The 72,089-nt window shown below is 39.7% G+C and overlaps 2 protein-coding genes and 1 long non-coding RNA gene across 10 annotated transcripts in view; 2 read left to right on the forward strand and 1 right to left on the reverse strand.

Moving 5' to 3' along the window:
* TSG101 (tumor susceptibility gene 101) overlaps positions 1 to 26,431 on the forward strand; it is a 30,089-nt gene extending 3,658 nt beyond the window's left edge. For 2 of the 8 annotated variants that reach the window (XM_076176639.1, XM_076176638.1), the window contains exons 2-10: positions 3,001 to 3,085; positions 3,565 to 3,630; positions 4,537 to 4,602; positions 18,063 to 18,226; positions 18,452 to 18,581; positions 20,187 to 20,452; positions 20,884 to 21,111; positions 21,557 to 21,693; positions 21,886 to 26,431. In XM_076176639.1, coding sequence (XP_076032754.1) covers positions 3,001 to 3,085; positions 3,565 to 3,630; positions 4,537 to 4,602; positions 18,063 to 18,226; positions 18,452 to 18,581; positions 20,187 to 20,452; positions 20,884 to 21,111; positions 21,557 to 21,693; positions 21,886 to 22,072 — 1,329 coding nt within the window. In that variant the 3' untranslated portion in view covers positions 22,073 to 26,431. The remainder of the gene's footprint in view (positions 1 to 3,000; positions 3,086 to 3,564; positions 3,631 to 4,536; positions 4,603 to 18,062; positions 18,227 to 18,451; positions 18,582 to 20,186; positions 20,453 to 20,883; positions 21,112 to 21,556; positions 21,694 to 21,885) is intronic. The other 6 variants (XM_076176642.1, XM_076176640.1, XM_076176643.1 and 3 more) reach the window with 3 other exon arrangements.
* A 10,609-nt stretch (positions 26,432 to 37,040) lies between these two features.
* Positions 37,041 to 46,322, reverse strand: LOC143020326 (oligosaccharyltransferase complex subunit ostc-B). The gene is made up of 4 exons (XM_076176646.1): positions 46,105 to 46,322; positions 38,637 to 38,710; positions 37,797 to 38,014; positions 37,041 to 37,193 (listed from the first exon to the last, which is right to left on the reverse strand). The coding sequence occupies exons 1-4, from the start codon at positions 46,244 to 46,246 to the stop codon at positions 37,175 to 37,177; spliced, it is 453 nt and encodes a 150-aa protein (XP_076032761.1). The 5' UTR covers positions 46,247 to 46,322; the 3' UTR covers positions 37,041 to 37,174.
* A 538-nt stretch (positions 46,323 to 46,860) lies between these two features.
* Positions 46,861 to 58,796, forward strand: LOC143020327 (uncharacterized). The gene is made up of 2 exons (XR_012965891.1): positions 46,861 to 47,002; positions 57,114 to 58,796. It is a non-coding gene; the product is annotated as an uncharacterized LOC143020327 (long non-coding RNA).
* The last annotated feature ends 13,293 nt before the right edge of the window (positions 58,797 to 72,089 follow it).

Below are 72,089 nucleotides of genomic sequence, written 5' to 3' on the forward strand. Positions count from 1 at the left end.
GGGTAGAGAGAAGATAGGGTAATGTTGGATAAGGTGTTCTATCATCTGTATGGTGGGTCATTTTGATTATCTGGTCAGCCCTATTTTATATTGGTACTCTTTCAGTGCTGGGTAGTAACCTGAATAGTCATGCTAGTATATTGTAATTCTTGGATGTCTTGGAATGGACTTCTTGAGTGGACTGATGCTTGAGGGAGTCAAGTGGAATAAGGAGTTTGGGAATATGTCTCAGTGCTTGTTTTGTGATCCTAAATACTAGCTTTCCATTTACTCAGGCCTTTCCTTTTAAACTCACCTCCAACTTACTCCCACCCTTTCCTCTTGAACATCTAAATACCTTATTTTTGTCTACATTTACTTTCAACCTCCCTTTCTCACATACTCCCAAACTCTGCCACTAACTGCTTCAATCTCTCCACCTCAACTACAAGTGCAGTCATGTGCAAATAATGAAATCATTCACCTATTTCAGCCTACTCTGACTTACCAGCTCCAAACCTATGTCCCTCACCCTCGTGTTTGCCTCCCACACCACCCTATCCATGTACGCATTGAAAAACCATGGTGATATTGCACAACCCTGGCACAGCCCCTCCTTCATCTCAAGCCATTCCTTCTTTCCATTCCCTATCTGCACATAAGCTCTTCTTCTCATGTAAAAACCATGTAACACCCTTAGCAGACTTCTCCCTGTGGCCTTCCTTGGGGAGACGGGACTGCTCGGACAGACAGTCTAGGGAACGACAACAACAACAACAACAACAATTCATCAAAAAATAAAAATGAAAATATTCTAATTTGAAATATATAACAAGGTCGTGTCTTCATCCTTGATTTAGCATACTTTTACCTTTGATAATGAAATGATTACTTTCATAGACTTTATTTAGGATACTACAAAAACAAGTTAGAATTTTTTTTCATAGTATTTATCAAGAATAGTTAAAATTCTTTAATGACAAAACTATTAGAAATTACAAATTTGTTTAAACTAAACTTAAAACTATAAATTGGTTTACTTAAAATTAGAAAGCTATGTTATAGACTACTGCCCGCAAATAATCAACGACATTGCTACATGAAGGATATCTTTCTACAATGTTTTTTATCCATTCAGAAGAGTCACGATATTTCTTTCTTTGTGGTTGAGATGAATTACCAGCCAAGTATTGATCGACTTTGACTTCATCATAGTTTAGTTCTTTCTTCAGGCAGTTGAAAAACTCCCAAATATTAGGGTGGTGTCCAGCAACCTGTGTCTCAAATGTCCTATGCCATACTTCAAGTGAATTATTTGTTTTTGATTAAGAATGTAAAACGGTTTTCATAAACATTACCAATTATAATGAAAACATAGAAAATGAGAACCACTGGTGTATGGCCGATATATTGTTATCAGGTTATCCAGGACTGACTGAACTGTCCGCGACTGTCTGAACTATCCATGGGAGGTTCTGCTCACGTCTACATCCTCTGGGTCTCCATTCCTTGACTGCGTATGGAGATGTGGTTCTGGTCCATTTTACGTCTCCTGTCCTCTTGTTGATGTTGATGACATAGGAAATGAAAAATAATTTGTTATTTTTAATAGTTCTATCTTTAAAGAGTTTTAACTATACTTGATAAATACTACAAAAAGAAATTCTACCTTGTTATTGTAGTATCCCATACATCTACAAAACATCCTGCAATATCTTTGCCAGCCCTGCTATACACCTTCAAATTCATAAAACCCTCTCACATATCTGCCTTACTACAAAAATTTTATCTGCTCAACACCCTCTTCCTTTCTTAAAGCTACACTGTTCTTACCCAATTACTCCCACTGATCCCCTCCTAATCTCAGTTAACACCTTCCCATGCACCTTATCAATTGATCCCTGTAAAGTTACTATGTTCATATTTGTTTCCTTTTCCATTGTCTAGTGGAAATGCACACACACACTTCCATTCTCGTAGCACACTTCACTCCCTTAGAGACTTGTATATCAATTTTGAGCCACTCCAGTATAACTGTTCCTCCTTTGACCCAACACACAATGTGATAACCATCTAGTCCAGGTGCCGTACCAATTTTCATCACTTTGAATTCCTTTACCCCCCTCACTCTTCTTGCCTTTTTCCAAAACATTGTTTTATTGTTTTCAAAAATCTCTGTCAAACACCTATCCCACTTTACATCTGTTCTCTTTATCTTCCTTACCTTACATTTTGCTTCTACTCTATTCCTTCTGTACTTCTCATATGTTTCCCAAGTTCTACTTTCCAATTAGTTTACACATGCTCACTTCCTTTCTTCTATCACCATTTATGATAGATAATGATGATGATTGATGATTTGGTTTAACATTGTAAATTTCCCCTATCATGAGGCTAGGATGGTGCCCCTTACAGAGGACTTTAGAGTGTGGAATTTAATGAATTATGCCCTTGGTCCAACTTGCTGGCAGCAGGGCTCGAACTACTGTCACCTCGACCTCTGCTGTAATGCTCTAACCTGCTCAGCCAATGAGCACCCAAGATAGATAATGATAATTGTTACTTCAAGATTTTATCAGTCTATATTTACCAAGGGCATTTTCCCCCATACAAGGGAGGTAGCCAAGTTAAAAGCCAAGTACCCACTCCCTCCCAGTCCACTCTCATCCACCATCACCCTTTCTTCCCTCTCATCTTAGCTCCTCATGGATGATGGGTCATCCTTGTATCCCACTCACTGCCCTGGGTCAGAAGTAATGCAGCAAGGTGCAGCACATCCACAGCAAGGCCTTGAGTTTGACTGACTGGAAACCCATAGCCCTACACTAGGGAGCAGAAGTCCATAGCCCCTTCCATAGATCTTTTTTTGGGAAAAAAAATGAGATTGCTGTCTATGTTTATAAAAGCATGTCTGTTTCTATTATTAAAAACAAAAATGTAATTCATAATGAAATTGTATATCCAAAGAGTTTTTTATAACAGTAACAGGACTAAGGATTCACCAGACTTTTATTTCTGCAGTACCAAAATGTGGACAAGACCAAGAGGGATGCGCTCACCACTCTTAAGCATTACCGTGGGCTCTCACCAAAGTTGGACAAATTTGGTAAGCTTGTGTTTCTTAGGTGAAGTTATCAACTTTATTTGTACAGCATTAAAGTATGTAACTATCATTGATTGTAGTCATCATCAGAACTTGTTATTATTGTAATACCCAAGTGTAATACTGTCTTTATTCATTTGACAAAGAAAAGGTATTCAGACAATTTTTTTCACACTAGATTTTATTTGTGAAATACTTAACTAGATATCTATTTGCAGATTCTAGAGGTGAAGATACATAATGATTTTAACCCTTTATTGAAATAACAAAAGTAGTCAGTTTACTTCATAATAGAATTAAGATTTATAATTGCTATTCTAGCCAATGTGATTTATTATTATTTATTTTTTATTTTATTTTTTATTATTACTGTTAATGTTTTTTTAAGTCATTTTAAGAATATATGGAGAGATGTTCTCTTTGAATGCCCTTAGCTTTAAAGATAATTTTTACTTGAGTCAATCATCTCACTTTTGTTTTAGTCTTTAATGACGGCAGCGAGAGAGAACTGTTGAACCTTGAGGGCACAATACCTGTGCGGTACAAAGGTGAGAGATTCCTCAACACCTCAGGTGTTAAATCTTACTCTGTTCCCATGACCACCAACCTCTGCCTCATGAGTAATGTCTAGTTCTAATGAACATTTTTCATAGTGAACTAAGAATTCACAGCATTCCATAGCCCCACTCTACCCTTACTACCAGTGCAAACCATGAGGGTAGCCTGTGAGGCAGGAGTGCTTTTGAAAATGAAGTGCATAGTTTGGTTGATGGGGACAAGGTGAGCCCAACACCTCAGGTTATGGTCATGATGATCCCAATGCTCCTACGTACATGTGGCCACATATGTGGTCTTGGCCGTGGCAAAGGCACACATTTGCATTGGGCAACTAAAGAGCTCATCTTCCAGAAGATTTTTGAGTTTGATTACTCAGATCTTATGTTCAAATAATCTTTTAGAAAGTCATTCGGTTCAGCTCATTTGAATGGTAATATGGCATTTCACTTACAGTTTTGTTCCGTCACTACCCGTTTGCTTTCTCCCACTGAATTTATCATTTTTATTTTGTTGTCTTAGTTGCAGTCAGGTAATGTCATACAAGAAAAATAGAAACGATGGCATTCTTAGTTCATGATACTCTCCTTCACTGATTATGTTATGGTATAATCAAGATGACTCAAACAAGGTCAGAGTTCAGTGCTTGTAAATATGCTTTATAATAGACCATGCCACAGCATTCTTTAATGATTCAATGGATGTAGAATATTATACCAAGCTATCATTTCATAGTGTGCCCTTCTGGATGAGGGTTCCCCACAAGTGGACACACTTTTCCACAGTATGAGCAAGCACAAAGTGTTGCAAGACATAGCCGCAGTGCAGATGTGCCCCAAGCCACTGGTACTGGGTGTGGCCAAACTCATTTGGTATTGTATTTCTCTTTCCTGTGCAAGTGTTCCGCAGTGGCACATCTCGCTACTTACTGTGCCTTGAGGGCACCATTCCAGTAACATACAAAGGTATGGTGTAGGGTGTAGTAGGCAGCTTGGCTCTTACTCTCGTGCCAACCACCACCCTCCTTTATGTAGACTTTCTAACCTCCGCCCTTTTCTTGCTGCCCTATTTTATGCTTTTTCTCAACCCGGTTGAATTACTCCAATATTTTGTTTCCTATGGTTGCATAACAAAAGCGTCCTCCCTCTCTCCACCCCTCCCATCCATCCTTGCCAGATTCATCCCCCTATCCCCTGATTAACCCAAGGCTGCTTCCCCTCCTGCCAGCACTACCAAACCAGGATTAGCTGCTTTGAGCAAGCCTTGATTGTTCTTAGAAGTGAGAAAGAATAGAGTTCATAATATTTTTAGTTCATGTAGTTTCAACATAGGCTGTGACATATCCAGACAAGCATACAGGGTTGGTGCGTTAACGGAATGTTGATTGCTGTATTCTATCATCCACATGACATCTTCATAACAAAGGGGTGGCCTGGATATGCCACCAGTTTGGGTGACTTGTTGTTTTTCCTTTTTGTTTTTGTAATATTTGTGATGCCATTCTTTATGTCATGACCAGAAACAACTAGACCATCACCACAACCACCACCATCTCTGTTGGCCTCATCTACTTGCATGGAGGGGGCTTGGCATTGGTTTTCCCCATTGTTATGGAGAGCATTGGACACAGGACATTCCAAAAAGCTTCTCCATACCTCCTCTTCACTATGCTGGAGTCTCATGCCAATTTTTTATTCATTTATTTATTTTTTATTTATATATTTATTTTTACTTTTATTTTTTATTGTCCATTGTTCAGAAAAGAGTAATGTTTTCCTATGTAGTTCGTGTTGACCATAGTTATTATCATTATTTATTTTATTTTTTTGTAGATGTGCATACCAAAGATTGACAGAATACCGGTACTTCAAACATATGTGTTTTTGTCAATTGTTTTTGTCAATTGTGTACATAGTCTTTTTGTTATCCTTCTGTGCTTTGTTTTCACACCGAAGAATGTGTTCTTTCTTCTTTCCTTTGTTTTCCCATGTGTCAGGCACCATAATGGTTTTGGAAACTTATATAATTTATACAAACTTGAAAGTCTAGAATTCATTCATCTCTCATTCCATCACAATAAATATGTGGATCGCCTACAAAAGATGCCACATGAATGTTAGAAAAAAAAAGTTCGTACTAGAAAATTCAGAGCTCAAAATGTGTGTGTGTGTGTCTGTGTCTAATTGTAATATACATAGAAAAGGAGTTACACTAATGAAGTACTGTCTTTTTCTCCAACTATTATGACTAGTTTTGAATTCATTTGTGGTTTCAGCTTGGGTGACATCATCCAAGCTATTCCAGGAGTCGGTGTAATTTGTATGGATATGTCCTCTTCAATTTGTTGTTTCCATAACCTTGCGACTCTTTCGTTCCAAAGCAAAGAATCGTTTTTGTTAGTTTTATGTACCTCCTTTATTTACCTGAAAATTGCTATCAAATCACCTCTTTCTCTTCTTTCTTTTAATGATTACAGATCTGATGTTTTGAATCACTCTTCTTATATCTCCTCTGGAAAACTTGGAACCAATTTAGATGCTGCTGCTTGTGCTTTTGCAATTTTGCTTATAGCCCAGGGCAATGGGCAAGATGCAGGGATGACCTGGGAGGGAGGGGTGGTGAATGGGAGGGGAGTGGGTGGGAGTGAAATTATGCCATTTGACTTTGGCTACCTTCCTTGTAAGGGGGAAAAGCCTTTGGTGTATGTATGTATATTTATAGCCTTCACTTTATGCACAAACCACATCACTGCTGGATATTGTAATGTGAGGTAGATTTTCTTTTTCTTTTTCTTTTTTTTTCTTTTTTTTTTTCTCTCCCTCTTTTCCATCATCTTCTTCCCTCAAGTGTGTAGTGAAGTTTCTTTTATGTTCTTTTCATGATTTTGCTGGTATATGTCAGGTGACATGGTATTTTTGACCAATACTCCCAAATCTTGTTCTACAAGTTCTTATTTGCTTTTTGTTTCTCATTTGACAGGATATGTCTAGAGACTGCCAAAAGCTTTCATTTTGTATGTTGTTACCATTACTGTCCTGTCTAGTAGCACTTTTTTCATGAAGCCTTCAAGTACTTTTTGAGTGATGTTTTTAGGTAGCATGCCCATGGAATTACCCTCTTTGGATCCATGTTGGTTCAGGGAAGTGGGTCAATAATTTTGGCTTTATTCTTCCAGATCAGTTACTATTAATTTGGATATAATGGAGAGGAAGAAGATAGGTGTATATATATACATATATATATATATATATATGTTTTTATTTTATTTAATTATTATTATTATTATTTTTTTTTTTTACGATGTTGAGATTCATTTGTGCATGCAGAAGTGAAGTTATTTATCAGGGCTTGTATTACTATTGGGCCCAGCAGTTTTAGACAGTTGACATATTTGGGTCTTTGCATTAACGTTTTTCACCTTTTTTCTGTATAATTGTTGAACAGTGATATATATATATATATATGTATATATATATGAGAGACAAATGGGTGCATGGCTTGGCAGGTTACCTCCCTTATAAGAGGGAAGAAGCCCTTGGTATTACGTATTTACCTAGTTGTATTATACGGGAAGGGAGCTATGCTCGTGGTGACCCATCTTTGTATCTCTCAGCATCAAGTTTTTTTCTTAAAATCTTGAATAGTGTTTGTACACACTGTTTATTTGTCCAATTTTTTCCCATTCCCTTCATAATTCTATAGATAGTAAGTCTCCTCTTTCCCTTCTTTGTTCCAGAGTTGGTAATTCTAATTTGGACAGTCTTTGTTCATATGTCATTTTAGAAAGAGTTGGTGCCAGTTTTGTTGTTGTTCTTTGTATTCTTTCTACATACATATACCAAGGCTTCTTCCCCCTTACAAGGGAGGTAGCCAAAAAGAAAAAGGCATAAAACCATTCCCACCCATTCCCTCCCTAAATACACTCCACTCCACTCCACCCTACCTCCCATCTTAGCACCTCCCTTCGGGCTGCGTCAAATTTTTCTCACACATACTACCTCACCCCCCATCCCCCCACCCATTCCACCTCATGCATCACAACATCATCCATATACAACCATTCTCTATTCACCCGTCTTCTGTCCTCTCCCGTCCTTCCTCAACAGACATTCCCCTCTTCCCCAAAGCCCCCTTCACCCCATCCATCCATCTCATCCTAGGATGTCCCCTAATGATCACTCCCTCCACATCTGCCTTCCATACCTCTTTTACTAGTCTTTCTTCACTCATTCTTTCCATGTGTCAAAACCATCTTAATATTCTTTCATCAACCCTATCTCCCAACTCCCTTTCCACCCCTGTTCTCCTCCTCACCTCCTCATTTATCACTCTATCTAGCCTAGTAATCCCCATCATACTTCTCAGACACCTCATCTCAAACACATTCAAACTCCTCTCTTTCTCTCTTATGTTCCATGTTTCTGCTCCATACAGTGCTGTTGGCACAATCACTCCTTCATACAGTCTCCTCTTAGCATCCATTCCCAAATGTCTATTCCTCATTACACTTTTTAATCCACATTTACACCCAAGTATCTAAAACTATCCACTTCCTCCAGTCGCTTTCTAACTTCTTTATATTCTTTTTAGTACTGGGTGTCCATAGTGTTGCTGCATACTCGAGTTTTGGTCTTATTAGTGTAGTTAAAAAAATATATAATTTCCTCATCCAAATAGGCAAATGCCACTTTTATTGACCTCAATAAATTATAGGTTTCTCTGACTATTTTATTAATATGCTAATCCAGTGTCATGTCTTTGCTGACCATCACTCCGAGGTCTTTTTCCAAGTTTACTTTTTTTTACCTCTTCTTCACCACTTTTATAATCTCTCGATATTCTGTTTTTACTTTTTCCAAATTCCATTATACTACATTGTGTGTGTGTGTGTGTATATATGTATATATATATATATATATGTATATAATTTTTATGACCATCGCGCAGAGGATTCGAACCTACTGCTCTGATGCCAAGAGGCTCCATTGTCAGTCGCCTTTACCCACTAAGCCACCAATGGTCTAAAACTCTATGAACTCGAAACGCTTCTGGTTCCTGAGATTAGGAAAGGTCACTTGCTGCCACCCAAATTTCCAGTTTCACCATAGAGCTAACCACACTCGTGGCAGGGGGTAAGGACCAGGACAAGAGTAGAGATGACTCTACCATAGACGGTCATCATTGCCAGATCCGGATTTTGGCTCCCTCGAGCCTTCTTCAGTAGCAATGGTGATCATCTCGTTAGTGTGTTCTAACTATAGTGGTAGGAGAAAGAATGGTTCCATGCAGAGTTGCCCTGGTTAATATACCGGTTGAGTGGGGACCCTGGCATTCGTCCTCACTCCTGATTGGCTGAGACCAGTATTCACGTCTTCTGAATGGTCCACGGCCATGCGCCTTGTGCCATCTACAGGTCTAAGTTGGCATAAGGCGCACGGCTGCGGACCAATCAGGAGATGCGAATACCGGTCTCAGCCCATCAGGAGTGAGGACGAATGCCAGGGTCCCCACTGGACCAGTATATTGACCAGGGTAACTCTGCTCAGAACCATTCTTTCTCCTACCACTATAGAGTTAGAACACACCAACGAGAAGACAATCACCATTGTCACTGAAGAAGGCTCAAGGGAGCCGAAATCCAGATCTGGCAATAATGACCGACTACGGTAGAGTCATCTCTACTCTTCCAAAAAAGATTAAGACCTTTCTAAACTATAAAGAATATACCTTCAAGAAATCTATTAATACTGAACAATCCATCACATTCAACGAAACATGCATAAGAGAGAACCTCCTGCCCATGTATACTCTAAATATATAAGATGTTTTGGAAAGAAATTAAGAGAGGAAGAGGAGGCGAATCAAGTAGAGAAGAAAAGGTAAAAGGTGCAGATGGAGAGATAATGGAAGAGAAGGCAGTAAGGGGAAGATGGGCAGAATATTTTAGGGAGTTGCTAAATGTGAAGGAGGATAGGGAAGGAAAGATTGTTGCAGTGGGAAGTGCGAAGAAAATGAGAGTGATGAATGAGGAGAATGGAAGAGAAATAAGGAAGGATGAGGTGAAGGCAGTTGTTAAGATGATGAAAGCAGGTAAGGCACCTGGTCTGGATGGATGCCATGTGGAATGTCTGAAAAAGGGAGGTACAGTGATGGTGGACTGGTTGGTGAGGTTATTTAATGTTTGTTGGAGAGAGGGTAGAGTGCCGGAGGACTGGAGGAGTGCGTGTATAGTTCCACTTTACAAGGGAAAAGGGGACAAGTGTGAATGTAGTAGTTTCAGAGGGATTAGCTTGTTGAGTGTAGTTGGGAAGGCGTATGGGAGGATCTTGGTTGAGAGGATTAGGAGAGGAACAGAGGGAGTAATTGGTGAGGAACAGTGTGGATTTAGGACGGGTAGAGGTTGTGTAGATCAGATCTTTGTGGTAAGACAGATATGTGAGAAAGCTATAGGAAAGGGGAAGGATGTTTTTTGGGCTTTTATGGATCTGGAAAAGGCTTATGATAGGGTAGACAGGAAGGCCAAACGAGATTAAGACCTTTCTAAGTCTAAGAAAATACCTTCAAGAAATTTATTAATACTGAACAATCCATCACATTCAATGAAACATATATATATATACATACACACACACACACACACACCAAAAAGCCTCTACCCCCTTATAAGGGATGTAGCCAGCCAAGTTATGCACCCACCCATCCCACACCCATTTGTTTTCCCTGTTATCTTAGCTCTTTGTGGATGTAGGGCCAGCCCTACACCTACCCAGTGCCTGGGTCAGAAGCAGTGCAGCAAGTTTTAAAAAATAGATGGGTTACAGGAAACTGAAATGTCCACTTGTAATTAGATTTGGATTAAAAGAAGTGCCAGACTATCAGTTGCTAGAAAACTGGTGGTACACCAGTATCCATGTATGTATATACTCTCAAGTTACCAAATGTCAGTAGTAGTTGTGATGACCAAAGAGTATATACACATGCCTGAGTTACTAGACTGCACTGGCATTGTGGGAGGTTATGCAGATATATGGGATAGGAGGAAAGCTTCTGGGAGCTGTCAAGAGTTTTATGAGAATAGTAGAGCTTGTGTCAGGATTGGAAATGGAGAGAGTGAGTGGTTCGAGGTAAAGGTGGGACTTCGTCAAGGATGCGTTATGTCGCCCTGACTGTTCAACTTATACATGGATGGGGTGGTGCGAGAGGTAAATGCAAGGGTAGTGGGCAAGGGATTGGAGATGGTTAAAGAAAATGGAGAAAAGTGGGAGGTGAGCCAGCTGTTGTTTGCGGACGACACTGCGCTTGTGGCAGGATCGGAGGAGGGATTGAGGAAGTTGGTGGCAGAGTTTGGGAGAGTATGTGATAGAAGAAAGCTAAAGATAAATGTGGGTAAATGTAAGGTGATGAGATGTACAAGGGGTGAAAGTGGCAGTAGACTGGAAGTGAGCATTAAGGGAGAGCGACTGGAGGAAGTGGATAGTTTTAGATACTTGGGTGGAAAGGTGGAGTGAAAGTGGAGGTAGAATGTAGATTGAGAGAAGCGAGTAAATGCCTTGGTGGATTGAAGAGTGTAATGAGGAATAGACATTTGGGAATGGATGCTAAGAGGAGACTGTATGAAGGAGTGATTGTGCCAACAGCACTGTATGGGGCAGAAACATGGAACATAAGAGAAGAAGAGCGAAGGAGTTTGAATGTGTTTGAGATGAGGTGTCTGAGAAGTATGATGGGGGTTACTAGGCTAGATAGAGTGAGAAATGAGGAGGTGAGGAGGAGAACAGGGGTGGAAAAGGAGCTGGGAGATAGGGTTGATGAAAGAATATTAGGATGGTTTGGACACATGGAAAGAATGAGTGAAGAAAGACTAGTAAAAGAGGTGTGGAAGGCAGATGTGGAGGGAGTGAACATGAGGGGACGTCCTAGGATGAGGTGGATGGATGGGGTGAAGGGGACTTTGGGGAAGAGGGGAATGTCTGTTGAGGAAGGACAGGAGAGGACAGAAGACAGGGGTGAATGGAGAATGGTTGTATATGGATGATGTTGTGATAGCATGAGGTGGAATGGGCGGGTGGATGGGGGTGAGGTAGTATGTGTGAGCAAAATTTGACGCAGCCCGAAGGGATTTCTCCCCGTCCTCTCATTTTATGCAATGGGGGGACGGAGAGGGGGGGTCGCCGATTTAATGAAGCGGCCTTGCTGTGGATGTGCTGTGTCTTGCGACACTGCTTCTGACCCAGGGCAGTGGACAAGGTGCAGGGATGACCCGTCATACAGGAGGTGCTAAGATAAGAGGGAGGGTGGAGGGGTGTGGAGTGTATTCAGGGGTGGAATGGGTGGGATTGATTTTGTGCCTTTTTCTTTTTGGCTACCCCCCTTGTAAGGGGGAAAAAGCCTTGGTATATGTATGTATGTATGTATATATATATATATATATATATATATATATATATATATAGAGAGAGAGAGAGAGAGATAATGACCCACCAGACTATTCTAGTGGGTCACCACTTAAGATGTTGGGTGCCATTTGCTATCATTCAAGTACCTAGGGATCATGGCTACTGCAGCTCATGATTTCAGGAAATTCCTAGCATATTTTGCTTACCTTTATCCCTATTTCCCAAGAACAGTAGTGTCATTATAAATCAATCAATCAATCAGTTGCCCCAGATCTCTCTTGTAGAAGACCCACAAGTGCTATTATATAATGCATGCAAGAAACTTCACCACCAACTGCCAACTAGGAGAGGACAGAGAGTTGTTAGAGGAAAGACCATTTCCCCCCATCGTAAAACCAAAGTCACCTTGTTGCAAGTCAACACACCATCCTCCACCTCAGGGGCCAGTAGTTGGTCAATGCTGGTGTAAAGTGTAAGCATAAGTCAGCATCAGGGGAGGAAAAAGTAGAATTGCGGAGAAAACTAACCCCCAGTGTCTCAGTGTAGAAGCTGTGTGGCATGTATGGTATCAGTTCATCAGCATTGTATATTATAAAAGTAAAGGGAGAAATAAATAGACCATTTCTTTATAGGAAGTGAATCTGATCAATCAATCCGTTGTCCCTGGTCTCTCTTGCAGAAGACACACAACAGCACAGAATAGGCCTGGTCACAGTATCAAACTGCCCCAGATGCAACTATCACACAGAAGACACTGAACACCTCATCCTACAATGCTTCACACTTACTTTTCCTGTACAACAATACACTATTTCCTCCCTGTGTGAAATATGGCCTTGTTCAGTGGCCGTTGGTGATTACCTGGGAGTCAAGGGGTCCCCGCAAGAGAGATCTGGGACTAGGAATTGACTGAGTGGGTTAGGGTATTGTTACTTGCAGCAAAGTTCGAGGGGATGGCAGTTCGAACCCTGCCACCAGCAAAGTTCGACCAAGGGCATGGTTCATTAAATTCCATACTAAGGGGGGAGTTTGTGACGTTAAACCATATCATATATATATATATATATATATATATATATATATATATCACTATGAGTGCACATGTGTATTATTGTAGTATATAGGATTGGAGCTGTGCTTATGAAGTACCATCTCTCCCTCCACTTGTCAAACTTTGCCTAAATTCATTTATGTTATTGGTATGGATTATAGTTTCGTCCAAATTGTTCCATAAGTCTACAATCTATGTGGAAAGGTATACTTTTTTATGGTATCTTGTTGATCTTTCATCCCATGTGGGCAAATCCTCTGTTTATTTTTCTGTATCTTTCTCTGATTTAAATATCATTATCATGTCACCTCTTATCTCTTTGCCCTTCCAGTGTATGTGTACATCCATAATCAGGTATTGACTGCATGTCACCATGCATTCAGTACTTTGGGACTGTTTTCGGGCTTTTATTCAAACCAGAGCCACTCATCATTTGTCTACATTAGAGTAGAATATTTCTACTCATTAAAAAAATATGCTCTTTTTGTTTTTCATTATTGTTCTCCTTCCTTTTTGCTGCCCCTTAAACCTATTCTTTACTGTTTCTAAGACTCCACCTCTTTCTTTTATGACACTCCCTGTGGTGGAAGGGAAAAGAATGCTGCCACTGTGAACCCATATGTGTCATGGGAGGCATCTAGATGAGATATAGTGAGAGGGCTAGGGATTTCCTTTTCTGTGAAGACTGAAGGTGCAAGAGGGTATGGTAAGATTCCAATCAGAACCCTAGTAATTGGGTCAGTGAATGTGCATGGATGGGGTAAAGATGTGAGCAAAAGGAAAAAGGTTGACAATATGTGGGAAGAAAGATGAATGTTTTAGCATTAAGTAAAATGAAACTGAAAGGGAAAGGTGTATTGAAGTTTGGGAGCATGGTAGATAGGGTATCAAGAGAGCAAGGAAGGGAAGGTGGTGGTAAGTGATGAGATGGTGGAGTACAGGGAAGATGTGGATAAAGATGAGATTGGGATGGGAGATGTGGGTATTTATGAATACATATATCCCTGGTAGTGAGAAAAATTAGGAGAGGGAAGCATTTTGGATTTACAGTAGAACCTCTACATACGAATTTAATTCGTTCCAGGACCTACTTCATATGTTGAAATGGTCATATGTTAAATCAAATATTCCCATAAGAATACACTGTAATTCGTTTAATTCGTCCCACAGCCCAAAAACCTATGATAACTCCTTAATAAATACTGTACTGCAGATAATTACACATAACAATAAAACAAATGCATTACTGTATATAAGAGATGTAAAAAAAATAATTTATAAGGAAATAATCAATAAAAAGGGGTTTTTATTGTCACTTTACTTTAGAGAAAGGCGAACGGAGGTGTAGGCTTGGCAATGCAGGAGACAATAGGTGTGGGTAGAGAGGTGGTGACTGAGATACTTATCGCAACTTAGGCTACTCTAATTTACACTAGGTGAACTTTAATCTAACTTAGTTTATATATGCAAAACTTCGATGACTTCGTATGTTGGAAATTACTTCAGGTGTAGAGTCAAATATTAGACCGAATTTCACATCGTATGTTGGAAAATTCGTATGTTTAGGCAATCATAAGTAGAGGTTCTACTGTATTTAAATGAGTATGTGAAGGTTTTTGAGAGGAATGTGAATGTGATGGTATTGGGAGGTCTTAATATTAGATTAGGAGATGAGTCAGTAGATGGAGTAGCAGTGAGGTATGGTGTGGCAGGGAGGAGCAGTAATGGAAAGCCATTGGAAATATGTATTGAAAAGGAAATGATGACAGTAAATAGTGTTTAAGAAGAAAAATAAACATTAGTATACATAGGGTGGTGGTGGGAGGTTAATCAAGAGAATATAAATGGATTTCATAGTGATGCCAAGAGGGAGGATTGGGAGAGTTTTGGATGTGAATATGTTCAGAGGAAAGTGCAGTGGAATATAGAATCATTATGTATTATAAGAGGAATTGATAGTGAAGTAAAGAAAAGGGAGGAAGGTGGAAAGGTGGAAAGGTGCTGTGATGGAAGAGTAGGATGATAAGGCTATAGGAAAAGAAGAGATACAGAGATGAAAGCTAGTAATACACCTGCATTAAATGGTTGTCATATGTAATGTCTGACACAAGATGGAGTAGTTATTGTGGAATGGAAGGTGAGATTGTTTAATATGTGTTTGAGGAAAGGAAGTACTGGTAGATTGGAGGATTTTTTTTTTTTTTCTTTTTTTTTTTTTCTTTTTTTTTCCTCTCTCTCTCTCTCTCTCTTCTTCTTCAAAGAAAAAGGGGACAGATATGAATGTGGTAGTCTTGTAGGGATTAATATTTAAAGTGTACTAAGTAATGTGTATAGGAAGAGCAGTGTGGGTTTGGGAGAGGAAAAGGGTCCATAAATCAGGTATTTGTACTAAAACACACAAATTTTTGGTAAAAGATAAAGCTTTCATGGATTTAAAGAATACTTTGGACAGGGTTACTAGAGAAGTGTTTAAGAGAATGTGTTGTAGATTTATGGAATAGGGAGAAATCAATTAAGGGTGGTCACAAGGTTTTACATGAATAGTAGAGAATAGAATAGTAAGGGTCAAAAGTAGAGAGTGCATGATTTGAGGTTAAGGTAGAACTGTGATGGGGTCATGTATTGTCACCATGGTTATTCAGTGTGCACATGGACTGGGTGGCCAATCAAACCATTGCCCCAAGTTCTCTTGCAGAAGACCCATGGCTAGAAGAAAACTGGCAACACCCACTAGATTACCTCACAAGTTACTCAAAGAAGAAATATTGTGTTGTTGTCTGGGTATGACAAGAGTGGAGCACTGTAAGATGAGGTGTTTGGTGTGGTGATTGTATTTGAGACAATTAGAGTAAGTGCTGGTACTGTTTCAATGATGGTTGATGGTCTGAACACTGTTGTACCCATGTGGTTCTTGCTTGTCAGAGAATGGATTTCTTGGATGGATTGATGACTGAAAGTCGGGTAGAGTATGGAGTTTGGGTATTGGTCTTGTATTGTTTGTTTTTTGGTGTGAGTCTGTAAAGGTTGTAAGAAAGGTTTATATGATAATGCTGAGTGGGGGTTTGGGGTTGGTGAGTAGGTGGAGGGAAGTGGGAGGTGACCCAGTTGTTTGCAGATGATACTATTTTTGACTGAGTCTAAAGAGAAATTGAACCACTTGGTGGTAGTTTCAGAGGATGTGCAAGAGGAGAAAGCTGAAAATAAATATGGGCAAAAGTAAAGTGAGATGAACGTGGAGTGGTGATGGATGTAGGTTGGATTTGAGTTTGACTAGGTATAGTCTGTTTTTTAAGTTCTCTCATATTTCCTGGTAGTTAGTATGTTAGTAGTCATTCATCTAGGTTATACACTATTTTCTTTTCTAGAGTTTTTCAGACAGATGTTATAGTGCTATACAAAGGTGTTGCTGCAGGTGCTTGTTTTCAGGAGCTTTTCTTGTAATCCCATAGTTCAAGTGTATTCTGCAGGTTATGCACTAGCAGGTTCATTTGTATTATATTTTGGCCATAATACCTGTCATATAGGTACTCTTATTTACATTTTTCCCCAAGAATATCTCTAGGAATAGTTCAAACAGTTAGAAGTCCTGGTATTGGTGCTCATTTACAGTAGTTGCAAAAACTATCTGTTAGTAATGAGGTTTAGTTATCTCATTTGCTATTCAGGGGCCAGCTTTAGGGTCAGCCAAATTCATATTTTGTAATTATGATTTCCCAGTGTATATTTCAAATAGTGGCAGCAGCAACAAGAGCAAAATGTCTTCATGTGCTGGACAAGGAATATTTACAGATAATTAGACCAACTTTAACACAACCAATTATTTCCTGATCTTTTTATCTCATTACCAATTCTTTTTCTGCTCTAGGTCAAATCAAGAAGTAAAACATATAATTTTCTATTTTGTTATTGCAAAACCAAACATGGTATAGTTTCACTGACTATAGTCAAGCCAGAATATTCCTGGTCATAGTTGGACAATCTAAGTTCTGCAATTTGGTTCAAATTGAACTCCCCTCCTTTATACCAATGCTTACCCATACTCAATATTTCTAAGTCTCAGGTTACCCTCTGTACCTAACATTTTATACTTAGAATTTCTCCTCACTTATCCAACTGTAAATAACTTTGTCCAGCACATGAATACTATTGATTGTAACCACCTTAATGGCAGATGACTTTGAAAACTTATGGAACATTGGGATTAAGAGGAGTTCCATAAGTTAAGGGATGAAGGATCATGCATATCACATTGAAACTGCATAAGATGTGGCTCTATCAGCTAATACATATCAAAGGAACAGCAAGTAACTACAAAGTTCAGTCACATGCAACCATCTCACTACAAAATCTTATGAATTTGGCCAATACCATCTTTGCATGCTTACTTCACTATAGATTCAGTATTTACAGTTTTGTTTTTCACATACTAATGTGGGTGGACACAAAAACACGCACACATTACACATCCAAATGCACTTGTACACCTATGGTATGTATCATATATTGGTGCTTTGCATTGCTTTGGGAACTTTGTTTCTTTACTCCATAGCATGTTAGTTTTAAAAGTGCACATTTTAATTTTGTTATTTTATTTTATAAATCTTAAAGTTTTTTAATAAATCAGAGATATAACTTCATACAACTAAGTTTACAGTGTTAATTTTCAAGATACATTTTAATAATAATTTTCTTGCATAAACTAGTTTTGATTTTAAGAAATGAAAGTTGTAAGTTATAATATCTTGTGCCACTATTTCTCCTGATACATTTACACAGTTTAGCTACAGTCTGGGAAAGGAGGTAGAGTATATTTCTTGCTTCTGGTGGATAATGGAATTATTGGAGTATGATTACAACTCTGTAAGTAATAATGTCACAGTTGGAGGAACATGAATATAGCTCTACTCTCCTGTCCTAGTTACAACAGTTATTCCCTTTCATGAGTTGCACCCATTAACAATTACTTTTATCCCTGAAGGGGCTACATACAACATCCCAGTATGTGTTTGGCTGCTTGATAACCACCCATTGTCATCACCAATGGTGTATGTCAAGCCCACCGCTGATATGCTCATCAAGGCCTCCCGTCATGTTGACCAGAGTGGCAAAGTGTATCTTCCATATCTCCATGAATGGAATCCGGTAATTTTTATACATTTGTAGATGTTCTGGGAGAGAAAAGATCCATAATGAATGCATAAGTAGGAATTTAGATTTTGTGCTGCATGAAAGAACTAATTTTGAGCTGGTATCAGTAAGCTACTGATGCATTTAACCCACTTGCTATGATGGAAGTTTCCCTCAGCTGAGTAAAGTTGGCTGGTAGCGGCTAGAAAAAGAGTACGAGTCATTATTCTTTATTTACAGAGTTCTTCAGACTTGATGGGCTTGATACAGATCATGATTATGACATTTGGTGAAATGCCACCAGTTTATTCGAAGCCCAAAACAGCATCTCCAGCACCATATCAAACACCATACCCTACAAACCCACCAGGTTAGTTTTATTATATTGGTGGATTAAAAAATTTAATGAGCAATAGACATTTGGGAATGGATACTAAGAGCTGTATGAAGGAGTGATTGTGCCAACAGCACTGTATGGGGTAGAAACTTGGAACATAAGAGAGAAGGAGTTTGAATGTGTTTGAGATGAGGTGTCTGAGAAGTATGATGGGGGTTACTAGGCTGGATAAAGTGAGAAGTGAGGAGGAGAACAGAGGTGGAAAGGGAGTTGGGAGATAGGGTAGATGAAAGAGTATTAGGATGGTTTGGACACATGGAAAGAATGAGTGAAGAAAGACTAGTAAAAGAGGTATGGAAGGCAGATGTGGAGGGAGTGAACATGAGGGGACGTCCTAGGATGAGGTGGATGGATGGGGTGAAGGGGACTTTGGGGAAGAGGGGAATGTCTGTTGAGGAAGGACGGGAGAGGACAGAAGACGGGTGAATGGAGAATGGTTGTATATGGATGATGTTGTGATGCATGAGGTGGATAGGGTGGGGGAATGGGGGTTGAGGTAGTATGTGTGAGCAAAATTTGATGCAGCCCGAAGGGATTTCTCCCCGTTTTCTCCTTTTATGCATGGGGGGACGGAGAGGGGGGGTCGCCGATTTAATGAAGCGGCCTTGCTGTGGATGTGCTGTGTCTTGCGATGCTGCTTCTGACCCAGGGCAGTGGACAGGATGGAGGGATGACATGTCATCCAGGAGGTGCTAAGATAATAGGGAGGTGTGGAGTGTATTCAGGGATGTAATGGGTGGGAATGATTTTATGCCTTTTCCTTTTCGGCTACCTCCCTTGTAAGGGGGAAAAAGCCTTGGTATATGTATGTATGTCTTAGTGTTATGCACTGTCATGCTAAGACTGCTATTTGTGTTCTAAACAAGCTAACAGGGATCAATGATGAGTACTTGTAAGTGGTGGTCTTGTGTGACAGGGAAGAGATTTGTCTCCCTGCTGCCCATCTTCAATACCCATCAACATGTAAGAGCACCATGTGTGGACAAAGTATTTAATGGTACAATGTTTCATTCATTTGAGTTTTACCAAGTACATGATAAAACTTGAATGAGCAAAACATTGTACCTATAAAAACTTCATCCTCACATAGTGCATTTCCTGACTTACTTGTCAATAGTTACCTTGGCCTAACAGTCAGTCTTTGGATTGGGCCCAAGGTCCCTATCAATTTTAGAATAAATTTTCTCTATTGTCTCATATAAAGAGACCTGATACCCAGCAATTACTCCCACACAAATACAACAATACATATACATACATATAACAAAGGTTTTTTCCCCCTTACATGGGAGGTAGCCAAAAAACACAGGGATAGAAACCACTCCCACCCATTCCATCCCTATCACACTCCACTCCACAGCATATCCACAGCACTCCATAGCAAGGCCACTTCATACAACAATAGTCCAACATATATACCCAGAGAGATTGATGGGAAAGCTCTAGGAAGCATTGCCAATCATAATGGAGCTATGGGTTTCCAGTCAGTAAAACTCAGGGTAACAACTAATATAATCATTATTACAAACTAAAAAATACTGTAAAGACTAATCAAAAACTACATGTTCTGTGTTCCAGGTCACATGCCAATGCCTGGTGGGACCCCGTATCCTCCGCCAACCAGTACTGCTGCAGCCTACCCACTAGCAGGGTCAGGGTACACTCCATACCCACCAGCCCCATCACAAGCTCCCTACCCAGCTACTCAAAACACCCCATACCCTCTTTACCCTCCTCCCTCTTCATCAGCGTATCAGCCACCCCCACCTTATCCACCCACATCTTCATTCTCCTCCTCCACTCCTTATCCACCATATCCAGTGGCCTCTTCAGCTTCAACTACAGTAAGTAATGACAAAAATGTTCCTCTGTTTGCAGACATTTAACCCTTTCTCTGCAGGGTGTGTGTGTGTGTGTGTGTGTGTTTTTGTTTGTTTGTTTATGTCTTTTTTTTAACATTGGCAAAATTGCAAATGAAAGGAATAAACCTAATCACCCTGCCCACTTTCTCTCTCTCTCTCTCACTCGCTCACTATCTGTATCTTTCTGTCTTCTCTTTTTTCTCTCTGTCTGCTGTGTCTTAAGAATATAATTCCCTCCAAATAACCATTGTTTCTTGTATAAAAATATTTCAGTAATGTGATTTTCAGATATGCAATCTGTTCAGTAATGTAACCCATGCATAACTCAATAGTTAACTATTGGTTTGTTTTTCCATATTTTTTCCTATTTCATATCATACTTTTCTTTTGGTAATGATATACATCTGTTGCAGGTAGCAAACTCGGATAATACCACAAACACAGCCACAACAGGAACCATCACAGAAGAACATATTCGAGCCTCTCTCATCTCCGCTGTGAATGATCGAGTTCGTGCCAGGTTAAGGGATGCTTATGGTGGGGCCCAGGCAGAAGCATCAGTGCTGCGACAACAGCAGGCAGATTTGAACACAGGCAAAGCCAAATTGGAGAGTCTTATTAACAAGTTAGAACATGAACAGGTTAGAAAAATTATCATCTTTTATCCCTGTCCCCTGCCCATTGCCTTGGTCAGTAGCAGTGCAGTAAGACACAGCACCTCCACAGTAGGACACCTCCAATCTTACTTCACTTTAGTCCACTGAAGCCTTTGGTATATAGATAGAAAAACAACGTCTAATGTTACTAGAAATATGAATTCAGGCTTTGTTTGCTTAAAGTGGGGTGAGATTGGAGGTGCTATGTCATGCTGCATTGCTGCTTCTGACCCAGGTAGTGTGTGGAAACAGTTCAGGTAATCCACAATTGCTTTTTATAACAAAGGAAGAGCTTAATGACAAGAGGCCTTTCAGTCTATAACTATAGTAGGTTATAGTATAGTAATCTATGAGCATACTAGGTTATTGGTGATTCCAAATAATGTACATCATACATGCTTTATTATTCAATGGTCTTTATTTCCTCCAGGCTGAGTTAGACAAGAGCATTCGATTGATGAGGGAGAGGGAAGGTGATATGAAAAGTGTACTATCCCGGCTGTCATCAGCTACTGATCCACTTGATGTAGATGATGCTGTAACTACTACGGCTCCACTATATAAACAGTAAGTTATACAGAAGTATAGTTGTGTATGTTTATGATTGTGCATATGTTGTTGTGTACCATAATTTTGGATATATAAGGTACATGAGCATATTACATTCTCCCCAATTTTTACAAGCCCATTGTCAGATCATTATTTAGAGGAAGGGAAGGTGTCTTGGTTTTCACAAATACTGTTCTTTTTATTTTCCAGATTGCTCAATGCCTATGCTGAGGACCAGGCTACACAGGATGCCATCTATTACTTAGGGGAAGCATTGCGAAGAGATGTCATTGACCTAGACACTTTCCTTAAACATGTACGCTCACTTTCACGGAAACAGTTTCAGCTTAGGGCCATCATGAACAAGTGCCGTACCAAGGCCAACTTTGCGGGATAAGTGCCAGTTGGTTGATAGGAGGGGATAAGGGAAGGGGTAGGACACACAGGAGGAATGAGGAGGAGAGGAGGAAGAAAAGGAATGAGACAGGAGGAAAGCAAGAATATGCATTGGGGAAAAGGGAATTCTTTAGAGGTTGGAAATGGGTTTTAAGGATTTATGCAGAAAAAAAAGTGAATGAGAAGAAATAGAGGAAGCAATGGTATTTCAAGGAATTGACATTGAGGCAGTATTAGGTGGAACCTAAAGGAGCTGAAGTGCACAAAATAGATGGGGGTTAAGAGTAGGGAGGAAGAGGCTGATGGAAAGTTGTATTCATGCTATATGTAAACATTGATAAGTGATATTGTATAAATGATAGTCCCTCAAACTTGAATATTTCAGTTTTCTATCCCACAAGTCATAAGTTAGTTTATCATTATTGACAATGTGAATATACTTTCCACCCAGCTACCTTGATTAAGTATGCCATCTGAAAAAAAGAAAGTCTTCAGATGCTTCTTTTTGGTAACAAGAGTTACTCTATTAGTGTGTTGGTTGGAGACTTAGATGTAGTGAAGTTGTTTATATAATTTTAGGTTTAAAGCTGTGTACAGAATCCCCATCACTAAATATTGGGCTGTGATGATAAATGGAGAGCAAAGGAGAGATATTTACTGAGATGTCTACTCTGTAAGTGAAGTATGTGAAGTAATGGTGAGAGATGTCAGGAAGACTTGGAACAAGTCAAGAGTCAGGTAGGGTGCTGATAGTTGCAGAAAAGATGTACAGAAATTATGGGGAAAACTTGGTCTTCTTGCAGAGAAATGAGAAATGAAAAATGTTGAACCACAAAGAAGGTAAGACATTCAGTGTGATTAGATAAAGGTTACAGGGATCATTGTAGAAAAATGTGCACAATGGTATTCAATTGTCAATCAGCTATATTTCCCTCATCTTTCCCAGTACTCCTCTCATGACATCTGTCCCATTTTTGTGCCTCTTCCTCCTCTCCCTTCCATATCTACTCTTTGTGGACCATCTTGCTTTTATAACTCTATTTACCTTTAACTCACTTTCGTCAACATGCTTTCTCCATTCACCCACCCATCCTACCACTGAAAAACCTCTACCAAAGAACTTCCACTCACCCTTTCTTGCCTTTCTCGTTTTCATCCTCCCCATCCTCTGCCTCACCCATTCCTCTCATATACCCTCCCTCCTTCTCTCCGTCCAGCTCACCCTCTTTCCCTCCACCTTAACCAAATACTTTATGACCCACTTGCTCATTTTCAGACCTGTTTCCTCCCTTCATCCCCACCCTTTCTTTCTCTTGCCCTCCCTTTTTGTCACCAATATTATTTTCCTCTTGTTTCTATACCCACCACCCCCCACCTCTTCCTTTTCAGCCTCATTATCTACCACCTCAGAGTGGTAGATCTCAACTGTGGTACATTTATTGTTGTAGAGACCTGTGAATCTTGTTATACAAGGAGTTTAGGTAAAAGGTTACTTAAAGGGTCAGTATCTACATGCCTTTGCCAAATTCAGGAAATTAATCTATGTAGGTGAGTAGTAATTGCTGCTCTCATTTCACAGGGAGAAGTGGTAGAAGCTAGGTTGTTATAGGGCTTTGTTAGCATCTTTTTGACTTGTGGTTGAGAACCCCAGCCTCTTGTAACTAATATTCTAAGTTCTATCTAGAATTATTTTTCCTGAAAATGGCAAAGTCCTGTCCTGTCACTTAGTAGCAGTCTTTGTAGTTATTTGCTTGTCCTTTATACAGTCCTTGGGCACACATCCCATTTTCTATTCATATGCTGGGCTGCTGATGCTGCAAGCTTCAATAGCCATATAAGAGTTTGAAGCTGTATAACCTCTTCTCTCTCTTGCAATTAAAGTTGCAAGTGACTTGCTGTTGCTTTGCAGTACCAGTTGTGAGCAGTTGAAAATATGTAAAATTTCTGATAAGTCTAGTGTCCACTACATGAATTTTGTATCTTTTGTGCCTCTTAATACTACAAAAAATGGTATGCGCACACACACACATACACACACACATACAGTACATAAATTAAGATCTAAATATGATAATTGGAAATTAAGGATATAAACCAAGTTGGAACTGTACATGAATTTGAGACTAAGTGTGATAAATTGGAGAGCAAGAGATGGAGCCCAACAAGTGTTGCTCCTTTCCTGTATAGTACAATTAGGTAAACACTCACTCATAGACACACACAAACACATGCACAAATACACACACACAAAGGATTTGAGAAAGAGAAAGCCTGATTGCAAGGGATGGACAAAGGAGACAGGCATGGTGTGGGATAGGAGGGATGAAGGATTAAAGAGAAAGGTGACTTGATTATAGTGTTGATGTTGCTAAAGAGGTGGACTAGACAGAGGAGATCTCTTAATTAGAGATGGGAGGACTTCACAAGGTCATGAGGAAAAAATGCTAAAGGATGTAAAGAAATAGTTTTCCTTACAGTTGCATAAACTCTTGAAACAGTATGGAAGTGAGTATAGCCCAAGTTGGGATCATACTTGAATTTTAAGCTACTTATGACAATTGGAGAGTAAGAGACGAGACCCCATGGGCATCACACCTTTCCTGTATACTTCCACTGGGTAAATAGACATACACACACAGACACACACACACACACACACACACATACAACTAACGTGCATGCTCTCAAAGTACGGACAGAACCTTCTTTGATGTGACAATTGAGTTGTCATAGGAAGTACTCCCCAGTCTCATGACGACTGTTATAGGGTTTGGAAATTTACCTACCTGACTGTAGATGATTAGATTGGCTCATTTTGGTATTGTATGGTGATTTTCCAAACTTGAGTCCTCATTTAGACCATATAAAGTTGCTCCTCTGACAAATGTCACCCCTTTCCATCCATAGTTTTGTTCTTTATTGAAGGCAAAGCCATTTAATAGGTAGATGAATCTACTATTTCACAAGATGTTCTTTCAGTCTTGTCTTGGGTCTCACTCAACATGTAAGGGGCACATACAGTATTGTAAAAGTAAAGATAGTTTTGGTAAATTTGGAAAATTTAGTCTAAAAAATTGAATACATAATTTGAGTCTATAGGTCAGGAGCAATGAAAAAGATGTGAATTACATTAAGTCTTTTCTATTGAAAGTATAAATGAAACTGCATGCCCCTTGTGAGTATTAAACCTAGTCTAAATTACTGTAAAATCTCATCAAACCTAAGCTTTAGGAAAACAAAAAGAGAAAAATTTATTTGTGTTGATACTTCTAAGTTTTGTTTTGCTTTTCCTTTTGAGAAATGCCAATAGACTTTGCATGTACTGCTTCTAAGTCTCATACATCATGAGTTTTTATGTTGACTGGGGTGCTGGAAAATACCCTGGCATAGTCTAATAATGGGTCAGGGTGGGTCAAGATAACTGGGTAAGGGATATATATGTTTTAGGATTATGGGATTTTTAATAATAGTTCAGGAATAGGTTAGCTTAGGTCAGGTTTAGTAGTTGACATGTAGTTTAATGGATACGGTAGTTCAGGATATAGTAGAATTCTACAAACTAGAGTGGAAGCAGATGTATATCAGGAATTAAAGAGGGCATATTATCAACACACCTTAATCGCTTACCATTGGGGCTTTTACAAGGTTCAGTGTTTATGTGAAATGTTTTTTGAAACTTTTCATTTATTTTATCCATGTAGTATTGATATATTTGTTTATGAGTTTGCTGTATTATATGCTGTCTTGTAGACAATCGGAGATTCATTTGATTTCCACTTTTTTTATGATACATATGTGATTTGAATTCCAAATGCTGTTAAAAGTAGAAGGCAAGTGTGCATATCATTTATAATAAGACTACTCGGGGCAACATTTATTAAAAGGCTTACCAATTTTTTGTGGGGTGGGAGGGGAAGATTTGTTATCATGTAAATGACCCTGGACTGACTGTATTCATAATTATATTTTGTATCTGTACACAGTAGTCACTACTAGCATTGCCACTACTTCATATTTCTGTCTTGATCAATGTTACTTTATTAATCAAAGAATCATTTCCTTCCTTCCACACTGAAGCCTCATTTTGTATTACTATCACACATTTGTATAAACATATATACATATGAATATATAAATATATATATAATGTATGTTCCTTTAAGAATACTCGAACCCAAGCAGCAGGAACACACAAAGTGTACTAGATCACAGAAATTCTGTGGCAGTGGATACAAAGTCTTGGAAAAAGGGGTGACAAAGGACTCAGTCTCTTGTTAACTGCTTTAAAACCTTTTTCCATGTGCTGAATATCTTTGTGTTTGTAAATGATATTGTAATAAATATCCAAATAACTACTCTGTGCCATGCTTGTGATTTCCCTGAGTACTGATACATTACCATACACGTAGGTCTCTTGAAAAACTGTCTATATACAGATAGGCCTCTTCCCCTTTATAAGGGAGGTAGACAGCCAAGGAATGCACCTACCTCCACCCAACCCACCCTTACCTATCAATCGTTTATTTATTATCTTAGCTACTTGTGGATGAAGGATCATCCCTGCCCACTGCCCGGGTCAGAAGCAATGCAGCAGGACACAGTTAAAGACAGCTGCACAAAAACATGTTAAGATTTACATCACAATAATAAACAGCTTATTTTATCTCTTAAACATGGCACAACAGAGAAGTAAAAGCCATGTGGTCCCTTATTGTTCATCATGTATATAAATGACTTGGACATGGGGATTATTACCGATATAAGTTTGCAGATGACACCAAATGAGGTCAGAAGACACCAGGATACTGCAAGATCATAACAAATTGTTCACATGGTCGGTGAAATGACAAATGAACTTCAATATCTCAGTGTAGTGTATTAAATGTGGGTTTACACAACCCAGAAAGCCTCAAAAACATCTTGGTTACATATTTTCTAACTCAGCAACAACCATTTACTAATTGTTCCCCCTGTTTCCAGCAGCGCATCCTTCCATCTTCTCGTCCCACTACAGTACCGTCACTACCTAACACACCAACATCACCTTAGGTGATGTAGATATTTTTCAATTCTCATTGCCACCTAAGAGCAAAACGGTCTCCACACATTTTTCTTTGTCATATATGAATGTGTCTAAAGCCCTCTCTGACTCGACATACCGACTCTATACATGAAGCCAAGCTAGGTTTCCACCAACTATGTCCCCCCTTCTACTTCCAACTCTTCAGAAAATTCACCTACTCCCAACACCATGAGAGCACAAAATCTTATCACAGTCATCAAGAATGAGACAACATTACCACATCCCTGTACACATTTTTCTCACTGAGGTTCACTCAGAAATACTACATAGGAATGTCACAGATGACAAAGCAAAGATATCCATCTTAACATCCAAAATAGACAAGCATGACACATTAGCTGGTGACGTCATTCAGTCTGACTTATTTGAGTAAACATCATTTGATCAATTTGTAGAACAATTTAAAAAGTCATTTGCTGCTTTTGAGCCACTTGGAGCACTTTCCCCTTATACTCTTTGGCAAAAACTTACAATCATGGCCCACACACCACTAAAGAAAAGACAGTCAAAATAGCTTCAACACATAAGAACAAACTCAGAGAAAGCCTCAAAAACTCAGATGTATGTAGTTTCCCTCATTGCATACTTTCGCCTCTCCCAATTACACCCAGACACCAGAAAGACAGCACCATTACATTCACACCAGGTATCACATTAGGCAAATTCTCAAGGAAATTCTCTGACACGAACCAAGTTATCACTCAGATACAAAACCAGTCAGTACCCATAGCACAGGTCACACGATCCCCTTCACATGAGATCAAGACATACATCATGCATGCGAGATTGCTCACAACAATGTTCTCCTTCAAGAACACGAATATTTTGTACATACTGCCATAAACCAGGACATCTCGTTAACGTGTTATCACAGATACCCGTCACAACCGAACCGATACTGCGAGCATCATGATACATGTTTCCATATAAGTGATTGTTGCCGTATGCTGCTAGCATGGAGGCAACACAGACCAGAATCCCCAGATCACTCTCCTACTAGACATTCACGTAACACGTCTCCTGCTAGACATTCACGTAACACATCTGCTAGACATTCACATACCACATATGCTATACATGCACATAACACATCTCCTGCAAGACATTCACGTATCACATCTCCCTTGCGACTACAGAATATAAAGACTCAGTGCACACCCAGGACAGTTACTCCATACCAAGATATTCAATCTTCCACTCTACTGGTACATACTCTGGATATCCCAGACATGTTTTCTGATTCCTTAACTTTCAATGCTAAGTCTAGTAACACCAAAGTGAAAATATTTCTTGACACGGGCTCCCCAGTTAAAATCATGTCACTACACAGTTTCCACAAATTCCGCACTGAAACAAAACGTGTTACCATTTTGGAACCCCCCGACATCAATCTTTGCAATGTAGATAGTGTATCCTTCCCAATCATTGGTAAATTCTCCCTAGACATTAGCTTCAAAGATGAGTGCCCATTCATTCCAGTTACTCTTACCACCTACGTAGCTGATGTCTACTTTCCTGCTGATATACTCATAGTTTAACATTGATGAAGCAACATATTATCATTTACCCTACTCAACATGGCATCATTTATGCCAATAATTTCCTCCCTGCATTGCCATCAGCAAATTCCCACAAAGTCAACCATGATATATTCAACCTATGCAACACTTCGATGACTTGCGCATCTTCGTAGCTGCGTCTCCCCCTCGATGCCTAGCATGCGCACGCAGCGTGGTACTGTCGACCAAGACTAGCATCTCCCTAGGGATTTCCTTTGGTGACAAAGCACACCGACCTTTCTTGACAACACCCTTTTGACGAAAAATAGATTCTCAGCATCTCAGGTCAAGCCTCTAACTTGAACAATAGCCGCAGCTGTGTCTCGGGTCAACCACCTGCATCGGCCGACGCCTAAACCGAGGCGACCCAACTTCCAAATATTCCTGATATGGCAATTGTATATATATAATGTGTCTGGCAACCCTTCGAGCTTTGCTGAGGGCTTGCCGTGCATGTTGTATACTATACTAGGAGAAAGCCAAGAACTCCACCCGAGTTTCTTTCACCACCAATTCCAAATATAGAGTACCACAACCTACAACCACATCAACGTAGCCAAGCAGGCAAACCTGATTTAATGCCAATTAATTCTAGTACAACTGCTCAAATTCATTCTGCTTCATCACACAAGGATGCACTAGCTGTTAACTTAAATGGCACCGACACACACATTCCCACGATTCCAACTCTAATACTTTACTACCAGCTGTGGACATGCATTCAAAGCGTAACAGATGCACTAACTCCTGCATGTCCAAATTAGCAAAACTAAGGACAAAACCAGTAAATAACTTTCGATCTTTCACCGCCTGAGGACACCTTGCCTCTCTTGGAGGATTTCAACACAAAATCTGCCCCAGTCTCAGAAGCGTCATCTACATTCAAACACACTCACGCAGTGCTTATCAGCCCAAAGATGTTGTTTCCTCATTAGTATACAAAGATCCACATGCGAGTTTTCCAAGCAAAAGACACCGATGTATTCTGTATGCCAGAATCTTGCCGGGTCAATGGTATTTCCCTGCTTTCAGCCATCCGCTTTACGTCAAAGAAAGGTCATACTTGCATTTTAATTCCCAATGACACTAACGCATCCCTCCATCTCACAGTCGGTACAAACATTTGCTATTTCGAAGTATATCCATACATTAAAGTCATGGATGACCAATTTCTCAAGTTTGCGCCACATTTTCCGACGTGCAAACAGCACAGGAACCCATTAATGCATCACAGTTTAACCAAACTGATTTCCCTGATCCACAAGCAGACTTGCTTGCACTCTGCAACAAGTTCAGACATAGCATTGCCACTCAAGGTGAACCCCTTGAAGTCACTAATCTTATTCAGCATTATATACCCCTTCATGAGAACTCTAAACCATGTTACATTCCCACATACATATTACCACACAGCAAACACATGATTGTAGATAACCTTATTCAAGACATAATTGCACAAGACATCATTGAATCATCCATCAGCAAATGGAACTTCTCTTTGTTGTCCCTAAACGCGATGGTTCCTTCCCCCCTGTAGTAGACACCCCGTCGGTGAAAACGTAGTGTTCACGACCTTAGACCATATGTCAGGATATTTCCAGACCCCCCTTGCCCCAGAGTCTAGGCCTCTGACAGCCTTTAGCACACACACAGGTCACTATCGCTTCAAACGACTCGCCATGGATCTCGTATCAGCCCCTTTAGTGTTTACACGACTCATGCACACAGTACTTGCAGGTCTCCTAGGTCATTCAGTGTTTATGTCCCTCGATGATGTGATCATTGCTTCCAAGTCTGTTAGCGAACATCTACACACTCTATACACTGTCTTCTCATGACTAGAACAGGCAGGTCTCAAACTGAAGCTGAAGTGTTCCTTCAGAAAGAAATACGCTTCCAAGGGTATCTCCCTAATTCACAAGGATTTTTAACTTTGCAGGACAAGGTCATGGCAGTCGTAGATTCTCCATGCCCTACTTCTGTAGAACACATATGTTCATTCCTTGGTCTGTCAGGCTTTTACAGATGTTACATTCAAGGTTATACAAGTATAGCAGCACCTTTAACTTCACTACTTAAGAAGGACACACCCTTCAATTGGACACCTGACCATGAGAAAGCCTTTAACAACTTAAAGAAAGCCTTAACCACAGCACCTGTCCTTGCCTTCCCAAACCACTAACTTCCTTTCACAATTTACACTGATGCATCCTACACAGGACTTGGAGCAGTCTTCATACACCATAGCACAATAATCAGACCAATTGCCTATGTGAGTTGCACATTCAACAAACATGGGTGAAATTACTCTTTCACAGACATAGAAGCATATACACAGATCATCAATGTTACACCTTTTCAGAGGCAAGAATCTGTCAGGAAAACTTGCCTGCTGGTTCCTTGCCATACAAGAGTTCATACCCACCTTTCATTTTGTTCAAGGAAAAGCAAATCTAGTTGCAGACGCTCTCAGTCACCATATTGCAACTATCATTCAGAATCCTCTTTCAATAAACCTTACACAACCAGGTGTTGCTGCATCACAGAAATCAGACTCTCTTTGGAAACATGTCATGTACTTCCTCGAATCTGCAGACACAACCGACACAGAAAACTTTCCTCCTGATATCGACAATTACATGTTAATGGATGACATTCTGTATCACAAAACAATACTAAAAAACATGAACCCAACCGATCAGTGTTTCAACTTGTAGTCCTTATGGATCTCATTCCAGAGGTTTTAAAGTTTATACACGAATCACCTATTGCTGCACACCCTGACAAGGAAAAATGTGTTACACAAGCTAGATTGCACTATTTCTGGTTAACCATGAGGAAGGATATACACACTTACATTTATGCTTGCCACACTTGCACGCTTCACAAAGGTCATATTAGCAGTCATGTTCCAATTCTAACTTACCCTGCACCTTCTAAGCCATTCACCACAATAGATCTTGATCACTTACACATACCGGAAACCAATATCTCTTTGTGTCGACCATTTTTCATGACTCGGTATTTTTTCACCCCTACCATACAAAACAGCACAACACGTAGCAAAGACACTCATTGACAAACTCATATGACCCTTCACTACACCCAAAAATCTGATTTTTGACAACAGGACTGAATTCAATAATGAGATTCTTTCGCACATTTGTAAATACTTTTAAATCAAGAAATCCAACACTCCTGCTTATCATCCTAGTTCAAATGGCTTAGTTGAACACCAGAATAGATTCTCAATGTTCTATGACATCTTGCTTCTGATCTTCACCCTTCTTGGGATGAACATGTCCCCATGATTCAAGCTTGCATAGTTCCATTAATAAGTCAATATCAGAATCTTGTCATTGTGTCCTCTTTGGCTCGGACAAAAGGCTCCCTTATAATCTTTCAGGATTACCTCCCATTTACAACTTCAATGATTACATAAAGGTCAAAGAGCAGTTTTCAATAATTTGTTCAAAAGGATACATAATACTCTTCATCTAAGGACAAAATGGTCTGTTTGCAAAACAAATCAGCTAGAGCTTGTACCCTTGAAAAATGGAGACATTGTATACACCCTTAACCACACACCCCACCTCGAAACTCTCCCCTAAATTCTCTGTACCCTATTGTATCACTGGACATGAGTTAATGAACAAAGTTAAAGCACTCAGTTTGCATGATCTTAAAGAGACTGTCTTGCATAAAGATCATATAAAAAGAGTTCCCCATGGCCTTGACATAGAGACTGTCCCTTCACAGAATCACACTGTCCCTGCAATAGAGGACCATCACCAATCCTTTCAACCTCAGACTGCGATGCAGTCACCACCCAGCACTTCTAAGCTACCAGAAGAGGCTGGATGACCGTGTTGTGAACAGCTGCCCAGGATGCAACACTTCACCCCATACCATACAACACATAATGGAAGACTGCATTATACACAATCATGCACGCAAACAACACAACATACACTCTATAAAGGATTTGTGGGAAAACCCAGTTTCGGCTGTGGCCTTCCTTGTGGAGATGGGACTGCTCGGACAGACAGTCTAGGGAACGACAACAACAACAACAACCAAAACCTCCAGTTCCCCTTCCCCGCTATAATCTTCGAAATCGAGCAACAAATTCATAACATGTATATTCTTGCCTAGGTGAATGGAAACAATATTTATTTTCCGCATGTTCATAGCATTAAGCCTATTTCCTTTTATTCATGAATGTTTCTCTGTTACCACCATTATTACACAATTTTTTGTATCTTCATGCCAAGGTCCTGCAACAGGCCTTGCTTTGTTTTCTTTTCTTTTCTATCTTCGTAGCACCAGTCTCACTGGGGTCAGCGAGAAAGTAGCAGACCGAGCCATGTTATCATCTCCTTTCGCTGGTATCATCTTCAATATTCCTTTTGCCGGTATCATCATCTTCGATATTCTGCATAGTTGTCATCTCCCTTCAATGCCTAGCATGCACAGGCACGCTTGCACACATAGGCTACAATCTGGTACTCCGACGTCATCATTGATCTCCCAAGGGAAAGTTTCATTGTCCAAGTGACCCAACTCACCAACTTTTCCTGGTGATGTTATTTTTAGCAAAGAATAGACTTCATGTATCTCAGATCAAGCCACCTGTGCAGACAAAAGGCTCTCCTGGCACCATCTGACACAACCAACCTTCCAAATATTATTTATGCTAATATGGCAACAGCCTACTTACCATGTTTTGGCAACCCAGTACAAATGTATTTAGAAAATGTTTCTGGCAACCCTCCGAAGTTTGAACGGAGCTTACCTTGTTTTGTAGAGCAAAATGCCTTCGGACTCAGTAAAGTCAAGAAGACCAACCGAGCTTATTTCACAAATTAGAGTTAACCTTACTTCTTACTTCTTACTTCTGCTCCCAGGTAGGCTTACAGCCTGTCAGTCGGGCCAGCACACTTCTCCAGATTGTCCTCTCAAAGCTTCCCTCTTCTCTCAAATCCTCTATTTTTCCTAAACCATTTGCCTCTAGGATTTCTTGAACGCCATCTTTCCATCTTTTCTTCGGTCTACCTCTAGATCTGCTACCTTCTGGTCTCCAGTTCCATCTTTTCTTTGCAATTCTCTCTTCATCCATTCTCTCCACGTGCCCAAGCCACCTTAATTGTGCCTTTTCTATTTTGCTTCTAGTTGATTTTACTCCAATCATTTCTCTTATTTCATCAATTCTAAGCCAATTTAACAGTGTAACCTAACCTGACCAAGTTAACCAACCTAATCTAACCCAACCAAAATTAGCCAATCTTACCCACTCTAACCTAACCAACATAATTTAACTTAATCTCGACTGATATAGCAATATACATATATATTACATAAATAAATATATATATATATATATATATATATATATATACATATATATATACACACTGTATACATGTACACTGAATGGTTCCCAGTGATCAATTAATATCTTTTTTCAACCACAAATAACTTTTAATTCCATGCCATCGCAGTCGAGACTGAAGAATCGCTCGATGGAGGCATCCGTTGGAAATTGAAACGTGGACGAGTCGAGGATTCAAACCCAGCTAACCCATAACAAAGTTACAGTGACTTAAACCAATATGCTATCAAGAGAGATCACTGTAACTTTGTTACTGGTTAGCTGGGTTCGAATCCTCGGCTCATCTGCGTTTCAATTTCCAACGGATGCCTCCATCGAGCAATTCTTCAGTCTCGACTGTGATGGCATGGAATTAAAAGTGATTTGTGGTTGAAAAAAGATATAACACTGTGTATGTCTGTGCATTTACTTTCTTAACTTTGCAACGAATGCATCTACCTGGACATGTTATACCATTTTGGAATCAGGGCGATGCCCAGAGATTAAAAAACTAATGAATTAAATGAATGGGAATCCTGAATTGATAGAATAAGAATCTTCAAGAGGTTCCTTAGGAACCCCAGCTCCTTGCATAGAGAAATTAATACCATGTGACATGAGTACACATTGTGTATCAGACATCAATGCAACTTCATCTATTGCCATTATCAAAGATTCATCAAAAAATATTTTAAAAGAGTAGAAAAAATATATATATTTACCTAGGTAGCAGGCAAAGGGCTGTTACCAGCATTGCACCAAAACTGTGAATCAACTGAGCATGGGTAAACAAGTGAAAAAGAAAATGTAGATATTTTGAGTCGAACAATAATTTTTTCATGTACATTTTGGCCATTGGCTTATGAAATAATTAAACAAGATTTAAAATTTTGTATTTAATGTCTATTGCCAAATGTGGCAAGAAAGGGAGGAGTGGGGGTGGAGGTAGAATGCATATTGAGAGAAGCAAGTAAATGCCTTGGGGGGATTAAAAAGTGTAATGTGAAGTAGACATTTGGGAATGGATGCTAAAAGGAGATTGTATGAAGGAGTAATTGTGCCGACAGCTCTGTATGGGGCAGAAACATGGAACATAAGAGAGGGAGAGGAGTTTGAATGTGTTTGAGATGAAATACCTGAGAAGTATGATAGGGGTTACTAGGCTAGATAGAGTGAGAAATGAGGAGAACAGGGGTGGAAAGGGAGTTGGGAGATAGGGTTGATGAAAGAGTATTGGGATGGTTTGGACACATGAAAGAATGAGTGAAGAAAGATTAGTAAAAGAGGTGTGGAAGGCAGAGTTAAGAAGTGAACAAGAGGGGGCATCCTAGGATGAGATAGATGGATGGGGTAAAAGGGGCATTACAGAAGAGAGGAATGTCTGTTGAGGAAGGAAAGAAGATGGGGTGAATGGAGAAGGGTCGTGTATGAATGATACTGTGATGCATGAGGTGGAGTGGGTAGGGGATGGAGGGTGAGGGAGTGTGTATGAGAAATAAATTGATGCAGCCCAAAGGGGATGGAATGGGGGAGTGGTTTCTATGCCTTTTCTTTTAGCTACCTCCCATGTAAGGGGGGAAAAAAAGCCTTTGGTATATGTATGTATTGCAGAAAGGATAAGGGAAATGTTTCAAATTTTGTTGGTACTAATGCAAAAATAATTATGGTAAAATATTCTGACCTTCTTTGACCTTTATTTTATTATCATTATTTTGTCAGCATTGTAAGCAGCAAATCCAGGCTAGAATTGCCTCCCCCAGGCATGTGCCCCCCCCGCCTTTTCTCCTTGTGGGGGCCCTGTATTACCTTACCTTACCATCGTGCCATATCCTCTTGGACTTCGGCAACCATGGAGCGCAACCATTCATGGTCCCTAGTTACTTGTAACATCTGTGCTGGTTTGAGTTGTTTTCCCATTGCCCTCATCAGCCTGTCCATATACTTCTCCCTCTGCTTTCCTCTTGCTCTCCTTATCTCCACCATTCCCGTCATCACCACCTCTTCCAACCCTTCCTTCCGCATTATATGTCCTAGGAATCGCAACTGTCTTTTCCTTATTGTTGTCATCAATTCCCAATCTGTCTCCATTTCTCTCAATACTTCTTCATTTGTTTTCTTCGCTGTCCATGGTACTCTTAATACTCGTCTCCATGTCCACATTTCTGCTGCTTCTAAGTTTTCCTGCAATTTTTTGCTGATTGTCCATGCTTCTGAACCATATAATAGTGTTGACCATATAAATGTTTTAACTGTTTTTCTCCTTATATCTGTAGACATTTTCTTGTTTGTTAAAACCCCCTTTCATTTTCTGAAACATGCTTTTAGTTATCGCTATTATAATATTCATTAGCCTTTAATCACTTATCTTTCCTGATCAAAATTATTTTATAATCAGAGAAATTGGCCAATATATATAGGAGGTACAAAAAGAAACACAAGCAATCTAACATGGTATATGCAATTCTACAACCCCCTTACATGGTATGGCTAAGAACAAGAGAGAAATAGATTTTATGTTGTGAGAAGAAAGATGGATATGTTAGCATGGAGTGAGACAAAACTGAAAGGGAATTGCAAGTTAAGAGTTTAGAGGTATTATAGGGTGTCTGGAGTGGCAAGAGGGTTAGGGAGGAAAGGAGGGGCACTGTTGAAGTGATGAGGTAAGTAAATGCTGTGTAAGAAATCTTATTGCTCCATTGTCATATTCCCTAAGTACATAGCTCTAAAGCATCTAATTTCAACTGCTCCTACATGATTTCTCTCCCTTGTATTGATCTCCCCAGTTTCACTTCCATATTACAATTTACACAATAGTTTATGTCATCTCACCATCCTTTCTATTTGCATCCAGCCTAATTAAACTATGAACTTAAAAATGTTCTAATGGTTTGTTTACCTAGTGTATTCCACTGTACTCAACAAACAAATTCTAGAGAGGATTAAATACACACTCATCTTAGCCCAATCTTCTTTATTCCAAACAGACAAAATCCTTTCACTTTCCACACTTAATTGCAACATCATGTAAATGTAAACACTCATGTAAAATACATTGTGATTGCATGTATACTCTAACAATTATTTAGGTTCTTAGCTCACCAAGTAGCCTCTGAAAAAGAAAGAAAGAATACATGTATACTAAGGAACAAATTCGAGCAAAAGATGCAAAAATATATAAATATAACACATTTTACAAATGCACTGTTTCTGACCCAGAGCAATGAGCAGGATAAAATGATGACCCACCATCCATGAGGAGCTGATATGGAGGAAAGGACGGTGGATGGGAATGAAATGGGTGGGAGAGGGTATATGCCTTTTGACTTGGCTACCTCCATGATAAGGGGGAAAAAGCCCTTGGTATCTAGACAAATTATACTGTTCTACTGACAGAAAGGATTGCTTGAATAGAATGGTGACTGACTTTCATACAATGAAAGAGAAAATAAAAAATTAAGAGCCCAAGAATATAAGGACAGCAGAAACAGTCTGAGGGCTTTTGTGATGAAGTGTTTGATAAACATAAATATTACAAGAATAGATAACAAATAATTTCAAGGTGTGTTACAAAAACATAAGAAATATCAAGGTGAGGCAAAGAATAGGGATGGAAAGAGCTGTCAGATAGGGTAGACCAAAAAGTGCAAGGTGGTTTGAGTACAACCAATCCACCCATACCTATCTTTTGCCCACTCCCTTGACTAATACTTACGGTAATTTGATCTTCATGAAGGCATAGCATGCGAAGGCAGCTATAATGATACAGGCAAATCCAATAATGATTAGGAGAATACGGTTCAGCTTCGGAGTAGAAGGAGAATGAGTCTGGTCAAGGACAATGAAGCCAATTCCACCTAGAGCAAACATGAATGAGGAGGCCAGCCCTTCCATGATATACTGACCATTGACTCGGTAAGCCATAAATGCTACCTGAAAAGGAGAACCCACATGAGTATATTTGTGTTGAATACAAATTAAATATAAATGTCACACAACCACCAGTACTACTGCCTATGAGAGGTTACTATGAAGTTAGCATATCTCTGTCTCCATCTATTTTAGATGACATATGACCCTGCATATGGTAAGAGTAGTTTAAGATTAAAAGTTGCTAAAACTTATCAATTCTGGTGCTAAGTCTTCAACTTGTACCACCTTTTCAGGTTCGAGAGTAACAACATTCTGGAAAAGTTATACAGAAACCCCCCCCATATCCATGGTTTTGTATCCATGAATTCACAAATCCTTGGGTCAACTCTACCATCAAAGGGTTAGATTTAGTTATCCAAGAAGCTCATATGCACTCAATTTTCTTAACTGTACATGTCAAAGAAAGGAGCTCTGAGTAAAAAGGGAATGTCTACTGAGCAGGGAAGGGGAAAGTGGGTGTGTATGGGATAATTTGATGAAGTCCAAAGAGATTTCCCCTTCTCATCTCTATTTTTCACAAGAGGGGATGAGGTGGGAGTGCCATTGTGTAAATGCTGTGGATGGCAAGAGAGAGAGAGGGGGGTGGCTGGGGGGGCATTTCAAAACAATCTATCGAACTTACTGGTCTTGAATTGCCCCTTTCATCTGTAGTGGATCCAACACTGGGAGGCTCAACAATGACATCATAAATGATTCCTGAAAAAGAATAAACTCAATAAGACAAATGAAATTATACAGATCTACTTCAATTTCTTTTAATTCACATTTCATTGACTGAAAAAACACCCTGGACTCTCCTATTGATTGCTCTGGAAAGAGACATTGGCCTGTTGTCTGTGTTGCATTAGTGTGGGACTGTTTTAACAATTCCTGGTTTATAGTAGGAGACCCATGGCTCCCAAGTAACTGGCAACAGCTACCAGATTGGCTCACAAGTCACTCAGGAAGAGGCACTGTGTTGTTGCCTGTGTAAGAGGCTCTTAAATATAGGTCGATGGTGAGGATTTCATTTTTATGAGTTGGCCGTTTTGTAAACATCAGTTCGCTCTTAGTGTTATGTTTTTAAACAGGGGCTTGGGGACTCTATTTCATTACTTTATGTTTTGCTGATGTATACAATATGTAAACTAAGTCACTGTGCAGTGAATTCCAGACTGTTCAGTAAGCAGTATTGCATGTAGAGTTGTAACAGCAGATCTGATTAGAGAAAGGGTGGAGGAGAAAATTCAACTGGTTCACGATTGTAAGTGTTTTAAAGGATAAGCACATAATTTTCAAATTGATTTTTAGATTATATCTAAATATATAGAATAATTTTGCTTTTCTGTCATCCTTCAGGGTTGGTTCTTAAATCTAAAATTAAAGATCATTGGACTAAAGAAATCATGACATCATTGCAGAACTGACCTATGACCCAAATTGAGCATTCTCGCCAGGAGTCCCTAGGTGTACCTTAGAGAACCACGTGTAGCAATATTCGTGAAGACAAGAAAAATTAAGCTCCTTCTAATTCCCCCTGCACAGAAAATATAGTGAAGTGAGAAATAGAAGCCTGACAGTCCAACATACAATTACTAGGTGGAACAGTCTAGAACTTGATTAAGTCGGATGATCAGAAGCACAGGGCCTACCGACTAAAATTGTGAGTGAAAATCATACATAAAAAAATCAGTGGTGAAAGAAAATTTTAAAGTGAAAGGCTATTAAATGAAAGTAAAAGCATGAAAGGTGGTATATAGGGGTGCCAACAGATAGTGGCAGATAGTCACAGTCTGGATAAGGCTAGTGTGGGGCCATGTAAAAGTTGTTCAGTGTCTTCTATCTAGCCATTGCATCTGGGACATTTTACTTCAGTGATGAGGCCTATTCTGTGTTGATATTCTGTTAAAGCTGAATGGTGACCTGAATGTAGTCATACCAATGTGGGTCTTGCTTTTACAGAAGGTATTTCTCTGTAGGGCTGTTGTCTGGAGGAGTTTATGGAGTAAGGTCAGACATTAAGGGCTTGCTTTCCAACCTATATTATAGGTGTTTTAAAGGATAAGCACATAATTTTCAAATTGATTTTTAGATTATATCTAAATATATAGAATAATTTTGCTTTTCCATCATCCTTCAGTTTTCTTATGTTTTACTGGCACTTTTATTTCACTTAAACGAGTCATCTACTAAAGTTGGGAACAGTGGTTGCATGTAGATGCTGTACTGTCATGTATCTAAAAACAAAACTGCCATTGTTTTTGTGCATTTACAGTACATAGGACATGAAAACTGTGCTGTGAATATTTTACTAATGTTTGTCCAAGCCATTGAAATTAAGTACAAGTACTTGTGATAAAAAATCTAAAAATAACAAATATATTTACCCAATAGTATCATCACAAAATTTGCTAGAATCTATATACAGTATAAACTTTTGATCAACTACAATGTACTTATTTGTACTTGGTATTTTTCATATACTTTGAGTCAGAGTACAAGTAGGCCTACAATTACCACTGATTTTTTTAACTCCAGATACAAGTACACAAAAATCTGCACTTGATTCCAAGTACAAGTACAACCTCCTCCACCTCCACTCCCCCCTATCCTGCCACATGTGACCCCAAGTACCTAAAGCTATCCACTTCCTCCAGCCTCTCTCCTTTAAGACTTACTTCCAAATTGCCGTCATCCTCTCCCCTTGTACATCTCAACATCTTACTTTTACCTACATTTACCTTCAATTTTCTCCAATTACATACCTTCCCAAACTCCATCACTAATTCCCTTAATCCCCTCTCTGACCCTGCCACAAGCAGTGTCATCAGAAATAACAAGTGGCTCACTTCCCACTTTGTGGCAGGGTCAGTAGGAGGATTAAGGGAGTTAGTGATGGAGTTTGGGAAGGTATGTGATAGGAGAAAGTTGAAGGTAAATGTGATGAAATGTACAAGGGGAGACGATGACAACAATTTGGAAGTAACTCTAAACCAATTCGATATGATGACACCTACATAGGTACCATAAGGTGCAAGTGGACACATGGGGATGATGGCATCAACGTCTTGATTATATATATATATATATATATATATATATATATATATATATATATATATATATATATATATATATATATATACAGTATATATATATTTTTTTTTTTTTTTTTTTTTTTTTTTTTTTTTTTTTAGATGTACACGAGTGACCACTGGATTCTGTGAACTTATCTGATCATGTTTTTTTTGTGTTTATTATTACTCAGAGTAAAAGAGATCAATTACTACAACAGTGACTATTTCATAATGTGTTGTGTGGTGAATCATACATATGACAGCTGATGCTGCACATGAGAATTTGACTCATACCAAAGTGGTTAAAGGAGAAAGCTGGAGGAAGTGGATAACTTTGGTTACTTGGAGTCATATGTGGAAGGAAAGGGAGGACTGAAGGCAGAGGTAAACTGTAGTTTGAGAGAATCAAGTGCCTTGGGAGATTGAAAAGTGATATGAGAATTAGGCACTTGGGAATGCATGCAAAGAGATTATATGAAAGGGTGATTGTGCTGACAGCATTGTATGAGCCAGAGAGGAAATTTATAAATGTGTTTGAGATGAAATATCTCAGAAGTATGGTAGGGGTTTCATGGTTAGATAGTGAGAAACAAGGAGGAGAGCGGGGGTGGAAGAGATGGCAGATAGAAACAGTATTGAAATGGTTTGGACACATGGAAAGAATAAGTGAAGAAAGATTAGTATAAGAAGGCAGAGGTGGATCAAGTGAACATGAAGGGATGACCAAGGATGAGATGGAAGGTTGGGGTAAAAAGGGCATTGAGCAGGAGAGGGATATCTGTTGAAGAAGGAAGGGAGAGAGCAGAAGATAGGGGTGAGTGGAGAATAGCTGTGTATGGATGAAAATAGTATGGCTGCCATACATCTAATCAGTTACAAAAATATAACATATAAGTATACTATGCCACAAGTCCACTATGTATGGGGAGATTAACTACTCAAAAATGGTAATGTAGGAAACAACTAATCGGTACACCTTAGGAACGCTGTTATCAGGTTTTGAAGTGGTGGTCAGATGACTCTCCCCTGGCATGTTATAGATACAGGTGAATCAACTCGCGGCGCCACCATCACTCGTGTACTGTTTACACCATTTTTTGCGCCCCATTGAAATAAGTATGTCTCGGTTTGAATGCTTGCATTGTTCAACGCATGCGCAGGGTATTCAAATTACCTTGTTGTGCAAGTATATGCCCAATTCTTCAAATGCAAACAAATTTTTACCAATTTAAATGGAAATTTGGTTATCAACCTTGGCAAAATAGTTTTCTGAGTAAAAATATTAAGCTAAGGCACCAAGAACAAAATATTTTAATGTAAGAATATTGTTTTTTAACCTATTTTCTCTCAGAAATGAGCAGCTTAAGATCATTGGTTATTCTACAGTTGAGCTTCATTTCAATACATGTAGGCATATTATGTGATACAACCACTCCTCGTTTAACGACGACAATTGGGACCAGCGCTGCCGTCGTTGTTGTTGTTGTTCCCTAGACTGTCTGTCCGAGCAGTCCCATCTCCCCAAGGAATGCCACAGCCGAAACTGGGTTTTCCCACAAATCCTTTATAGAGTGTATGTTGTGTTGTTTGCGTGCATGATTGTGTATAATGCAGTCTTCCATTATGGTCCTGGAGCCGCAGCGTCTACGTCGTGGGACCACCCCCCCAACCCCAAGAGTTGGGGGCCAAACAGGGGCAACCAGCCCTGGCCACCGGTTCTATGCAGGTGGCGTCACCATCATTAACCGAATTGGTCGTTAAGCGAAAGTGTATACATATGCGTACATGTACAATGTCCAGCAATACATGCATCTTTATTTTCATGTATTTTCTCTCTTTTATACAGTACATTAAAGCTTTATTTACTGATCTGATAGTACAGAAAGCCCTCAAATAACGCAGTGGTTAGGTTCCTGAAATTACCGTGTATGACCAAATCCCCATATGCTGACATTCCATATTAAATACCGGGGTATTTTATTAGTTTCGACCATGGGCACAATATAGCAATAGAAAATTAATTATTAATTTTGTAAATTAAAATGTATCAACATAATATGCAATTTTGTGGGCGGAAATGAAAATAGAAAATACCTTGCTACAAGCAAATATGCTAATGAACGAAGTCCGTAGCATAGGATCGGGACGCCATCTTGTCGTCTGTCAATTGACGGCCTCAGTACTTCCGACAGTACCTCGCCAGGTATATTTTCTTGAAGGAATGTTATGGAGCAGAGATACATGCATTCCTTCAAGCCGCAAGCTGAGAGAGTGGTTGAAAAGCCCGCCAACGTCTCTCACGACGACAACAACGAGGACGATCCGGATGACATTTAATTTGCAGGTAATGATTTATTAAACACAGGTTAGGTTAGGTTAGTTTAGTTTAGTTTAGGTTAGACAAATTTATCATCCTTTCATTTCTTCGACGTCAGCATCTATCATAACAAACATGGCGTACCATTCGTCCGACACTTCATTACTTACGAAATCTGTTTTAGCACCTTTTTTTTCCGCTCACAAAATTGCATATTACGTTGATATATTATAATTTACAAGATTAATAATTAATTTTATATTGCGCTTATGGTCGAAACTAAAAATTTACCAATACCGGTATATACTGTACCCCAGGTAGTTTTTGCAGCTTGCAGGATGGTAATGTAGACCTAAGCTTCAGAACACTTTACCTCACAGCTAATATCCACCATACAAGTTCATTTATAACATCATACAAATTTGCCTCAGCCAACTTATCGTACACAACGTCGTAACTTCGGGAGATTTACGTTAAACGAATATTGGTCTGTCATAAGGCTCGTCGTTACTCCGCATTGTCATTAACTGAGTAGGTTGTTAAATGAGGAGTGGTTGTACATCCAGTTCGTGTTTGTTTTTGTTCACACATGACATGTCGGAGATAGTCTAATAATAGTTGTAGAGGGTGTTATTCACAAATAATACTTACATTGTTATGGTATGAATTTTAAGGTGTTGGACAGGCTATCATTTATGCTTTGCCTATTACATAGCCAGCTATGGCCATGACAGGAAGTATATGATTTGAATGTTTTCTTAACTTTTGTACCAAATGTCATCAAAATCTGAAGTGGTGAGGTGGACCATTTGGCATGGAATGACCCTGAAGTGATCTTAGGGAACCTATTATGGTGAACCAGTAGATTACTTCATGAAGCTAACTCTTTTTGACCTGTGGCTGCGATTGATCTTCATCGGGTATCTTTGTGCATACATTACTTTGATGGTATAAAAAGAAGGTCCTGCAATGTTAATGACATTATCAAGTGATTTGTCGACCCATAAAACCTTCACATGCCAAGTTGCATGTCAGTTGGGCCAGGGGTTTGGATTTTATTATTTCTAAATTGACAACAGTTGCCATGGCAACATGATAGGTGTTAGTATGAACGGTATAAAAGTAAGGTCCAGCAATTTTATTGACATGCTCAGGTGATTTGTTGACCCACAAAACCTTCACATGTCAAGTTGCATGTCAGTTGTGCAAGGGGTTTGGATTTTATTGATTATTTCTAAATTGACAACAGTTGTCATGGCAATATGATAGGTGTTATTAAGAATTGTATAAGAAGGTCCTGCAATGTTTATGACATGCTCAGGTGATTTGTTTACCCATAAAACCTTCACATGCCAAGTTGCATGTCAGTTGGGCCAGGGGTTTGGATTTTATTGATCATTTCTAATTTGACAACAGTTGCCATGGCAACATAATACATATTAGTAAGAGCAGCATAAAAGGAAAGTCCTGCATTGCTTTTGACATGCTCAGGAGATTTGTTGACTCATAAAACCTCCACATGTCAAGTTGCATGTCAGTTGTGCCAGGGGTTTAAATTTTATTGATTATTTTTAAAGTGACAACAGTTGCCATGGTAACATGATAGGTGTTAGTAAGAATGATATAAGGAGGAGGTCCTGCAATGCTAATGACATGCTCAGGTGATTTGTTGTCCCAGAAAACCTTCACATGCCAAATTGCATGTCAATTGGGCCAGTGGTTTGGATTTTATTGATGATAATCTGAAAATTGATAACTTAATAGTTACCATGAAAAGGCAAATATGGTATGATAGTGATGTCCCACATTGTTTTTGACATGCTCATGTGATTTGTTGATCCATAAAACCCAAGTATTCCAAATTTCAAAAAAAGGGGACCAGTGGTTTGGAGTTTGTGTGCATTTCTTTACCAAAATCTTTACAAATTACCATCTTAATTCTAATATTTTGTTATGGTAAAGTCTAGCCAAAAATGCAGGATAAAAAAAAATGTATCTCCCTTATTTTTCAAGCTATTTCAAAAATTTAAAAAGAATTTTGTTTCTAATAACATTGCCTTTCATATGCAACAACAATATAATGATTAAAAATAAATTTAAAATTTTGTGCCCAAACCTACAGTCACAACACTGCCACTGGAAGGCAGGGCCAGGGATCAGCATTCTGCTGGTTTACAAGTCCAAATGTTTATAAACCTAGACAAATTATAAGCTAAGAAGAACTGACTGGAAGGTACACCATATGCAGCACAATTGTATGTCAGTGCGGAAAAAAATTAAAGGTACCAGACGAGCCTCCAGTGCCAGGCTACACGTAACACTGCCATAAGTAGGTTCTCTCAAAACACACTACCAGACCAACTGACCCTCGCAAGGAAGGACAACAGGACTGGCAGCAGCGGTAGTCCACTACGGCTGTGAGGATCGACCTCAGAACTTCACTAAGTAAACTAAGTAAACTAAGTAAGTAAATATAAAAGATTAAAGATGGGCTTACTGCCTTACAGCAAATGCCAAATAACTTAAAATATTTCATCACCCTACACTGCTTTTGAACTCATCTATCTAAAAATAACCAAGGCATCTCTTCCCCTTATGAGCTACATAAACCTGAAATCTAGTTTCTGCAATAAAAACATAAGTAAGCAGGACTCCACATTAAAAAATATGTGGCAGCCGGTACTACTGAGCAACTCACACATCCTGTGGATACTTACCTCCAGTGACTAGAAAATAGGACAGTAGGACAAACATAAACATTGTCATTGGTGAAGGTGTTCCTAACCATGATGGCTTCTTTAACTTGAGATTTGGCACCTCAAGAATGTAAAAAGGCAAGCTATATACAACGTCCAACATCTTCAACTTTTCCACCCCTTGTGTTTTGACAACACACTACAACTATTAGCCAATCAGCGTTAAGAACGCGTCTGTCTTCAAATTGTTGACATTAAAAATACATACATATGTATAAACGAATTCCATATTACAAAGAATATTAATAATATAATATAATAATACTTTGTTGATCAGTGGATGCCTATTTATGTGTGGATATACATCGAAATGCGTGAATGTATAAATTAGGCTTAATATTCATTAATAATTGAAGCACATAAAACTATTTATTCTTAATAAACCGGAAATGTAAATTAAGAATTATTTTTATATTATAAAACTTAGTACATACATATATGCTATATTCAGTCTGCCTACTCTTTATGCCTCAACAACAAGACATTTGCAATAATCTATCACTAAATAAATGATATGATTTAACTAATTTCCTCATTTTGTCCTTTCTAATAGTATAGTGTATTTCATTGTAAACGAACATATGATTAATGTGCCAAAAAGTTTCCAGTACCATGTCCTCATAATTCATAATCAAAACTTATCATTTAGATGAGAGGGAATATAGAAAAATTAAATAAGAATTTAACATTTTAAGGGTATGATTTAGTGCAAACATTATCCAATATTACGATCTTAGGTAGGACCATCAAAAGAGGGGGCCAACAGTAATCAAAATTTCTCCCCAGTTTTCGATTCGTTGTTTGTAAACTTTAGGATATTGAAAAAAAGAAAAGGGATCAGTTAGGAATTTGACAAGAGGTATGATATGCACCGAACAGTGCTGCGCATATTTGCGATTGATCTAATTCACTTTAATCATTATTATTTTACCTTCAATTTTATTCAAAAGCAAATCTAAGAATACTTCAATCTTGGTGTTATTTTCTTCTATCTCCCACTAAGATTAAAGATCTTTTCTTGGAGCCTTGTGACAAAACAACACAACTTTCCTGGTAATTTGCCTTGATCTTTACGTACAACGTACGTATTCTGATCTCTTCAACGAGATGACTATTTAGATTCAGAGACTTGTAGTTAATCTGTTCATCATAGTTATAATTTATATTTGATTTACCTGCGTGTGTTTGTTGGATAATCTTATCAGTCGTCACATGCATTTCCTGACCAAGGGGCCAGAAGATCCGAGTCTTCTCAAGTTCTCTTTCCTGTGTTTTTGTGACATGTTTATATTCTCGGTCTCACCCCTCCCGCTGAACAGGACCATAGTTAGTCTTTCTTTAATGGTTACATGGTAGTAATATCAAATATGCAGAACCTACAGTATTTTGGTGTTTCTTTTCTCCTACAACTAATTAGCCAATCTGCCTCTCAAGACTGATGTATATTCAGAACTGTTGTATCTCTTTTCTCTCATATGTGAAGTCTTGATCCAACTCCAGTTATTAGTAGGGATTGTGGTAAGAGTTCCAGGGACATGCAAACACATATATAAAACAAAAGTCGTATTGTCCAATAGCTCCTAACCTAACCATTCCATAGAAAAAACAACAACAAATGCAAAGTAGAAAAAATAAGTGAAAATTGTGTTTGTGGGGTACTAGAACAGAACCCTGGGATACCCAACCAGGTGAGTCATTGCCCCACCTGGTCAGTCAACAGAAAGTGTCAGACAACACAACTGCATTCACCAACAAGTTTTACCTCTCTGAATGCCCTGAGATGTCTTCTCTTATCAACAGAAATCCATCTATCTCCTTGATTCTCAAATAGGAGCAACTTGATTCTCAGTGCAAGATGAGCATCATAAGGAGAGGAACTTTAGACTTAAACTAAAACCTACCTTGTACACTTTATAAAATGAAATACTTGAGTTATCACCTTGTTCTATTCTTAATTGACCACCAGCTCATTTTCCAAATCTAACATGACTTTTCTTCCTGCCAATTCTTATTCCTATGTTATCTGGTTGGCAACCTGTCATTTTTGGGTTCCTTGGGAACCTGTCAGGATAAGGCATTCAGGTAAACTATAAAGACACCTAAACTACTGCTTTAATCTTAACCACATTGATAAATCTTTAAATTGATGCTTATATTAACATGATGTTTGGGTGGTGTTTGACAACTATAGATATCATAAGATACCAACAATTGGTGGTCAAGACAGGATGGTCTCGACTTAGTCAATTGGTTACCCCATGTTACACAGTCAAGTTCAAATAGGTGGAAATAAGTCTTTTGACTTTCTGTGCCATCCTCGGATGTACAATTATATATACTGTGTATAATATTGAGTCTTGTATGTATTGTACTTATTGTATGTATGATTGTATCCGAATAAAATTCAATTCAATTCAATTCAATATGAACAGCCCATCAAGCAATACATCCTTAGGGGAACTGTTGAATGGATGGATAAGTTTGCCATAACCAGATATTTTGTATATCTAATATATTCAGTGTTAATCCTTGTATGCAGATAACAACTTGCCAAGGAGTTAATGGAGACCTGTTTTAAAAGGAAACAGTTTCAGCACTGATCATATTTTTATAAATTGGGATGATGAAATGGGACACTTTATAGTTTTCTGAGTAGGTTTGTTAACTTGGATCACAACATTAAGGTCAAAGTGGAATAGGAAGTAGAGGGAAAACTTCTGTCTCAGGACATTTTTGTCTTCAGAGATCATGGGTATCTTTTTTTTCTCTCTGTGAGCAGAAAATCCAACTATGCAGAGAGCTAATTACACATCTTCATTTATCATTCTAAGAAAATTATATAGAGCACTGTGACAGGACTTTTATTTAGAGCGCTTAGGTGTTGTTACCCATATTTAGATTCAGGATTAGAATTGGTATGATCCTAGTTGGATTATCCAACTTGATTCCTGGCTAAAGCTATGAGCTAAGTAAAAGGTAGATTTACCCAGAGCTGACACATTACTACCAGACAAGTAGTGTGTTACCGAAAAATCTAAAAATATGTATACTATGCATTGTATATATATATATACATACATACATACATACGTATATAATACGCATTGACGGAAATGCACCCCAGATTTTTTGGTAATGCAATACCTGTGCTGTGGTAACGTACCCAGCTCTGGATTCCCCCCCCCCCCCAAATGGAGGTACAGCTGATAAATATCCATCAAAGAGTTAAGGATAATAGTACCCCAGATGTGTAAGAATTACCTTATAAAGATTGTGATAGGGAATGAAAAGAACATCAATTCTATTGGCTTTGCACAAGACAACTCAGCAGTGTTTTATCACATCAGTAATTTGAATCACCACATGGACTGGAAAATCACTCTTTTTAAACTTGGGTTCATCTTGGTTACTGTCTTTTGTATTCCATTTTTCTTTCTTTTGTGGTCACCCTCTCTATCTATGCCAGTCTGGGTCTAATCAGACTCAATTATTTTCTTCATGTAGTAAAATGCCATTCATATATTCATCAGCAAATTATAAGTCTCTTCTGTTTTCTTTGATTTTCTGATAATAAATTATCCTTTAGTAGAATCCCCAAATCCTTTTCCTACTTTGCTTTTCCTTTCATTTCCCATATTTTTTCATTGGCCTTTTTTATACTTTGGCCTTGTTCCAAATTTTCAGAATTCTTTTGGACTGAAATTGATTTCCCATTCTCAACTCCATACAAAAACCTTGTCTCCATATAGCAATTCACAATCTTCTGTTTTTCAACTTCTTTCATGATGTTAGAATCACTTACAGAGTACCGGCACAAAATAGGATTGGTCACAGAATTAGATTGTCCTTGATGCAACCATCTCACAGACAACACTAAGCATCTCATTCTACATTGTCTCACACTAACTAGCCATAGACAACAACACAATATTTCTTCCTTTAGTAACCTGTGGGCCTGTCCAGTAAACATTACCAGTTACCTGGGAGCTGTGGATCCCCTGCAAGACCTGATTGATTGATTAGTGTGGCTTTTTGGAATATTTCTTGCTGGACTGAGTGGTTGATGCTATCCCTTCCTCTGCTGTATGGATTGGAACTAATCTATAGCAAAGGTCTCAGATTTCTTTTCTATTTCCTCTATGTAGAGTTAATTTGCTTCATTGTAGTTTATTTTCTTCCATGTAGGTTTTATTTTTTATTCTGGTTCTTTGGTGATGTTTATTAGGAAGTCATGTGAGGAGAGGTCATGTATGGATTTAATTTTGTTTGTGTTCGATGGGAGGCTAAAAATGGGCAAAATAAGACCAAAACTCCACACATGAGAGTAAAGGGATACCACAGACCTGAATGTAAACTAGTCTTGTGAGGCATATAGGCTGATTAGTTGTAGGAGAAAAGAAAAATGGAAGTATTGTAGGTTTTGCATGTTGTTATGTCTGGTGATCTTGTTAGTTGTTAGGTTATACTGGGGAGGTTCTTTGATTGCGTGGTTGCAGGAGGAGCATATATATTTAGGTTGGGAAGTTGTTTTAATATTTCTAATACTTGTGTAAGAAGGTTGATCTCCCTTTTACATCCTTTCCCTTATCCTATACATCCTAACACATGCCTCTCTGTCAGTCCAGTCATACACCTTTTCCAAATCCATAGTTACAATTTTTTTTTTCTCTCTCTCTCTCTATTACATGCACTGACTCCAGGAATGCATGTGCCATGTAAATTGAGAACCACTCATATATATTTTCTTTTATAGAAAGAATTTGCAAGCCTTTATTTTTGTTCTTTATCAGTCAACAAAAAATCATACTTCCCATTATTTTTCACACTTTTGAGTGTCTTCAGTAGCAGATAACTTCAACATTGTAGAAGTCCAACAGGTTTGCATGTTTCTTGTTAATTAATAATTAACCACTTCAGTATGAGTCAAATTCTCACGCACAGCATCAGCTGCTATATGTACGATGTATCACACTACTTGTATTATAAAGTCGATACTGTGTTACTCATTCTCTTGTACTCTAAGTAATAATAGATACATACATATATATACCAAAGGCTTTTTCCCCCCTTACAAGGGAGGTAGCAAAAAAAAAAAAAAAAAAAAAAAAAAAAAAAAACATTCCATCCCTAATACACTCCACTCCATTCCACCCTTCCTCTTATCTTGGCACCTCCTGGATGTCAGGGTCAGAGGCAGTGTCACAAGACACAGCACATCCACAGCAAGGCCGCTTCATTAAATTGGCAACCCTCCATCTCCGTCCCCTCATGCAGAAAAGGAGAAGACAGGGAGAAATCCCTTCGGGCTGCGTCAAATTTTTCTCACACATACTACCTCACTCCCCATCCCCCCATCCATTCCACCTCATGCATCACAACATAATCCATATACAACCATTCTCCATTCACCCCTGTCTTCTGTCCTCTCTCGTCCTTCCTCAACAGACATTCCCCTCTTCCCCAAAGCCCCTTTTACCCCACTCCATCCATCTCATCCTAGGGTGCCCCCTCATGTTCACTCCCTCCACATCTGCCTTGCATACCTCTTTTACTAGTCTTTCTTCAATCATTCTTTCCATGTGTCCAAACCATCCTAATACTCTTTCATCCACCTGATCTTCCAACTCCCTTACCACCCCTGTTCTCCTCCTCATCTCCTCATTTCCCACTCTATCCAGCCTAATAACCCCTATCATACTTCTCAGACACCTCATCTCAAACACCTCATCTCAAAAGTGATAATAAACACAGAAAGTGTGATCAAACCAGTCCACAGAACCGGGGAGTAACTCATGTACAACTACAAAAATATATCTATAATCTAGATGCCAACACTGGCATCCTTGTGTACCCACTCGCACCTCATGACACCTACAAATTCAATATCAAGAAATGCAGTGTGATGGAATTTGGAAAAAGTAAAAACAGAATATCGAGAGATTATAAAATTGGTGAAGAGAAGGTCAAAAAAGTAAACTCGGAAGACACCAAGGAAATGATAAAAAAAATTCTAACTACACTAATAAGAACAAAACTGGAGTATACAGCAACACTATGGACACCCAGTACCAAAAAGAATATAAAGAAGTTAGAAAGAATACAAAGAGCAACAACAAAACTGGCATTGCATGTTGGGAAAAAGGATTGTGGTACACCCTATGGCAGGGGTAGCTCCTCTTGGAGATCAGTGCCACCTGCGTAGAGCTGATGGCCAGGGGTGGTTGCTGCTGTTTGGCCCCCAACTCTTGGGGTTGGGGGGGGGGTCCCACGACGTAGACGCTGCAGCTCCAGGACCTAAGACGTAAGAAAGACTTCCCCACAGACTCAGACTATACACCCTTCATAGACAGTCAGACAAAACTCATAATACATAATCTCAAGCACTCATCTGCCTGTGGCCCTGATAACATAAGCAACATCCACCTAAAACACATTGGACCACAAGGTATACACGCACTCACAAACATTGCAAACTACAGCTATTCACACAACACTATACCTGACATCTGGAAGCATGGTAAAATAATCACCATTCCAAAACTGAACAAAGACCCAACAATCCCAACATCGCACCGCCCAATCACACTTCTCTGCACCCCCTCTAAAGTCATTGAATGCCTAATACTTAAACTTGTCACACCACATATTCCCCTTGCTGACTCACAACACGGTTTTAGGCCACTACACTCCACAAACACTCTTCTGATAAACCTCACACAAAGAATTTTAGATGGCATCAATTCAGATAGGCCCCACCACAGAACACTTCTCATAACATTAGACATTAGTAAAGCTTTTGATGCTATCCCCCGCCACAACCTAACAAATAAAATATATAACACAGACATGCACAATAACACCAAAAGATGGCTGGCCAATTATCTGGCAGGTAGGAATGCTTACGTGTCATATAATGGCCAATCATCGCACATCAGAAACATTAAGAATGGAGTACCACAGGGCTTAGTTCTATCCCCCACACTATTTAATCTATACATGCATGACTTACCCACACCAGACAACTCAGAAATACAAATCTCTTCCTACGCAGACGACATAACAATCACATGCACACATCGTAACACAGACAAAGCTGCAGAAATAATCCAGCCATACCTTGATACACTCAACACATGGTTCATCACAAACAGACTCAAAATAGCTCCAACCAAATCTACAGCAACACTTCTCACCAACTGGACAATAGAACACAAATCTCTACATCAACAACACTCTAATACCACACACAAACACACCGAAAATTCTTGGTGTAACATACGATACATCCATGTCTTTCAAACAACACATCACAAACATAAAAAACAAATGCACACCTAGACTTAACGCACTTAAGTCAATCACTGGAACGACATTTGGACAAAACAAAGAAACTAATATAACAATATACAAACAATGCATACGCTCAGTGTTGAATTATGCGAGTCCTGCATGGGCTCCTAATCTCAGTGAGACACACCACAACACCCTTCAAATCATACAAAACAAAGCCCTAAAAACAATTACAGGCTGCACAAATACAACACCAACAGACCATTTACACCATGAAACAAAAGTCCTCAAAGTCAAGGACCACCTCGACATGAGAGGCACACAAACACTTGCCGCAGCCACCACAAACACATCACACCCGCATCACATCACATCACATAGCAGAACACCCACACACACCAAGAAACATTAAAACAACACCCAAAGACCTTTATTATGCACAAATACTCTCTTCTCTTCCTCCACAACCACCAAATATCAGCCTCCGGAAACATATTCATAATCATATCACTCACTGCTCCTTTAACACACTGAAAGACAACACACTACTACATGCCAGACCCCCTGATATCCACCCTTCTGAATCCTCTCTCCCACGAAAGGACAGAGTCCACTTGGCCAGACTGCGGTGCGGCCACCACCCAGCACTTCTAAGCTACCAGAAGAGGCTGGATGACCGCATTGTGAACAGCTGCCCAGGATGTAACACTTCACCCCATACCATACAACACATAATGGAAGACTGCATTATACACAATCATGCACGCAAACAACACAACATACACTCTATAAAGGATTTGTGGGAAAACCCAGTTTCGGCTGTAGCATTCCTTGGGGAGACGGGACTGCTCGGACAGACAGTCTAGGGAACGACAACAACAACAAAACTGGCACCAACTCTTTCCAAAATGACGTATGAACAAAGACTGTCCAAATTAGAATTACCAACTCTGGAACAAAGAAGGGAAAGAGGAGACTTACTATCAATAGAATTATGAAGGGAATGGAAATCTTAGATAAGAATGACTTATTGAAATGGGACAATGGAAAAACAAGAGGACATGAAAAGAAACTAAAAAAAAAAATAATAATTACAGAAGAGATTTGAAAAAAAATAGCTTCCCACACAGAGTGATAGATACTTGGAACAAATTGGACAAAAAAAAACTTGATGCTGAGATATACAAAGATGGGTCACCATGAGCATAGCTCCCTTCCCGTATAATACAATTAGGTAAATACATAGACATCATGGTATTAAAGAGGTTAATATCATTGATTAACCTAAATTCACCATCTCACTTGCACAGTGGGAAGTGAGAAATCCCTGTCAGTTGCAGCAAGCCACTGGGTTTTTTAGTCTGATGTTGGGTCCCCTACCCACCTGGGCAGGGCTGTTAGGAACCAATACAATATAGCCCACAGCAGGTCCCAGGAATTGAACTCGACTACCTGCTCATGAGTTTGACACAGTATCCACTGGGCTACTGCATGGCCTATTATATCAATTATAATTATAGAATTAATAATTATTAACATTATTATTAATATTGATGATAATCATTCTTTGTAGTTGACAATGCTTTCATGGCTGTGACATTCATTTGAGTTTTGTTTGGATATGTTGATGGATATCCGTCCCTTCCCTGCTTGACAGATATTCCCCATTTACCTAAGGCTTCCTTCACCACATCCATCCATCAAATTCTTGGTCTTCCCCTGAAGTTCATCCATTCAGAACACTAATGGATAAATCTCAGAATTCAAAATCCAAATTAATGATTTGTAGCAGTAAAACTGTTCTGTTGTACTTTCCTCATAGCCAAGAATGTTTTATGATATGGCTATAATTGACTTCAGTATTATTCTGGAAATAGAGTACTGGATTGTCAAGGGTATCCACAGTTTGGAAAATTATCCATGACAAACATGAATTCTGTCATTCATAGTAATGAAAACCAAATCTAAAAGTGTATTTGTGTTAGTAAGAATATTCACTGATGTAAATCCAACAAGACAACAGTCTAGGAACATACAGTGGAGGATATCACACGCCTCTGTTGTAACAACTTTAGCTCTAATTCTTCCACCTTTTCACATAAGAACTAACAAACAGCAACTGTTCCACCTGCATCTATATTTCTACAACACAAACAATAGTCCAAAGTTTCTTAGAGAGCTCTTTGAGTGCTGTGAGGCTCCAGGTTGTCAATCAGTGAAACTTGAGACAATTATTATACACACGAAGTATGTTTGAATTAATTTCTTTAATCTGAATTTCTCTTTTTTTCTCTCTCTTCCTCTCTCTTCTTCTTTATGAGTCTTAGCATTATATGGCTAACTCTTTAGATTTTTTCTTTTATCATTATTATTATCATTATGATGGAGAGGGAGGTCACCAATTTAATGAAGCAGTCTTGCTGTGGATGTGCTGTGTCTTGGGACACTGCTTCTGACCCAGGGCAGTGGACAAGATACAGGGATGCCATGTCATTCAGGAGGTGCCAAGATAAGAGGGAGGGAAGAGGGTAGAGGGGAGTGGAGTATGTAGGGGATGGAATGGGTGGGAGTGGTTTCTATCCCTTTGTTTTTTGGCTACCTCCTGTGTAAAGGGGAAAAAAGCCTTTGGTAGTATGTATGTACATACATACATATACCAAGGCTTTTTCCCCCTTCCAAGGGAGGTAGCCAAAAAGGGAAAGGCATAAAAACACTCCCACCCATTTCATCCCTAAATACACTCCACACCCCTCCCACCCTTCCTCTCATCTGAGCACCTCCTGGATGACGGGTCATCCCTGCACCCTGCCCACCGCCCTGGGTCAGAAGCAGTGTCGCAAGACACAGTACATCCACAGCGAGGCCGCTTCATTTCATCGGCGACCCCCCCTCTCCGTCCCCCTTTGCATATAAGGCGAGGACGGGGAGAAATCCCTTCGGGCTGCGTCAAAATTTACTCACACATACTACCCCACCCCCCACTTCCCCGCCCATTCCTCCTCATGCAGTCACAACATCATCCATATACAACCATTCTCCACTCACCTCTGTCTTCCGTCCTCTCCCTTCCTTCCACAACAGACATTCCCCTCTTCCCCCAAGCCCCCTTCCCCATCCATCCACCTCATCCTAGGACGTCCCCTCATGTTCACTCCCTCCACATCTGCCTTCCATACCTCTTTTACTAGTCTTTCTTCACTCATTCTTTCCATGTGTCCAAACCATCCTAATATTCTTTCATCAACCCTATCTCCCAAATCCTTTTTCACCCCTGTTCTCCTCCTCACCTCCTCATTTCTCACTCTATCTAGCCTAGTAACCCCCACCATACTTCTCAGACACCTCATCTCAAACACATTCAAACTCCTTCTCTCTTCTTCTCTTATGTTCCACATTTCTGCCCCATACAGTGCTGTTGGCACAATCACTCCTTCATACAGTCTCCTCTTCGCATCCATTCCCAAATGTCTATTCCTCATTACACTCTTTAAACCACCAAGGCATTTACTCGCTTCTCTCAATCTACATTCTACCTCCACCTTCACTCCACCTTTTCCTGCTACACTTGCACCCAAGTATCTAAAACTATCCACTTCCTCCAGTCGCTTCCTCCAGTATGTATGTATGTATTATTATTATGATATTTAACTGAATTCTATTAAGTATTATGTCTCCTGCAGGTTTGTGGTCCATCATGCTGCAAGATGTGGCTGGTGTGTTAGTAGGGGGTTCTCGTGGTTTACCCCCTAGTCTGGCTTTCCTCTTTAAATTGGCATGGGAATCTCGAGTTCGACTTCCATTGCTCATCACTGTAGCATTCATGGTGACCAATATCCACCTGCGGCTGGAAATCAATGTCAACATAGAAATGGGTGAAGAAGAACGAGCAGTAGACGATAATCAACGACAGAGCAATGCAAATAATGCATAGTACCATACATACTCTTAATCTTTATTAAATTAAGTTTATTTATTTTGGATATTATTTAAATAGCATATTTTTTCCCCTTTCTGTTTTGACTGCTTAACCTTTTGATTGTTTTTTCAATACTATGTTTATTTTAGCTGTTGCTGCCATGCAGTTTTACTCAGCTGAGGAAAATTTTTAGGCATTAAAAGTTAAACCTGTTTGATTAAACTTTCGATGTCTAGATTGGCTGTGAGCCATGGATCTCCTGCAAGAGACATATTGTGACTGACTGACTGTATATGTTGGATTTTATGCTTATTCTAGCTGTCACCAGTCAAATTTTTGTCAGTTAAAAGAAAATTCTTCAAACTGTCAAAGGTTAAAGAATATTGTATAGTGATCAAAAAAATAAATAAAGAGTATGTAAGACAGGTGAATTTTGCCACATTTTAGGAGTTATTGTTAGATATGTGGGTGTCATAGATATCAACATTTAGCCACTCAAGAAATGTCTTTCTTATTAAATAAATATTCATTAGAGTAATATGTTGATATTTTGCAATGAAGACCTGAGAAATTGTGTGTGTACATATATATATATATATATATATATATATATATATATATATATATATATATATATATATATATATTATATATATATATATATATATATATTATGGCACAAATCATTATTTGCAGTGATCTTTCAAATAATCAAATCTGGCAGTCACAAAGCCTCAATTGAAGCCTCTCAACATCAGGATTTGATTATTTGAGACTCCACTGTAAACAGTGATTTGTTCCATACTAATTACAATGGAGAAGGAAGTAAAGCCTCATTCAAAGGCCATGCCTAGCTGGTTAGACTAGGAGCTGTGTATAATGGGAGATATCTGACTGTAGATTTCTGTTGTTCCCAATGCAGGATACAAGTTCATATCTGGTTATGGTTCTTTAAATGTTCTGTGTGGTAGATTGATAGGAGAAGGGCCCAGGATTTAAGCTTTGTGACAGCCAAATTGTGTGTGTGTGTATATATATATATATATATACATATATATATATATATATATATATATATATATATATATATATATATATATATCTATATATATATATAGATATATATATATATGCATATATACATAGCATCACTAAAAGCCATTTCCCCCATATAAGAGAGGTGGCCAAATCAAAGCACATACCCAATACATAGGTGGCTGTTTAAAAGGTTTCAGTTTTTTCATATAGTGAGACTTTTGATTACTTCTGAGATGTGGAGAAAACACATTGTTCAAGGCAGTTAATTCATGAATTTAATACATGTAGAAGCCTAATTTTTACTTTTACCTCTGTATATGAAAAGCTCAATGTGTGCACTATATTTCTATATAAATGTACAAAAAAACTGTAAATTTATCACTATAAATAAATGGCATTGAGAAATTAATGGTCAAATTGATTTCCATTGAAAAAACAAGAAATAAAAGCTCTCACAACTATCTTGAAACATTCATGGTTACATCATCATCCCAACAATGTGAAAAAGAGCACATGTAATATACTTGAAAATCCAGTTCATTACAGAATTATCTCTCCTTTTTGCCATAGAATCATAACAAACACCTTCCTTACCAAATCACCATTGATTCAAAGTCATTCATGTAGCACACTGTACATAAATATTACCCATCTAATCATTCAATTGGATCTCTTGCAGGAAATTCATGGCCTCAAGGATGCAAGCTACAATCCCCACTTCACCCCATAGGTCACTCAGTGAGAAAATTCTGTAAAGTTATTAGGAGTAGGTATATGCATGATAGTAAAGGATAATGGTCTGTTTTCTATGTGGTGATGACACCTGGAGCACTTGATCTGTTGCTAGGCTAACTAAAGCGTGGTTCATATGAGCAATGTCTTGGCACCAAGTTCCCATTTTCTTGACGGCTTTCTCCAGCTTTGCTTGCATGAAGTGCAGTTCACATGAACAAAATCGGAAAAAGTTGCCGAGAAGATGAGAACTTTGTGCCAAAACATTGCTCATGTGAACTGCACTTAAGTGGAGGGGAGGTTGGAAAAGTGGTTTGATCAGTTGGTGGGGTCAGGTGGGCTGCACTTGCAGAGGCTCCTTCAATTATTTGATTTGGAACCACCACAGAAAGCAATTTTATATTTCATCACTAATAACACATGCTTCTATCTTTAGGGAAAATATATAGAACAGATGGAGTCATAGGTAGTAAAGGAGGTACAAAGAGGGGCACATTTCATTCCCACCTTGCCCAAGATGGACTCGTTAATACACAAGAGTGCTTGTAGCAGAATCAGAGGAGGGATTGAGGAAATTGGTGACAGAGTTTGGGAGAATGTATGAAAGAAGAAAGTTGAAGATAAATGTGGGTAAAAGTAAGGTGATGAGATGTACAAGGGGTGAAAGTGGCAGCAGACTGGAAGTGAGCATTAAGGGAGAGCGATTGTAGGAAGTGGATAATTTTAGATACCGGTACTTGGGTGCAAATGTGGCAGGAAAGGATGAAGTGGAGGTAGAATGTAGATTGAGAGAAGCGAGTAAATGTCTTGGTGGATTAAAAAGTGTAATGAGGAATAGACATTTGGGAATGGATGCTAAGAGGAGATTGTATGAAGGAGTGATTGTGCCAACAGCACTGTATGGGGCAGAAACATGGAACATAAGAGAGAAGGAGTTTGAATGTATTTGAGATGAGGTGTCTGAGAAGTGTGATAGGGGTTACCAGGCTGGATAGAGTGAGAAATGATGAGGTGAGTACAGGGGTGGTAAGGGAGTTGGGAGATAGGGTGGATGAAAGAGTATTAGGATGGTTTGGACACATGGAAAGAATAAGTGAAGAAAGATTAGTAAAAGAGGTATGGAAGGCAGATGTGGAGGGAGTGAACATGAGGGGGTGACCTAGGATGAGATGGATGGATGGGGTGAAAGGGGCTTTGGGGAAGAGGGGAATGTCTGTTGAGGAAGGATGGGAGAGGACAGAAGACGGGTGAATGGAGAATGGTTGTATGTGGATGATGTGATGCATGAGGTGGAATGGGTGGGGGATGAGGTAGTATGTGTGAGAAAAATTTGACGCAGCCCGAAGGGATTTCTCCCCGTCTTCTCCTTTTCTGCATGAGGGGACGGAGAGGGGGGTCGCCGATTTAATGAAGTTGCCTTGCTGTGGATGTGCTGTGTCTTGCGACACTGCCTCTGACCCAGGACAGTGGACAAGATGCAGGGATGAACCATCATCCAGGAGGTGCCAAGATAAGAGGGAAGGTGGAGGGTAGTGGAGTGTATTAGGGATGGAATGGGTGGGAATGGTTTTTATGCCTTTTCCTTTTTGGCTACCTCCCTTGTAAGGGGGAAAAAGCCTTTGGTATATGTATGTATGTATAACTTTCTCCAACAAAAGGAAATAAATGAACACTAACAGACAACACAATTTAAATAAACACAATCCACAGGCAAAGAAACTTACATATCAAATATATGTATACAAACCATGACAGCCCCCTTAACTCACAACTTGTTATATCAAAGACTGGTGGGTGATATGAATGCACACTACCCAACTCTAAACACACTGTTAGGCTGGTTTGAAGCCAAAATCTGATGGAGAGAATATTTTTTTACTTTACAAATGAAAGTTGGGTGCCAATAATGATAGAACTCGCTCTAAGTGCAAGAAAGGTGTGGGAGAGACAGTGAAAGACATGACAACCATGCATTTCAAGTGTCCCAACTTCGTCTGCTTGTAGGGGAGGGGGAAAGAGGATAAAGCAGCAAGCTAGGCTCACAATGTGATGCTCTAAAGCAATCTGAATCTTCAGCATTCTGTCCAGCTTATATACCCGGGTCATGTCCTGATCCATGCTCTTAATTGGCACTAAGGCAAACTTGATGTCTGGGAAGTTGAACGCAAAATATTCTCATGCTGCTGAGTCACTAAGTATGGGGTGTGTGTTCCTCAAAGAATTTTATATCAGCAAATCACAATTCTGCTGAGGGTTCGCAAACATATGAGATACGCTTCGCCCAGCCGGTCCAACAGTTGCTTACGCGCTGCCGTTCCGAACGGTCGTCAAGATTGTTTACTCTGTCGCACGTAGATTTCAACCGTTCCCTGCTTACTAGTGCTTGACCTGGCATTCGAGTGTTTACGACGCTCAATTTGCAATATAATATAAGCGTTTACGACGCTCAATTTGCAATATAATATAAGCGTTTGCGACGCTCAATTTGCAATATAATATAAGCGTTTACGACGCTCAATTTGCAATGTAATATAAGCGTTTACGACGCTCAATTTGCAATATTATATAAGCGTTTACGACGCTCAATTTGCAATATAATATAAGCGTTTACAACGCTCAATTTGCAAAATAATATAAGCGTTTACGACGCTCAATTTGCAATATAATATAAGCGTTTACGACGCTCAATTTGCAATATAATATAAGCGCTTACGACGCTCAATTTGCAATATAATATAAGCGTTAACGACGCTCAATTTCCAATATAATATAAGCGCTTACGACGCTCATTTCATCTAATAAGCGTTTCCGACGCTCATTTTATCATTAATAAGCTTTTACGACGCTCATTTTACCATCTAATAAGCGTTTACGACGCTCTCATTTTGAGATTTAAACGAAACTCACTAAATTATCAGGTAAATACTACAGTACAACGTACATACAACTCCGTCGGTCACAAGCACTATGTCGTCTTCCGACCAAACGCATACCCATACAAGCAGGAAGTCGGGCGCCTCCTCTCACGGAGGAGAAACAAACCAACATACTCGCAAATACAAGCAGGTCAAGCAACAGTACTTCCCATCGGGATAGAAATACTCGCGTTGGCGCTACCCATCGAAGTCTAAAAGACATGGTAACCCCCCTCCCCCGCCCCCCGACGGCTCCACGTCACGTACTGCTTTCCAAGTACATGACGACTCCTCAGCCCCTTGGCACACAGTACTGCAAGCCATCGCTGAACTGAGGAGTGATATGGATCAACTAAAAGCGTTCAACCCTATGGACAGCGGAGGCTAGGACATAGGGGAGACCAGAGGCCTTACTACGCTCGGCAGGCCTTGGATTAAAAAAACTCCAAAGGCAGGGGACGCAGCACTCCCCGACAATAAACCAGGCAAGTACCAACTTTGTGGCAGGTTCCCTTCACAGATTTGTACATGAGTGGGAAAAAATCACTAGTGATACATATATTCTAGACATAGTCAAACATTGTCACTTGAATATTAATGTCAATGATATCGGTTACCTGTGTTTTGAGAATGTGGAATATAACTTTAGCCTGGCGGAACAAAAAATTAAACAACCACATTCCCTATATCCATATCAAAATGGAGAACTTTGAACAAGCTATCAGACTGATAAATGAAGGGGACTATATGGCATCTGTGGATCTTAAACATGCCTACTACTCTATTAGAATAGCGGAAGAACAGCAAAAATTCCTTTGCTTTCAATGGTATGGCAAAATCTATCAGTTCACCTGTCTCCCAAATGGAATCTCAGAAGGACCCAGACTTTCTACCAAACTCATGAAACCTATCTTTGCTACTTTAAGAGAAAAAGGCTTCACCATCACCAGCTTTATTGATGACGCTCTCATGAGCAGTGCTTCTCTTTCTGGATGCTATGATTGCATTAATTCTACCATTGAATTACTCACGAAAATGGGCTTCTGTTTTAACGTTGCGAAATCTGTGCTAGACAACCAAAAAGGAAGCAGGGCCTGTTACGCCCTCTCCAGATAACTTTTCGGGTTTTATCTCCGACGGAAGCAGCAGTGAAGAAGGTGAGTTGCATGAAGATTTCCCTATTGGCAGTATTTTGATGCAGTCCTCTAAGGCTTTCGGCCCAGTTGAAGAAGTCTCCGGACATGTTGCCAAACATGTAGCAGACATGGTCAATCAAATATTTGACCACGGCATGAGGGAGGACACCTATAAAGAAATTGCGGAGGACGAGAGTACCAAGAGGCCCGGTAATTGCCCTGCTTTATCCCCAGTTGAGTGCAATATGCAAAATTTGGAGGCGCTAAAAAAGCAGACTTACGCATGAAGGAAGTCAATAAAGATATAACTAAGACAGCTTCCATCATCATCAAATCACTTTCGGTGCTTGACAAAGTGGCCCAGGATGAAGGTAACGCTGTGGTGGCCCATGAGGTGGGCATGATCGATGGTGCTCTGGCACTGTTAGGTCATGCCAACTACCGTAACAACTTGGTTCGCCGTTTTAACATCAAACGGGAAATAAATCAAAAGTACTCACACCTATGCTCTCACAAAGTGCCCATGTCACGCTTTCTGTTTGGGGATGACCTCTCGCAATCCGCAAGACAAATTGAAGAGGCGGAAAAACTCAAAAGCAAAATCACAGTCAAATCCCCCTTTCCATCCTGGAAGGGGCGCATGGAAGTTTGGAAGTGGGAAGACAAGAACCCACTAAAAGTATCAAATACCTTGGCAATGTCATTGACTCGGACAAAAATATTGTTACCTTACCAATATGTAGGAAAGAAAGAATTCTACTTGGATGTAAACAACTAATAGCTAGACTAGTGACAAAATCAGAGAAGTAGCCAGGGTGATCGGGCTTCTAGTTGCTGCCTTCCCAGCTGTGGAACTTGGAAAGTTACACTATCGTCACCTTGAATTGGCAAAGATTACAGCATTGCGAAGGAGTTATGGGAACTTTGAGGATAAAATGTTGATCACCGACGAAATGAAAACGGACCTGACTTGATGGATCAAACATGTCAAACCTGTATTAACAAAACTGAAACAGTTGGAACCCTTACAGTCTCTCCCACTGAAAGAACTTACACTCAAACTAGTAATGCTGATGGCACTTACACAAGCTGCCAGAGTTCAGACCCTACACTTACTAGTACTCAAGAATATAAGCATAAAGGAAGAAGCTATTTCAGTCTGGTTAGGTGACAACATTAAACAATGTCGCCCTGGATTTAACATTCAGTCTGTGAAGTTCTTTCCCTACACTAAGGACGAAAGTTTGTGTGTGTGCAGGACTTTGCGCACATATCTGGAAAAAACGAAACACCTCCAAGACGAGACAGGGAAGAAGGATGGAAGACTCCTCATAAGCTTCATCAAACCGCACAAGCCGGTATCAAGAGACACAATTGCAAGATGGATCAAGCATGTACTTACTATCTCTGGAATTGACTCTACCAAATACACAGCGAGCAGTGTCCGCTCGGCTGCTGCCTCTCAAGCTAGATCCATGTACATACCTATATACCACATCATGTCAAAAGCTGGATGGTCAAGAGAATCAACCTTTGCCAAACACTACAACAAGGAAATTGTACAGGAGGGAGACCCATTCCAAGATGCAGTACTGGATTAGCTTGGGCACACTAAATTTGAAATGGAAGAATTGGGGAACGGCCCCAACTTCACCTGCCTAAGAACTTCTGAGGCACGACACCCACATGTCTTCAAAATCTCATATGTTTGCGAACCCTCAGCAGAATTGTGATTTGCTGATATAAAATTACTGAAGTACATGACTTACCGTAGGTTAGTTGAGATGTGCTTCTGGTTTTATGAAGCAAATCAATTCTGCTGAAGGGTAAGCATTCATATGCCCTCCTCTCCTCCCCTTACACATAACCAACTGGGAATCTCTCCATTACAAAACAATCAAGTTCCAGGTTATCATGTGGGTGCTCGTATTATTCAAAGATTGTTGGACCGGCTGGGCGAAGCGTATCTCATATGAATGCTTACCCTTCAGCAGAATTGATTTGCTTCATAAAATCAGAAGCACATCTCAACTAACCTACGGTAAGTCTCATGTACTTCAGTAATTGTTGTGCATCTTCACATGGCTGGCTGAGGTGCAGGTTAATCATCACTGAGACCAATGTTGGTACTACATGTGAGTTCCTCAAAGAGGCTTTGTTCCACTTGTGGGCCTCAAGGAAACATATTCAATCCGATGCAGCCAGGTGGGCGCAAGTGTGCCCCCATAGGACCTCTTTGTGGGTCAGCAAGGTGGGATGGGCCAGTAGAGGAGGTAAGAAAAGATGCAAGGACAGCCTTCCTAACATGCCCCCAAGGAAGTCAAGGCTGGAAATGAAGTCGTGTGAAGCCTTGACAAGAAATTGTTAAGGTAGTTGTCCTCATGATGGGGCCAGAATTTGAAAGTGGGGGTAGAGCTGGGGTAGCAGCAGTCAGTGGTCCATTTGCCGCATGGTAGCAAGCCTCCAGGTGCTCAGCCACTCCCATGGGACCATTGCCCTGTACGTCTTGGATGATGTCAAAGGGGTTGGTGCATCTCAGGAGGCTGCTCAGGGGATCTCGTACCTGGAATGAATTCTAAGATCACGTCATACATTGGCATTGGTAGCGTGGTTGCAACATCTCCCTCTTTTCTTGGCTCCTCCTGGATAACAGGTCATCCCTGCATCTTACCTACTGCCCTGGGTCAGAAGCAATCCAACAAGACACAGCATATCCACAGCAAAAAAAAAAAAAAAAAAAAAAAAAGACGGGGAGAAATCCCTTCAGGCTGCATCAAAATATCATTCACACATACTCCCTGATGCCCCTATCCCCCTTCCATGCATCACATCATCATCCATACACAACCATTCTCCACTCACCCCTATCTTCTGTCTTCTCCCTTCCTTAACAGACATTCCCCTCTTTCCCAATACCCCTTTTACCCCATCCATCCATCTCATCTTTGGTTGCCCTCTCATGTTCACTCCATCCACCTCGGCCTTCCACCCCTCTTACTATTCTTCCTTCACTCATTCTTTCCATGTGTCCAAACCATCCCAATACTCTTTCATCAACCCTATCTCCTAACTCCCTTTTCATCCCTGCTCTCCTCCTTGTTTCTCATTTTATCCAGCCTAGTAACCCCAACCATACTTCTCGGGCATTTCATCTCAAACATATTTAAACACACTAATGTTCCATGTTTCTGCCCCATATAGTGCTGTCAGCAAAATCACCCCTTTATACAATCTCCCCTTAGCACCCATTCCCAAATGTCTAGATAAAATCAAATAAAAGACAGGCATTACAGCATATTGCTTAGGTGTATATCTAAATGAATCTTAAACTTCAAACTGTACTACATTGCTCTGCCTCTGCAGGAAGTTTATTACATTCACTTACTACACTGAATCTTCCTACATTGCCTCTGACCTGTGGCAGTGGGTGGGATACAGGGATAATCCATCATCCATGAGGAGTTAAGATGAGGAGGAAGGGGGAGTGGAATGGGTGGGAGTATGTATGTGCCTTAGACTTGGCTACCTCCCTTGTAAGGGGGAAAAAGCTCTTGACAGATTTACTACATGGCAAAGTTGTTTCTACCCAGTTCCAAATTAACCACTTCAGTACAAGTCAAATTCTTGTGTGCAGCTTCGGCTGCCATACATACGATTCGTCACACTACATGCATTATAAAATATAAAGTCACTGCTGTATTACTCATTCTCTTTTACTCTGAGTAATAATAAATACAGAAAACATGATAAAACCAGTTCACAGAATCCAGGGGTAACTCATGTACTACAAAAAATATATATATTCAAGACACCAAACCCAGCATCCTCGTGTACCCACTCACATCTCATGATCCCTACATAGGCATCATTGTACCGAAGTGGTTAAATCTACTTCCTGACAGTTTGAGACCATTATTTCTTTTCACATTGTGTGAAAATTTTGTCACTTTTGACGTCAATTTCCTTTAGAATCTTAAAGACCTGTATCAAATCACCCGAGTCTATGCTTTTTTAAGGAAAATAAATTCAATAAGTTTTAGTCAATTTTCATATTTATTTCTGATTGGAATGTTTTGTGGTTCTCCATTGTACTTTTTCCAATCTGTCAATGTCTTTAATGAGATTCTATGACCATATGGAAACAGCATATTCCAATTATGGATGAACTAATGATTTATATAGCTCATTAATGACAGATGGACTTGAAATCAAAAGATTGTGCAATCAGTCCTAGAATCATATTTGCTTTCTCCGAGGTGGAAATACACTGCTTAGATGATTTGAGATCATTATTGCTAATTACACTGAGATCCTTTTCACTATCCACTTTTGTTAACAAAATTCCAAATAACTTGTAACTGTACTTATTATTTTTACCTTTGTACATAACCTTATACTTGGGTAAAATTTCATTAGACACTTTTCAAACCATTGCTCTAGTTTATCTAAATCTTCTTGAATATCTAATTGGTTTAAGTGATCATTTACCATTCCATACAGTTTTGTATCATCAGCAAATTTGGAAACAGTAGATTTTAGTCCATGGTCTATATACATACATACATATACCAAGGCTTTTTCCCCCTTCCAAGGGAGGTAGCCAAAAAGGGAAAGGCATAAAAACACTCCCACCCATTTCATCCCTAAATACACTCCACACCCCTCCCACCCTCCCTCTCATCTGAGCAGCACCTGGATGACGGGTCATCCCTGCACCCTGCCCACCGCCCTGGGTCAGAAGCAGTGTCGCAAGACACAGTACATCCACAGCAAGGCCGCTTCATTTAATCGGCGACCCCCCCTCTCCGTCCCCCTTTGCATATAAGGCGAGGACGGGGAGAAATCCCTTCGGGCTGCGTCAAAATTTACTCACACATACTACCTCACCCCCTGCCCATTCCTCCTCATGCAATCACAACATCATCCATATACAACCATTCTCCACTCACCTCTGTCTTCCGTCCTCTCCCTTCCTTCCTCAACAGACATTCCCCTCTTCCCCAAAGCCCCCTTCACCCCATCCATCCACCTCATCCTAGGACGTCCCCTCATGTTCACTCCCTCCACATCTGCCTTCCATACCTCTTTTACTAGTCTTTCTTCACTCATTCTTTCCATGTGTCCAAACCATCCTAATATTCTTTCATCAACCCTATCTCCCAAATCCTTTTTCACCCCTGTTCTCCTCCTCACCTCCTCATTTCTCACTCTATCCAGCCTAGTAACCCCCACCATACTTCTCAGACACCTCATCTCAAACACATTCAAACTCCTTCTCTCTTCTTCTCTTATGTTCCACGTTTCTGCCCTATACAGTGCTGTTGGCACAATCACTCCTTCATACAGTCTCCTCTTCGCATCCATTCCCAAATGTCTATTCCTCATTACACTCTTTAAACCACCAAGGCATTTACTCGCTTCTCTCAATCTACATTCTACCTCCATCTTCACTCCACCTTTTCCTGCTACACTTGCACCCAAGTATCTAAAACTATCCACTTCCTCCAGTCGCTCTCCCTTAATGTTTATATATACTATGAAGAGAAGTGGCCCAAGAATGGAACCCTGAGGAACCCCACTCATAAAGAATTTCCTTTTTTTTTTTTTTTTTTTTTTTTTTTTTTACCATTTTTGTTATTTTGCCATTTAGAACAACTCTACAATTATTTAACAAATTACTATTCCAGCTTGATATGCTACCATTTATTCCATTTGAAGCTGATATAGCAAGTAGTCTTTCATCCAGGACAGTATCAAAATCCTTCTCAAAGTCCAGATATATTAAATCTATATTGTTTCTTTTGCCATAATTTGAGATGACCATGTTGTAAAATTTGAGTAGGTTAGTCACACAAGAATGTTTCCATCTCAATCCATGCTGGCTATCATTTCAGTTACTTTCTTCACTCATTTTTTCCATATGTCCAAACCATCCAAATACTCTTTCATCAATCCTATCTCCCATTTCCTTTTCCACCCCCACTCTCCTCCTCATTTCTCCCTCTATCCAACCTTGAGTCCTACCATACTTCTCAGACATTTCATCTCAAACACATTTAAGTTTTTCTTCTCTGCCTATCTTAAACTCAGGTCTCTACCCCATACAGTGCTGTTGGCACAATCACTCCTTCATATAATCTCCTCTTTGCACCCATTCCCAAATGCCTATTTCTCATTACACTTTTTAATCTCCCAAGGCACTTACTTGCCTCTCTTAATCTACAATTTACCTCTACCTCCACTCCTTTTCCAGCCACATGCAACCCCAAGTACCTAAAGCTATCCACTTCCTCCAGCCTTTCCCCTTTAAGATTTACTTCCAAATAAATCACTGCTATCCTCTCCCCTTGTACATCTCATCACCTCACTTTTACCCACATTTAACTTCAACTTTCTCCTATCTCATACCTTCCCAAACTCTGTCACTAAATTCTTTAATCCCCCTTCTAACCCTGCCACAAGCACAGTGTTATCAGCAAACAACTGGTTCACCTCCCACTTTTCTCCATTTCCTTTATCTCAATTCCCATACCTATTACCCTCGCATGTAAATGAATAAGAAATTAATGTAGTCCAAAAGGATTTCTTTTTGTCTGCTCTATTAAGTTTTGAGTGGATGGTCGGTGTAGGGGTATTGCCATGTAATAAAGCAGTAGGGCTAATCCAGCTTTGGCTGTCAGGCCTTGCAGTAGAAGTGTTGTGTCTTCTTCCATTGCCTATGACCTGAGCAGTGGATGATGAACAGAGAAGACCATTCACCTACAAGGAGCTAAGACAGAAGAAACAATAAATGGTTTTGGATATGTCCAGGTGAAGGGTGGGTATATACTTTGACTTGGCCACCCCACACCCCCTTATAAGGGAGAGCTGTTTGGTGTATACACTCAACCCTCCATTTAACAGACCCTGATGCAATGTATCCTTGATTTAGCGGACAAAATATCTCATCTGGAATAGAGCCGGACTATGGCCCAATCATTCGGTGCTGCGTATAGTTGTGCAATCCAAGTCCGGGCCACCAACACCAGGCCTATTGTATGTTAAAACTAGTCAATAATACATACGTACATACATATACCAAAGGCTTTTTCCCCTTACACAGGGGGGTAGCCAAAAAGAAAAAGGCATAGAAACCACTCCTACCCATTCCATTTCCTATATATTCCACCCTCCTCTCTCCCTCTTATCTTGGCACCTCCTGGATGATGGGTCATCCTTGCATCCTGTCCACTGCCCTGGGTCAGAAGCAGTGTGGCAAGACACGGCACATCCACAGCAAGGCCACTTCATCAATTCGGCGACCCCCCTCTCCGTCCCCTCAAGCAAAAAAGGAGAAGACGGGGAGAAATCCCTTCGGGCTTCATCAAATTTTTTCTCGTACATACTTCCTCACCCTCCATCCCACACCCACTCCCCCTCATGCATCACAGCATCATCTATACACAACCCTTCTCCATTCACCCCTATCTACTGTCCTCTCCCGTCCTTCCTCCACAGATATTCCTCTCTTTTGTAATGCCCCTTTCACCCCATCCATCCATCTCATTCTAAGACACCCCCTCATATTCACTCCTTCCACCTCTGCCTTCCACACTTCTTTTAATAATCTTTCTTCACTCACTCTTTCCATGTGTCCAAACCATCCTAATACACCTTTCATCAATCCTATCTCCCAGCTCCCTTTCCACCCCTGTTCTCCTCCTCACCTCCTCATTTCTCACTCTAGCCTAGTAACCCCTATCATACTTCTCAGACATTTCATCTCAAACACATTCAAACTCCTTCTCTCTTCCTCTCTCATGTTCCATGTTTCTGCCCCATACAGTGTTGTTGGCACAATCACTCCTTCATATAACCTCCTCTTAGCATCCATTCCCAGATGTCTATTTCTCATTACACTTTTTAATCCACCAAGGCATTTACTCACTTCTCTCAATCTACATTCTACCTCCACCCCCACTCCTCCCTTTCCTGCCACATTCACACCCAAGTATCTAAAACTATCCACTTCCTCCAGTCTTTCACCCTTAATGGTCACTTCCAGCCTGCTGTCACTCTTTCCCCTTGTACATCTCATCACTTTATTTTTCCCCACATTTATCTTCAGCTTCCTTCTTTCACACACCTTCTCAAACTCTGTCACTAACTTCCTTAATCCCTCCTCTGATCCTCCTACAAGTGCAGTGTCATCAGCAAACAAGAGCTGGCTCACCTCGCACTTTTCTCCATTTTCTTTAATCATCTTCAACCCCTGACCCACTACCCTTGCATTCACCTTTCGCACCACCCCATCCATGTAAAGACTGAATAGCCAGGGCAACATAACACATCCCTGAAGAAGTCCCACCTTTACCTCAAACCATTCACTCTATTTCTAATCCTAACACAAGCTCTACTACTCTCGTAAAAACTCTTGACTGCTCTCAACAGCTTTCCTCCTATCCCATATATCTGCAGTACATCCCACAGTGCCTTCCTGTCTACCCTGCCGTAAGCCTTTTCCAGATCCATAAAAGCTCAAAAAACATCCTTACCATTTCCTATAGCTTTCTCACATATCTGTCTTACCACAAAAATCTGATCTACACAACCCCTACCTGTCCTAAACCCACACTGTTCCTCACCAATTACTCCCTCTGTTCCTCTCCTAATCCTCTCAATCAAGACCCTCCCATAAGTCTTCCCAACTACACTCAACAAGCTGATCCCTCTGAAACTACTACACTCGTACTTGTCCCCCTTTCCCTTGTAAAGCGGAACTATACAGGCACTCCTCCACCAGTCCTCTGGCACTCTACCCTCTCTTAAACAAACATTAAATAACCTCACCAGCCAGTCCACCATAACTGTACCTCCTTTCTTCAATAATACAACATTACCATATTATTTTCAGGCACAGTAAAAGAAACCAATAAATGT

Source organism: Oratosquilla oratoria, chromosome 39, assembly GCF_046742065.1.
Source record: "Oratosquilla oratoria isolate Oo_2021 chromosome 39, ASM4674206v1, whole genome shotgun sequence".
NCBI lineage: Eukaryota > Metazoa > Arthropoda > Malacostraca > Stomatopoda > Squillidae > Oratosquilla > Oratosquilla oratoria.

Coding starts and splice junctions, on each gene's coding strand:
- LOC143020326 (XM_076176646.1), bottom strand. CDS start 46,246: ATGTTGGACGTTGTATATAGCTTGCCTTTTTACATTCTTGAGGTGCCA. Junction 38,711..46,104: donor CTATTTTCTAGTCACTGGAG/GTAAGTATCCAC, acceptor ATTCTTTTTCAG/GAATCATTTATGATGTCATT. Junction 38,015..38,636: donor AAAGGGGCAATTCAAGACCA/GTAAGTTCGATA, acceptor TCTCCTTTTCAG/GTAGCATTTATGGCTTACCG.